Below are 71,477 nucleotides of genomic sequence, written 5' to 3'. Positions count from 1 at the left end.
AGTGGGACGGCCCAGTCAAAGTCCAGATCTAAATCCATCTGTGGAGTCTATAGGAAAACTTGAAGTCTCGTGTTTACAGATGCTTTCCATCCAATCTGTCAAGCTTGGGCTGTTTTGCAAGAAGAATGGACAAAGATTTGAGTTTCTGGATGTGGATGGTCCAGACGTAGCCAAAAAAAAAAAGGGCTTAGAGCTGTACCTGCAGCTGAGGTCGGACCTGGTGTGCTACTTGGTGTTGGTCTGTAAAATAAAATCAAGTTTGTGGTTGTAACTTTTGAAGAATGAAAACATTTAAGGGATGTGAATGTGTTAAAAGGCAATGGATTTAAAATCCCACTCACACTGCTTTTTTTTTTCTATAAACCATAAATTAAACAATAAACGCATCCAAAAATCTTCTCCTCCCCATCAGAGACTACTCAAGCTGGAGGCGAGAGTCCACGCCACCACAGGGCCTCCACCAGCAGCAGCTTCACCTTCATCAGACCCCGTGGGACTCCAGACGGCCCGCCAGCCGCAGCGATGATCGGGACGGCCGCGCCGCCGCTCCCCCGCCGGCTCCGCTTTACCTCCGAGGACGAGCCATGTCCGAAAACGACCTGCGCTTCGAAAGCGGCCACCGCTGGTCGCCCTCTATTCACGCCTCCGTCAGCCAGACCCTCAGCGAGATGGAGGAGGGAGGAGGTCCGACGGGCGCCGGGAGCCAGAAGAAGAAAACGCCTCCCCCTCCGAGGCCGCCGCCCCCCAAGTGGGAGCAGTTCCACCGCCGGCGGGCGTCGCACCACGCCCTGCTGGCCTCCTCCACGTTTGCCGCCCCTCCGGCCACGCCAGCCTCCTCCGGCAGCGCAGAGCGACACTACTCCGCTCACTCCTCCTCCTACGTCCCCCCGCCCGACGCGTCGCGCCAGAGGTCCTACAGCCTGCCCCCAGAGAGGCAGGAAGTGGCGGAGACCTGTTCCCAATGCAGCTGCAGCCGGACTCGCACCCAGGAGCACGCCTTACCCCAACCATCCAATCAAAGTCCAGCTCCGTTCCAGGAGCGCACCTCTGCGGTAGCTCCGCCCAGCCCCATGTTCTCCAGGAAGGCCTTCAGGCCTGTGGCGCCGGCCCACGTTGGGATGGAGTACGCCTTTGGGGCGGAGCCTGTGGCATCTCTGCCGCCTCCTCCTCCTCCGCCAGCAGAGGCCACAGTGAGCAGGTGAGAGGAAATGCTGACATTGCATTTAGAGATGAATCGATCACAGAGCTACTCTGGAAATGTGTCTGAGGTTTTAAAGCAAAAGTTAAAATGTCTGCTGTAGCAGATGCTGTGCAACAGAAACTGCTGCCCTGTTGGCAGCTCTACTCCTCAGTGTACATACTAATTTAATTAGATTGATACTCCAAAAGCTCATTACTGTCACGTCATTTCTCCTCCAGTACATCTGGCATGGATGCGCGCTGCAGCCTGGATCACAACCCACTGCCCAGCATCCCACCTGGACCCGAGTGGGAGAGACCCCCACCTCCTAGAGCGCGTAGTCCTTCCCCCGGCTTAGGAAACGCCAGAGAGGCTCGTCCTGCCGAGGCTTACTTCAGTCAAACGGCGCCCGAGCAGCAGCGGCTATTTCCAAACGCAGACTTCCAGGCCGAGGAGCGGCAGAAACACGGCGAGCCCGTAACGGAGTCTGAGACCACTCTGAGCCCGAGCCCCACCCACAGCCTGGAGGCCGAGCTGGAGCTCCCCTTGGAGACGGACATCGACGATTTCCAGGGCCCGCCCACGGAGGACGTGGCCCTCACCAGCGAGCTGCCGTGCTTCGCGCAGCCCGTCACGGTGCTGGAGACCGATATGGACACGCTGCCCGACCCCGACGCCTCGCCGTCTGACGAACCGCTTGATGGAAGCGGCTCGCTGGAAGAAGAGGAGCTGGAGCTTCTCCCTCAGAGCGGGGAAGGAGAGTCGGGGACGGAGAGCTGGGGAGGAGCCTGTCCATCTGTGGAGCACAACACCAACAGCTTGGACAGGTAATGGCCGCCGCCCTTTAATCAGTGCAGGACCTCCTGTTGTCACATAGCTGATACGTCATCCTTTAAGCGGTTCTATAGCCTGTCCTCTATGTCGGCTTTTCATCTTGCTTCTGTTGTCTGGTTTGCTCATTAGGGGTTGATGTTTTCCATGCTGCTGCTGTTTGTCTTTGGACACACGCAGCCCCCAGAATTCATCACAGCTTTAGCCGTCTGTTTGTTGTTGTTGTTTGGGACCACATGCATCAATAAGCCGGATCCTCTGTCGGTTCCTCCTGCTTCAGGCAGTCCGGGGCGAGCTCCAGCTGTTCGTCCTACTACCACACATCGGCGGCCAAGGCTCAGCTGCTGTCGCAGATGAAGGACTTCGCTGACAGCAGAGAGAGGCACGAGGACGACGAGCTCACCTACAAGGTGCACACTGACAACCAGACTGCATCCTGAAGCGCTTTTTGTGTTTTTCAGGGAGAGATTGTCGTCCGATAAACAAAACCACAGGCATTTTGTTGCTATCAGCCTGTTGCCGTATTCAGGAATACTCCGTCGTAGTATTCTCATTAGATTTTGAGCCCTAAGGAAGAAAAACAGCCAGAAATTGGAATAATGGAGCTGCTATAAACTGTTTCATGATGAAGATCCAGCTTTTTAAACACGATCCTCTTCCAAACATAAGTTTTGTCACTGCTCTCAGTAAGCTTTATCTTTATATATTCTGACCAAAATAGTTTTATCCAAATGGCCAGCTACAAATATTGGTTTGGTTTAAAGATTATGGAGCCGGACCTTTTGTGTCGTCCGCTCTAGACTCTGTAATACGCCTTTTGCTGAAATGATAACCTACTTCCAGCAGTAATTAAGACAAAACTATAAATGTTTTTTTTGCCCTTTACAATTCAATTAAAATGGGCAATAAAACTTTTTTAATTCCAAATGTTTGTTTTTTATAGAGAAATGTTTATTTACTAAAGTATCTCTTTTTAGATTGATCGAGTAATCGAAAAAAAAAACAATCGATAGACCTATAACTGGGATTACTGGGAACAGGCAGGCTGGTGTTGCCGTACTTTCCAGTTCCCAAGATATTAGTGAGGGTGTATGTATATTAAATTATCATTTGTGGATTAGAAAAAGTCCACAATAAAGGTAAACTCGTTCAACGATTTGTTTTACAAAAAAAATGATTGAATCGATTTGTTGTTTAAACAGAAGAGTTCAAATACAGTCTGAGAAGGCCCTGATATGCGAGGTTCTGATATGCAAATTCTGACGACGCAGAGCTGTCAGAATTTGCGGCACCTTTTTGTTTTGCGGCTGTGAGCTGAAACGGTTGTGTGCTGTGTTGTGCAGAAGCAGCTGATGGAGAGCCTCCGTAAGAAGCTGGGAGTGCTAAGGGAGGCCCAGAGGGGCCTGCAGGAGGACATCAGAGCCAACGCCCAGCTGGGAGACGAGGTGGAGACCAGCTCAGTTCACTGGATTAACGCCTTTGAATAATTTGTGCACGTTGACAGTAATTTCTTCTTCGAAAACCACCTTTGACTTTTTAGATGTGCATGCTTACAAGAAACGTTTTCTAAATAAAGTTGGTAATTAGGCTGTGTATCAGATTAAATGGTCATACGTTGGGTAGTAAATGGTGTGAAAACACCAAAACTTGCCATGGAGGAAGTTACATTATTCCAAAAATAGTTTTGAAAAGTTAGGATTGGAAAAGTGGTGGAAATCTGGGAACAGAGGGATTTCCTGAGCCTTTTCAGGTGTTTAGGCTAAATGGGGAAAATATAGAAAAATGTTTAATTTGATGTAAGGGTTTTATTGGTCTAGATTTGTATGGAATAGACCTTTTTGATCCTAGGGTCTAAGTTGTATATCTATGCATGATCCGTCTGTCCATATGTCACTTTGTCCATCCATTTGATCATCAGTTTATCCCTCCATCCATCATTCCATCCACTCTCATATAACAAATAAGGAAATCAGTTAAGGGGACAGTAGGTGAGGGTAAATAACTCAACACTTTTAAATCAGTGATGCTAGACTTAGACTCTAGATCTAGTAAGTCTTGGACCATGTGACCATATCTGATCCTATTTGTTCCAGCACTGTTCAACCGTCATTGGATATCTGTACAAGTTAGACATGTCAGCCCCTCCAGTCTGCTGTGCTTCTTGAACCATCCTTGAGACATCTTTGCATAGTTTCAGAGCACATTTCTCCGATCGAGCATACGAGTAGTCAAGCAGCTCCTCTGTCCGTTCTTTAAACCCTTCAGGTGGAGAACATGGTGGTGTCGGTGTGTAAGCCCAACGAGGTGGACAAGTACCGCATGTTCATTGGCGACCTGGACAAGGTGGTCAGCTTGTTGCTTTCTCTGTCCGGGAGGCTGCTCAGAGTGGAGACCACCCTGGACACGCTGGACCCCGAGACGGAGCACCAGGACAGGGTGAGATGGAGGAAAATAAACAACGTTTGCATATAGAAGCAGAAATAGAAAGTTGATTAGAGGAGAGTAGATCTAGTAAAAGATTTCTTCCCCCCAAAAAATAGATGTTAACTCATTTTGAATTTATTATTTAAAAAAACGAGATGAGTGAGTCTTAATCTAATCCGACTGTCCTTTGTCGGCCTTGTAGCTCCCCCTTCTGGAAAAGAAACGTCAGCTCATGAGGCAGCTCTCAGAGGCTCAGGATCTGAAGGACCACGTCGACCGCAGAGAGCAGGCCGTCAGCCGGGTTCTGGCCCGCTGCCTCACCCCGGAGCAGCACAGAGACTACAGGTGTGCATCGGAGCAGGAGTTCGTTCCACTTCAGCTCATTTCATCTAAACTATCCTCAATTAATCAGTCGCATGTTTCTTCTGTACTTTCCTGTGCAGCCACTTTGTGAAGATGAAGGCTGCCTTGCTGGTGGAGCAGAGGCAACTTGAGGACAAGATTCGGCTGGGAGAGGAGCAGCTCAGAGGGCTGAGAGAGAGCCTGGGCTTGGGCCTGGGGCTGGGCTTGGGTATGGGAATGTCGATGGGATATGGACAGTACTGAATAAAGAAATAGTGAAATAAAGGTTATAGCAGTGACACCATTCAGTTTAAGCCCAAAACCTATAAGACATGTTTTCAAAAACACAGTTAAGGACAACAACCTGTACATCTATCTTGAGAGTTGTTTGCTGGCAGTAAATGAAGCTGCTGCAGGCTGTTAAGCATAAATATAGGAATTAGAAACAGTTAAAAAGCCACTGTCTAATAGAGTATTTACACACAACCACTGACCAAATTCAGTTTAATAAGTTATATCCAGAGTCCGGAGTCTTTTTGGCTGGATGCAAAGAGCAGCGTATGAAGTCGTCCCAAAATGGTCCTACAAGAGTTAGAAGACATTTTCCAACTCTAAAACAAGAGACAGCCCTGAGGATGCTGTCAGGCAAACGTTTAAGGAATGGAGACACAACAACGGAGACAAGAACTGGCTCTGAGGATCAACGTGAAGAGGGAAACCAACTCAGAGATGGAAAACATTTGTCGCATACAACTTCAAAGAACTCAAACACTTTGTGCCTTAAACATGTACTGTACAATTTAACGGACACTACGTATTTTCTGTTGTAACAGACTTTGTTGCCAAAGACATGTTTGCGAAATGACTGCGTCATTCATTCCTGTTGTCTTTTATATTTAAGCCTCCTAGTTCAGAGAACTTGAAGAGGGTTTTTTGGTGCTTCTTATAACCACACTAAAGCCAATGTTTCTCAGTGCCATTGTCAGCTGTGTTAACTGCTAAATATCAATTCTGCAATGCATAAACTGTTGTATTTCTCTTTTATTGTATTATTTTGTGTCACATTACTGTACTTATGGGGGGTTTGACACTCCGTGTACTGACTGTCACATGTAGGTTTGTATGTACAGAAGGCACTAGCGTTTATTCTGTATATAGTTTGTATATTGGGGTTTTGGTTTTTGAGAACATTCGTTGTAAAAGATGAGTGAGAAGACCTGGAAGAGTTGAAGTTTACTGTAGCCTATATGTTTACGATGAATGAGTCCAGAGAGGAGTGACGTTTGTGTTGCATCAAGTGAAATCTGCCAAATTTATTTTCAGCCATTTGTTGTCCCCAATTATCACTTGGACTGACTTGGGAAATATGCCAATTTACTTTAAAATGTAAACAAATCGAACGCATTAACGTAGCTAAAACCATATTGAAGTAAAACTTGTTTTGCTAAATAACTTCAGACACAACAGCAAAAAAACACAAGAAAGAAAAAACATGTCAAACAGAATGTGAACAAGATTAGCATATGCACATCAACAAAACATTGTAACGGAAAATCTAATATTCCAGAGATATGAATATGTTGTGCAATGTTTTTTGTTTTCTCTGATGTTTTTGTGGTCACTGTCACATGTATGCTTTTTTTTATGTGTTTTTTGTTTTCTCAGGCTTTACCATTGAGCTGTAAAAGACTAGCGGCAGGTTAGCTTAGCATACAGACTTAAATTTTGGGTAAGGGCTTTCTCTCCATGTCTCAACCTATTTATTGTTTTACCAGCAAAACTCAGAAATAAAGAAATGCTTGTGCTTTCTTCGTGCTCAAAGCATCTCGAAGAATAAAGACGGCAAACAATAAAGACGGAAAACCACCGGTCATCTTTCAGCTAGCTTGTTTTGCTAGCTAAGAGCTACAACTAGCTTTTCAGCTGTGAGTTTTAAACACTAAAGTCGTTAAAACTAGTTTAAAAAATCTGAGTAGAAGCTCTTCAAAACCTCTGTATGGGGATTTGAATGGTGGCTTTGTCTGTTGAGAGGATCCGCTGCCACATTTTCACCTAAAGAGCAAGAACTGTGCAGTTTTTAAGCCATTACAACAAAACACCCATAATTTTAGTCTTATCTGTCATTTGATTTAAACAATGCTTATGCCGCCCGCCATTTTAACTTAGAAGTTGTCATTTGAGTGGAAAACCTCAGATATTATTTAGTTTCACATCAAGCTGATTTCAAAAATCCAACATGCATTGCTAGCTGCAGTAATAAATTCTTTATTTGCGCTTTGGTTAGCTCATTAAATCAGTGCTGCACAGTACTCCACAACCTCAGTAAACCTCTAGCTACGGTAACTGAATGAACATATGAGATGTATTTTTAGCAGCTCGTGTTGCTAATACTTGTTAGCCTGGTTATTGATCACTGCTGTTAGTGAGAACTGATCTATCTGGAAGGCAGATAATTTGAGGCTATTCCCTTATTTTTGAACTAATGGCGATTTCTCCTGCTTTACTGCCAGTAAGATAAAGTTAACCCTAGCTGCAGTAGCAGCCAGTGTAAGATAAAGTTACTGACAAAATCTTGACCAATCTTGAGGAATGGTCATGATCTAAGGAGTTGAGATCTGCCTCTCTAATTAAAAATAAGCCTAAAACAAGAGAAAAGGGAAAACCTGGTTAATTTCTGATAAAGCAAACCTGTTTTATTTTAGAAGTAGCTTAACGTCATTTCAAAGCTGCCCTTCTTTATCAGCAGAGTATTCTTGTTGTCTTTAGTTGTGAGCAACCCTAAACCTAAGACTTGCGTAGTTCATTGCTGTTACTGTGTGTACATTGAATGTTGTCCTGTGCTGCAACAGCCATTCTCATTGGAAAAATCCATCGGAAATATATTAATACTAAGGACAAACATTGCCTGTTGGACCTGTAAGAGAGTATATTTCTTTCGTTTCTGTTTTTTCCTGTTAAATTTTGATTTATTAAAAACAAATTGTTACTGCAAAAAGACCTGTGTGCGAGGAAATTGTACCATAAATAATGATTTTAAACTAGCTCAGCGTCTTCTGTCATGATTTAACGAGTCTCCCTAATGTCCGGAGCTCATGTGTGGGTGCACCTCAGGGGAACCTTGCATTTTACTGTCGTGGGCTGGACGAGTAAACACGACCTGGGGGTTATTTGGAGGATGACAAATGACAAGTGGAGTGAGGGGAGTCATTCAGCATGTCTGTGGGAGCTAGAGAGATCTACCCCCAGAGACATTAAATGAAATTCATGTGCAGTTGATACTGAGAGGTCTGTTGAGTTAAGTTTCCTGGTCAAAAATGATTAATGTTCAAGTTCTTAAGGCAAAAAAGAAGAAGTGCGTAAACATATACTGTAGCAATATGTTGTAAAATAGTACTTGCTCCCTTACAGATTTCTGTTTTTGCTTTTATGTTGCAGAATGAATAAGAAAAGCTGTTTTGAAATGAGTCCTAACAACCTGGCCACTATGTGAACAACTACTAACTGGTGGTGCCACCTTACAGCTAAAGCCAGGTGCTTATACTAACTGGCAATTGTTTTTTTTGTTTTTTTTTATCAATGTGTGGCTGAGCTTAATTTCGCAAACCGATGGCTGGATATTCTTCAGGATTTACTGGTAGAAAGCGCAGTCCATGGTTCCATCTGTTAAGGCAAGCCGCCAAGGTCCTGGAGCAGCAACAGACCATCACACTACCGCCACCATGTTTGACTGTTGGTGTGATGTTCTGTTTCTACAATGTAACGGGAGGCGCACCTACCACAATGGTCCCCTCTTTAGTCTCGTCAGTCCACTGATCATTTCCCCAAATGTCTTGTGGATGATTTTATAGTGCATACCCACTTTTTGCACCACTGATGATCAAGGGATCTGTCGGGAGCTCGTTGTGTTCTTTTTTTTTCAGAACTGGTATGGCCTCGAAACTCCCCCATGGATGTCATTTCCAGCCAGTCTCTTTCTTATCAATGAATCATGCAAACCTACTTGGAGGGTAATGAAGTCCGCAATACCTTAGATGTGGTTCTGGGTTCTTGTGTGACCTCTTGAGTCAATCCTTGATGGCTTTGCATCCATTTCCAGACCGATAGGTCCTTGAAATTAGTTACTGAATTTCTTTAGGTCTGGGCATATTGTTTTGCTTTTTGTAATCTTTCAGCCCACTTCATGTTGTGAGATGTTGGTCCAATTAAATAGCTTTCTTTATTGTACAGGTCTGGTAGTAATCGGGCATGGTTGTGGCTAGTGGAAGTCAGTTCATCTTTCAGAAACTGGGTAATTCATGATTTAACAATGGAGGGAATTGTGTCTTCATGTAGAGCCAGGTTGGTTTCGATAGCTTTTCTCACTCTGCTTCATCGTCACTTGACCCAGGTGGTCTTTATGTGAGATTAAAAGAAAGTTTTAGATGATTTGAAACATTTCAGTTTGACAAATACAAGCAACAAAACCCCCCAGAATTAATCTTCAAGGGGGAAACACTTTTTGACACCACTATCTACCATCCTTTGTCACATAAAACAACCAATACTTCCAATGCTGCTTCTGCAGCAGTCTTGACTGCATAGCAATGGTGCATGTGTGTCATGCTGGAAACTGAAGCTCTGAGCACAGGCAGACCTGAATAGTTCAGTGAGTGACCACAAGGTGTCGCCCTCTAACAACTGTGAAATACTACTCAGAACATACAGGATGAATACATGTTTATTAAGAGTTGATATATTAAAGGTTAATACATATTTATTAAGGGTTAATTTAAGGGTTTTGAGCTTGGCCGCGGCTGAGAAGGCAACGGCCCCAACAAGCCTGCCTCGGTCAGCGTGGGACTACATTTTTCCATATTATGATTGTACTTTTTACATTCCTTTTGTCCTATTTTACATTTCATGTGGAGAAGAAAGTCAGAAGAGATTCCACCTCCCCAACTGGGGACACCTGTGCTTATGATGCAGCTGTAGATGCTGAGGCTACTGATGCTAACCTGGCTGCTACCCATACCAAGTCTCATTCTGTGACCCCTCCACCTCCCCGAGCATCATCTCCAGCACCGGACCAGATACTGCTGGTACTATTTGTGACCGGCGGAAGGGGACGGAGGATGTGAGTATTTTAAGGAATAGCTCAGGGTGAGCACAGGCCTGCACTGGGCTTATCGCTGATACTCCAAAACGCTGATACTGAGAAACGGACAAGACCCAGAGTCAGTCTTCTGCAGGTCTATCCATCTCACTGCGGCAGTGCTGCACAATGGACACAAAACGTATGCGGTTAAACTTTTTATAACATGAGACAGTTCCCAAAAAAACTTTACAGTTCTCTCTGTTTTTCAGGATATTATTATTATTTTTTACCTTTCCAATTCCCAGCCAGTACCTGCACTGAGTCAGCATTTTCTCATGCACGTGTGGATTCTCTTTGAGTATGTTGGCAAACATATAATAAATGTTAGGTTAGGTTAATTAGTTTGTCTAATCCCGTGTGTTTCGCCTTTTTCCTGTGAAAGACCAGCGACCCGTTGAGAGGGTCAACTGCCTTCAGCCCCGTGACAGCTGGAGACTGGCACCAGAGACCCCCGCACTGCTTCAGCATGTACACAAAGTGGACAATATACAGTGTAAACAGTATAGCATATAAAGCTTAATAACATAAAAACAAACACTGATGAAATGACAAATTTTAAATGCATACAGTAAAAACAATATATCATACTATTTCTCTCAAAATGTAACCCTAACATCACATGCTGGATTATATTTTGTTAACTGTGGATTTAAAGGGCACAAAGAGACATTTTTGTCTTAAGAAGTCAGTAAATTAAAATTAGACTTATGCATTAAACTTCGGGTGTATAGAAGCCTTCACATACCCAAAACTAATTAAAAAAATGTCAGCATAGGTTTTCAGTCTTGACAGCATCACGATTCTACTTTTTTGTCTTTTATAATATGACACTAATAATGCATTGTGATCATTATTATGTAATATGTGGGAGCAGGACTCTGATTTCAGCCGACACAGGTCAGTGGCGTTTTCAATGTTTTTATTTACTAGCAGGAAGTGGACTCGCCCTCTCCACGCGCAGTAGCTCGCGCTTAGTGTGGTTAACCCCTGAGGCAGAGACAACAGGTTAGTGAACAGTGGTCGGTTCACGGTAGCAATGTGAAGGACTTATCCACTAACCTGAAGTTGGGGTAGCTGGGTCCGGAGAGCCGGCAGAAACCCAGGCGAACTGATCCGGGAGTGGAGGGTAGCGGGCGAACAGGCAGGGATCCGACAGGGGCTTTCCAGAGGCGTAATCCGGGGGAGTCCAGGTCCAGTACACAGAGGGCAATTATCCGGCGGCGGTACAGAAGGGAGGTCCAACAGGGAGAGTCCGGGTCCAGTCCAAGTTCGTTCACGGGTAGGCTCAGAAGAAACACAGGGGTCAGGAAACAGGCAGACAGGGACGAGAACGCTGGAATGCTCATACGATTTGCTTGAGACAATCTGGCACTGGCATCTGATCTGCACAGGGATTATAAGGAGGTGAAAACAGATGAAACCAATGAGGACTAATTGCAGACACGGTGGAGATGAGCAGGTGTACCGGTGGGACAGATCAGTGCCAATGCCAAGATCATCACAGAGCCCCCCCCTTAAGGGCGGATACCAGACGCCTTAGGATGTTCAGAGCGTGCTTTGTGGAAATCCCTGATAAGGGACTTGTCTAAGATGAAGCGGGCGGGAACCCACTGCCGCTCCTCAGGTCCATAACCCTCCCAATCAACCAGGTACTGCATGCCCCTACCCCACCTCCTGGACTTGAGTATCCGCCTTACTGTAAAGGCCGGAGCTCCATCAACCAAACGAGGAGGAGGTGGGGTTCTGGAGGAGGGGAAAAACCTTGAGAGCCTGACGGGTTTGACCCGAGAGACGTGGAATGTAGGGTGGACCTTCATCGTCGGAGGCAGGCGGAGGCGGACTGCCACCGGATTAACCACCTTGGAGACGGAAAACGGGCCAATGAACCGTGGCGCCAGTTTCTTACTCTCAACTCTCAGGGGAAGGTCCTTTGTGGATAGCCAGACTTTATCTCCTGGTTGGTACTGCGGAGCCGGAATTCGTCGGCGATTAGCAGCCCGGGCTTGGACCTGGGACGATTTAAGGATGGCTCTCCTTGCCCTTCTCCAGACCCGCTGACACCTTAGTGCAGACAGACGGGCGGATGGGACCCTGGACTCCCTCTCCTCGATGGAAAACACTGGCGGCTGGAACCCATGCACAACATAAAAAGGGGAGAGCCCAGTGGAGCTGGAGGGTGTGGAGTTAATGGCATGCTCCACCCAGGGTAGGTTCTGGGCCCACTTGGAGGGGTCAGACTCACAGATGAGGCGAAGTTTGGCTTCCACCTCTTGGTTAAGACGCTCTGTTTGGCCATCAGTCTGAGGATGGAACCCAGAGGACAGACTAACAGAGATCCCCAGCATGGAACAGAACTCCCGCCAATAGCGAGCGACAAACTGAGGCCCCCTGTCGGAAACGATGTCAGTAGGTAAACCGTGTAACCGGAACACCTCCTGAGCCAGGATGGCACCCATTTCCTTGGCTGATGGGAGTTTGGGAAGGGGAACCAGGTGGACCATCTTTGAAAACCGATCCACAATGGTAAGGATGACTGTTTTACCTCCCGAGACAGGCAGGCCAGTAACAAAGTCCATGGACACGCTGGACCAGGGCCGGGGGGGTACAGGCAGAGGCCGGAGTAAACCGGACGGGGCCTGACGGGAAACTTTGGCCTGGCTGCAGCTGGGACAGGCGGAGACAAACTCCCTTACATCCTTAGTCAGGGTGGGCCACCAAAACTGGGAGCGGATAATACAGAGAGACTTTGTGATTCCTGGGTGGCAGTATAGGCGGGAACTGTGGCAGAAGTTAAGAACCCTGCCCCTTAAGGGTTCAGGAACAAAGAGCCTGTTCTTGGGACAGGCTTGAGGGACCTGTACCCCGTCTAGAGAACGCCTGACCTCATTCTCAAGGTTGAGCTTGGTGACTGCACATCTTACTGTGTCTGGCAAAATGAATTCTGGCGTCTCGACGGGACCCTCCTTCTCCACCTCGTACATTCGGGACAGGGCGTCCGGCTTTGCGTTCTTGGAGCCCGGCCTGTAAGAAAGGGAGAAGTTAAACCGGCTAAAAAATAAAGCCCACCTGGCTTGTCGGGGGTTGAGTCTCTTTGCCGTCTTCAGGTACTCTAGGTTACGGTGGTCAGTCCACACCAGGAAAGGAACCTTAGAGCCTTCTAGCCAGTGTCTCCACTCCTCCAGAGCCAGCTTGATTGCTAGGAGTTCCCGGTTACCTACGTCATAGTTGCGTTCCGCACTGGATAATTTTTTTGAGAAGTAAGCACATGGGTGAACACGACCGTCTTCGGCTCTCTGGCTGAGTATGGCCCCGACGCCAGAATCAGAGGCATCCACCTCTAAAACGAACTGTTTCTTGGGGTCGGGGGTGATGAGAATCGGGGCTGAGGTGAATAAGTTCTTCAGCCGTCTGAATGCTTTGTCAGCCAGATCGTTCCAGGTAAACCTCTGCTTACAAGAAGTCAAAGTGTGAAGGGGAGCTGCCACTTGACTGTAGTTCCGGATGAATCGTCTATAGAAATTTGCAAAGCCCAGAAACCTCTGTAACTGCTTCCGATCGGTCGGGAGAGGCCAGTCAATGACCGACCTGACCTTGGCTGGGTCCATTGACATCTGGCCGGGAGACAAAAAAAACCCAAGGAAAGAGGTGGAGGTGACATGGAACTCACATTTCTCCGCCTTCACATATAACTGGTTCTGTAGAAGGCGAAGTAAGACAGAGCGGACATGTTGTCTGTGAACAGTTATATTATCGGAGTAAATGAGTATGTCATCCAGGTATACGAACACAAACCGCCCAATCATGTCCCTCAGTACCTCATTAACGAGATTCTGAAAGACGGCTGGGGCATTGGTGAGCCCAAACGGCATGACTAGATACTCGTAGTGGCCTGTGGGGGTGTTGAAGGCGGTCTTCCATTCGTCCCCCTCCCTAATCCGGACGAGATGATAGGCATTTCGTAAATCTAGTTTAGTAAACACTTTGGCCCCCTGGATCTGGTCGAAAGCCGTGTTCATGAGGGGAATGGGGTACCGATTTTTAACTGAAATGTCATTAAGTCCCCTGTAATCAATACAGGGGCGGAGGGAGCCATCCTTCTTCCCAACAAAGAAGAAACCTGCGCCCGCAGGAGAGGAGGAAGGGCGGATAATGCCGGCTCTTAGGGCCTCGTTGACGTATTTCTGCATAGCATCTGACTCTGGCGCAGACAAGGAATACAGGCGACCCCTAGGGGGAGTTGTACCGGGTAGTAGGTCGATACAACAATCATATGGGCGGTGCGGAGGCAGGCTCGTAGCTTTGGCCTTATTAAAAACCTCCTTCAGGTCATGGTACTCAGGAGGAACCCTAGATAGGTCAGGGTAGGTCTCCTCAGACCTACAATCCAATCTCACAAAAGGTTGAGCCGACAGTAGGCAACAACCTGAACAGGCGGGAGCCCACCCCATAATCTCTTTCTTTTGCCAATCTATTAGGGGGTTGTGTCTCCTAAGCCATGTGGCGCCCAGGACAATGGGAACCTGTGGAGAGTCAATTATCATAAATGTAAGCCTCTCCCTGTGATTACCTCCAATTAGCAGTTCGATTGGCTCCGTGACGAGGTGGGAGTGGTTCAGTGGATGCCCGTCCAGGGCAAGGACGCTGTGAGGAGATGGTCCCGGGTGGAGTTTGATGTTCAGAGTCCTCGCCAGTCCTTCGTCCATAAACTCTGTGTCCGCCCCAGAATCAATGAAGACAGAGAGGTTATGAGATTTTGCAGAAACAGTGAGTGTTGACGGGAACAGGAGATCTGGGGAGACAGAGAGTTTTGTGCGGCTCAATAGGGATCTCCCCCCCCCTATTGAGCCTGACCTTTTACTGGGCACGAACGGACGTGGTGCCCCTCACCACCACAATAGAGACAGAGACCGCGCAGCTGTCTGCGCTGGCGCTCCTCCTTAGTGAGGACTGTCTTCCCCAGTTGCATGGGTTCAGGATCCGCTGAAGCATGCGGGGTCAACGGTGCAGCAGAGGCGGACGAAGGAGTCCAGAGGCGGGATGAAGGCGCCGGACGACGATCCCTTCGCCGTTCCATTAGTCTGAGGTCGACTCGTGTGGTAAGATCTTCCAACTCCTTGAGAGTCCTGGGGTAGTCCCGGGTAGCAAGTTCATCTTTTATCTTTTCGTTCAAACCATTAATGAACACATCCATAAGAGCGGGCTCATTCCATAGACTATCGGCAGATAGCAGGTGGAAGTCAATAATATAGTCAGAGACGGACCTGTCTCCCTGCTTGAGGGATAAAAGACCCCTAGAGGATTCCCGGCATGGCAGGACGGGGCTGAAGACTCTGACCAATTCGCGTGAAAAATCATAATAAGAATGGCAAATCAGTGAATCATTCTGCCACTCAGAAGCCCCCCATAATTTAGCTTTGCCGGTCAGCAGGGAGATAACAAAAGCAACTTTAGAGCGATCCGTGGGATAGGAAGATGGTTGTAACTCAAAGTGGATTTCACATTGAGTTAAAAACGCTCTGCACTGATCTGGGTTGCCCCCAAAAGGCTCGGGGGGAGTTAGACGCGGCTCAGGCAACGTCGACGTCATCACACGTGACGTGGTGACGGAGGCGGATGTTTGCGGAAGTGCGGGAGCCTCTTGGCTGCGGAGATGACCTAGGATCTCGGCGACACCAGCCTCAAGCTGCGAAATGGACTTTTCCACCCCCGTTCGCCACTCTGTATCTGGCGAAGAGTCCATCTTTCTGGCCAGATTGTCCTGTAATGTGTGGGAGCAGGACTCTGATTTCAGCCGACACAGGTCAGTGGCGTTTTCAATGTTTTTATTTACTAGCAGGAAGTGGACTCGCCCTCTCCACGCGCAGTAGCTCGCGCTTAGTGTGGTTAACCCCTGAGGCAGAGACAACAGGTTAGTGAACAGTGGTCGGTTCACGGTAGCAATGTGAAGGACTTATCCACTAACCTGAAGTTGGGGTAGCTGGGTCCGGAGAGCCGGCAGAAACCCAAGCGAACTGATCCGGGAGTGGAGGGTAGCGGGCGAACAGGCAGGGATCCGACAGGGGCTTTCCAGAGGCGTAATCCGGGGGAGTCCAGGTCCAGTACACAGAGGGCAATTATCCGGCGGCGGTACAGAAGGGAGGTCCAACAGGGAGAGTCCGGGTCCAGTCCAAGTTCGTTCACGGGTAGGCTCAGAAGAAACACAGGGGTCAGGAAACAGGCAGACAGGGACGAGAACGCTGGAATGCTCATACGATTTGCTTGAGACAATCTGGCACTGGCATCTGATCTGCACAGGGATTATAAGGAGGTGAAAACAGATGAAACCAATGAGGACTAATTGCAGACACGGTGGAGATGAGCAGGTGTACCGGTGGGACAGATCAGTGCCAATGCCAAGATCATCACATATTATTGTTAGATTTTTCATACCGTCCTTCAGCAGATTTAAACTGTTTGTAATTTGAGCTGGATGGGATTTTAACATTCATGTGTGTTGTCCTGTTAAACTGATGGCCACAGACTTCTTGGAGTTCATTGACTCTTTTAACCTTGTGCAATGTGTTTATGGTGTCAGGCATGAACAAGGACATTCTGGGTCTTCCCCTGACACATGGTCTTCCTGTTTTCAATCTGGGCATTTCTGCTGCTGTGTTTTCTCATGGTGGGCCAGTTTATTTTGAAGTACCTCTTCTCACCAATACAGTTTTAAATCCTGCACCGTGGCATCTCCACAGTTTTTAACCTTGAACCATAATACAAAAGTGCTTAGTGCTTGTTTTCACACTACCTGACGGGACAAGCTGGAGGTTTCCATTCAGATCCTTAGGAACAGCTGGCGACGTGATCACTTCTTCTTTTACTTCTAAAAGTAAAGCGTTTGCAGACATTGATGTATCCGGTAGTCATGACCTTGATGTGCTGCTTAAACTGATTGATTCTGTGTTACACCCACCTTTATTTTCAGTCCACACCTGCTGTCTGTGGAAACTTTCTGCATTTCTCTGTAAAAAAAAAAAAAAAGGTACCCTCACGCCAACCGTCAGTCTTCTTTTCACGTCTTGCTGTTTTTTCACACCTTTGAGCCTTTTTTTTTTTTTTTTTTTTTTTGTAAGAGACTGTTTCCCATTTAAAACCCTCCAGTTCTGTCAGACTTTTCATAGAGCTGATGGCAACAGTAGGGTCTTCTGCCCTGATCATTATAAACAGCAGTCTATCTCCAGGACTGGTCCCAGCAGTTTTTAAACGCATCGTGGTTCAACCTCTGCTGAAAAACCTGGTGTAGACGCTGCAGCTCTTAGTCATTTTATACCACTTTCAAAAAGGGCCTTATATATCAAAGATTATAGAGAAGATTGTGCATACCCAGTTGATGACGATTCTGTTAATGGGTAATTTTCTCAAAATCTTTCAGTCCAGTTTTAAATCTTTGCACAATACTTAGTCTGTACTTATTATTTCCAAGCCACTGATTCCAGTGACTGTTGTTCTTGTGCTGTTGGACTGAACCGCTTAGAACTGCACTGGAGAGGCTCAGGTCTCACCTGACTGACTAGACTTTTTGTGTCGGCCCGGGGGTCTCCATGTCTTCCACTGCCCCTCTTATATATGGAGTTAATCTGAGTTCAGTTTTTGGCCCCCTTCTTTTTACTCTTTATCTGCTCCTTTTTTGACTTTTATGCAGACAATTGCCATACTTATTTGTCACCCAGGGGGGACATAAAATCTGTTGGACTCTTTCTTAATTGTTTTAATGATTTTGAGGTGTGAATGGCTTTAAATAATTGAGATATTAATGGAAAAAAGAGACAGAGTGATGATATTCTGTGGTCAGTCAGAGGGCCTGCATTTGGACTTGGAGTGTCTTGGCCAGTTTAGAAGCCGACAACCGCAAATCTAGGTTTTAAAAAGGACGGTCGGTTTATATTTGAGAGCCAGATTAAGGCTTTCGGGGTGTTGTCAATTTTAGCTTCTTTTGGCTTCGATAACTGGCCGAGATAAAGCCCATGTTTATGAAAATGAACTTGGAGACACCATGCCTTTGTGATGATGTGGCTGTATTATTGTAACACACTTTATTTTGGTATCAGTGAGTCTTTAATCTCACTTCTGCAAATGGTGCAAAATGCCGCTGCATGTCTTTTAATTAACACACAAACATTTGAGCTCAGATCACCAGGTTTGAGTTCACTTCTCTGGTTGCCTGTTCATTACAGGTTCCATTTTAAGATTCTTTTATTTTTTTTAAGTATTTAAATGGCCACACCCCACACTTCATATCTGAATTTTTACAGGCCTGTGTGCTGTTTTGTCATCTTGGGTCAGCTGAGCTTTGCCCTTATCAGTATGGAGAACTGAGTGCAAGCTCATTGGGGGCAGGGCCTTTTCTGTAACTGGTCCTAAACTCTGGAATGAACTGCCACTGTACATAAGGCAGGCATCCTCCCTGGCCATTTTAAATGTCTTTTAAAAGCAAAGCACACATTTTCTCTCTGGCTTAGTACAGTATTGGTGTAATGTTGTTCTTATGTTATTTTATATTGATATTATGTCCATGTATTTTTTTTATTTTATCAGTTATGACTTTTATTGTACCGCCCTTTGGCCTCTGTTTGTTTTAGGGGCTTTATGAATAAAGCTAGATTAGACTACGGTAGTTATCCAAAACCGATTAAAGAATATTTCTCCAGGCCCCAAATGTTCGTTATGAGGAAAATAGCTCCTTTTTTGTGCTTATCATAAATAAGACAAGTAGTCAAAAATAAAATGCTTTTCACAGTGTTTCATTGACCTACTGCAAATTTAATAGTTAATTTCAAGAATGCATCAATTGCGAGACCTTTGTTTTTTTTGTGCATTTAAAAAGTTGCTAAGATTTTGAAACTCGTGTTAAAGAACACAAAACTACCACCGTGTTTTTCTTTTCTTTCTTTTTGTGCATATTCTGATAGTTGGAAATGGTGTTTTCAGTCTCCAGCTATCAAGTGTCCACAGATTAAAATAGAATTTTTCCCCAAATCCATTCGATAAAAATATATGTAATAAACGACCATCAATTCTGTAATAAGATCTGTGGAAGGATCGATTAGTAGCACTGCTCCACTGACCCATTTGAAAACGCCACACACACGTTATAACTCTTCACTCGATTAGTCGTCCTGGTGTTTAGGACGTTCAAGTCAAATGAAACTGTTTAACCGGAAATATGCCTTTCTCTTGCTTCCAAAATAAAATGTTTTTTTTTTTCTTTTTACGAACACAAACAAATTCAATCCACATACCAAAAATATAAATCCGTCTCCAAAACCCCCCCGACACTGACTTTATGATGGTAAAAAAAAAAAAGTGCCACCTTGTAGCGAGCAGGTGGAGATCGGAAGGTTTTATGCGTCAGGGCAAAACCGGAAGTTGTAGTCACGCGCAGTTAGCTTTATACTAGCTTACTGATTGCAGTTTTAAGTGACAAAAAACGAGTAAATACAGCACAGAAAATGACAGTCGGTTCCAATCTGTGGTATTCACAGAGACGAATCATATTGAAAAACGGGTTTGTTTTGTGTTCATACGCCGTTTAAAAAACGGGAGTTTTAGCCGATAAGTGGGATGACGCAGGATTTTTCCCTGAGCGTTTAAGTTTACTGCCGTTGACACAAGCAGCCCCTCCGCCCGGAGGAGGAGGAGGAGGAGAAGACGGGGAGGAGAGGGGCAAATCCGAGTCACAAGACTTCCCTACTGAGCCGCACCGCCGCGTTTTCATCCCGAAGCCTCAAGTAAGGCCAAAAACTTTTCATACTCTCTTGTTAGCCGAGGGCAGCGGTAGAAAACGGGTTAGCCCGCGGAGGGTTATATGTGCTCGCCCGGTGCAAAGCGCTTATTAAAGCCGAGCTAATGCGGTCCATGAGCTCCGCTGCTGCCGCCGAGGTTAGACGGCTTGTTCTGGCAGCTCGACCGCAGAGATGGTGAAAAAGTCAGCGGAAGCGGGTTCACTAAACTTCCCCTTTTTTTACAGAAACTAACCAGTCAGCTCCGGGCGAGGGGAGTGCACAACCAGGGGGAGTTTATAAGAGCAGACTGCCTCCTGTTTCTGAACAATATTCTGGGTGGAAATATAACAATACAAAAAAAAAAAACTAAATACACACATCGGCTTTCAGAGCCAATGTTCCGGTTTGTGGCGAGCTTGTATCGGAATTATGCCCTCGGCGTGGATGGAGGTAATTCGCTGAAGCAGCAGCAGGGGAGGAGGAGGAGGAAGGCTGCTCCTGCAGGCGCTGCAACTTAAATGTCCCTCCGGTTTGTTTGTTGTGTTGTCAAACAGCCTCCGGAGGCATGGAAAACCCCGGATACAGCAGCGGCAGCTTCGACGGCCTCCATCACCCCGGCGCCGGCGGCGACGACGACGATGACGAGATGGTGGACATCGCGGGCGCCACGCTGGACTTTTCCACGACGGACGACGTCCCCCCTCTGAGCTCAGGTGATCCGCGCGCTGGAAGTTCACCAAGCTGGCTCCCCCCCTGGGCTGCCATCTGATAACGTATGAAAATTGTTATAGGACTTTATCTGATGGCTTCATATGCCCTCATCTTCACCTGGTACTTCCCTCATGTCTCTGGTATTCATTGGGTTGTGGGTGAAATCCCTCACTGCCTCTCCTTTGCTTAGAGTGCGTTCCATTTGTCCTCTGTGGTCGGGATTCTCGACCTCCCGGTCTGAAGATTTAACTGGAACGGCCACCAAAGTCGACTTTACGAGTTAGAAAGTCGGTGCAGCAGGATAGTTAGTACCTGACATCTGCATTCATGATGGCTGCCACTCACAGCAACACTGAGTTGTTTGTAGCAGCTCTCTGTTATTTATGTAACATTTAGTCAGTTGTACAGGTGCTACCTTTCAGTGTTCATCAGACGGGATGTTTCTGCTCTGTTGATCTGCAAAAAATGCCGCCTAGAACAGCGTCATTGTTTTAACGACATTGGAAGCGTTGATGACGTAACCTGCGACTTGTTAGCTCCGACCTCCGAGGCAAAAAGAAACGCACCGTTAGTTGGTTGACATAAAGGGACTCTATACCAGCATTTACTCTGAATAATCTGTAGCTCTGCTGAAGGATATGAGTAATCCCAAGTTTGCTTGTTGATCAGTTTTCATAAGTTGACAATGTGTGAGATCAGGCTTTCTGAAATAGTGAAACACTTTTTTTTGACGCATCACCTGAATGTTGGGTTGACAGTATTTGTGTCCCCTGGTTGTTTCCACATATTTTTTCACAAAGCAGAAGGAAAGCCATACATGTGGCGTTCTGAAGCTTTATACAAATGAAAGTTGGATAATGTTGGACATGCGTTTGTAGTCTGCCAGATGTTTCGTCAATATTTGGGTGAAACCCATTTTGCTGCAGTTTGGAGTATAGCTCCACCTGCCACGCACATCTGGGGATTGACGTCTGTGTTTGCTTTATGTGCAAAATTGCCCAAGCAATCAGCCTGGAGCTACATGTATCTATATGCAGCAATGTTTTTTTTTTTCTCAGACGATCAGTGGGATACAGCTCTGCATTTTGTGTGGAAAATCCTTACACTTGTTCATACTCTGCATTCCTTTCCTGACAAACAGCATATCAGGATAAACGCAAACACAGATAGGATAGAATAGACGCTCTGGATAAGTAGAGATTGAAAAGCAGGAGGGGAAGAAAGACAGATTCTAAAAGCCTATTAGTTTTTGCAAGTATATGCTCAGTAAAGGGATTAAATGTTGCTAAGTGTTTGATACAATTATAAAAACATTTAAAAAGTAACACTTGTTAGTCCAAACTTTGTAATCCTCTGTTAAAGGAAATGGCTACAAGTTTAACTCCTCCCGGCCAGTAGGCGGTGCACTTGCGCTCGCCCACTCACGTTCCAACCTCCCCGCTAGCTATTGCTACGTCCGGTAGCATTAGCATAATGGTTAGCGTTAGCAAACATTTAACTTACCTGTCCAGAAAGAAAGCAGCAACCTCCGTATGGTTTCTGAAGCCCTTTGCTTCCTTAAGTCAGCACCAAACACTCAAAAGCTTGACCGATGTTAGCCTTCGTTTTTCTTCTTTTTCGGTCCGCATGAGTCTGAGAAAAGCAACGCAGAGAAGAAGCCATCTCTCAGCGCTATCACGGAGCTTCTGCGATCTGGCAACGACTGCGCTCCGTCTCACGTGACTTCAACCCTTTAGTCTCAATGCTGGTATACAATACCAGCGTCAGAAATAAATATTTAGGTATTTTTGACCCGTCAAAATGTATAAAATTTTTTATTTATGAATAATTTATTTTCCAGTAAAATTAATATTTTTATTCTGCATCAATCTAGATATTCCATGGATGTATAATTTTTGATAAAAAAGTTGGAGCTATGGCCTTCAATTCTTCTTCTGTTGGATGCAGGCAGGATTTGTCTGCAGCGCCCTCTGCTGTTTAGGAGGAGCACCGCGCTGCCTCGGGGCAAACCTTTGAAAACAGAGACGTTCGTCTCGGCCAAATTCTCGCCAGACATCTGCTGCATGAAGTAATGACTGCAGCTTTTTGCGCGAGCATCCTTTCCCACGAACCATTCCACCGTAGCTGCGGCTGGACGCTGAGGGTGATTTTCCTGCTGGAAGGCGATCCTTCGCCTCAGCCTCAAGTCTTCTGAAGCCCGCAGAGGATTTTCCTTTCCAGATCGCCCCGTACTTTACTCCGTGCGTCATCTCCAAAGCCGCTTTGTTGTTCGCGGTAGAGAAGGGCTCCCCGCAGCAGGGTGCTGCCACCGCCGTCATACTAATGGGGGGGTTAGTATGGAGGGGCTGCATCTTTGTCTGGATGTGTCAGAATAAAGGAGGCTGAATGCATAAATAGATAAAATACATGCGTCACATTCCCTCCACTTCTTGTGGATCAGGTGCTTTGTGTCGGCCAATCACAGAAAATCCCGACTAAAGGGACCTGAGGTAGACGATCATGGCGAAACGAGACAAGTTTGAAGACGTCCTCTTGACACCATAGAGCCTCGTTCCACCTTCACTCGGAGAGGCGTTTAAAAGGAGCCACGCTCTGATTCCCCCCCTCCCCAAATGTTGCCTGGTTACTGATGACGTCTCCGCCGGAGAGTGAAGTTCCTGTTGCAACATCACGGGGATGTTGTAAGAAGGATCTCATGTTTACGTGTCTGGAGACGGATTAGCGTCGGCGTGCTCGGCCAGCGTGGGAAGTGCTGGGTGGACCCCTGCTGTCTCAGCCTTATCCACCTCCTGCAGATGTTTGCTGGGTGACCTGATCACACTGGTGGGGGAGCAGAGGACTGGTTTCAGCGCCTCCTCCTTACCAACGCAGCAGATGATCCCTAAACACTGAAATAAGACCATAAACACAGACTGAGGGGCCATTCTTTAATCTCCAGTTCATGAAGTTTAGCCGAATAAACCCCGGCGTCCGATTGGTTGATATGCAGAGCAAGTCAGCTGCCTGGTCTTAAACTGTGTTTGCTGGAGCATAGCTCTGTGAAAGAGGAAATTACTAGCTGAATAACTATATTAACATAAATAGCTTGACGTTTAGTAATGTTTTAAAAAAATGACTTGATATTGTAGTGAGCACATTGACACGTTTCAGTATTTATGGTGCCATGTTTGCCCCTCTCCTCTGGGCTGAGTACAGTCAGAGCCTGCGGGAAGCCGGCTCTAATCATAAACACGTGTGGTCCGTTTGAATAGTTAAACAGAATCGGTTATTTCCTCGCCCGTCCTAGCCGCCCGCTTACCGGCGGCCTCGCTTTGTGTCTGCCAACTCCTCCGACGGCGTAAAAAGCGCGTCAGCAGGAAGGAAGTATGGAGAAGAGAGCTGTTTGTGCTGCGTCAGCTGAAGGGAAAGGAAAGGAAAGGAAAGGGCCGATCGTTCCTAAACAGAAACGCTCCTAGTTTGTGAATTAAAATCAGAGCTCAGATGGAGTCTGAGCTGTTCTCTGGTTGAAGCTGGGCTTTTCAGAGCTTTCTCTGAAGGCTGTTTGTGTGTCGGGGCTCTGGGATCATCACATGAGTTTTGGCTGTAGAGTCGAGTAAAAACCTTTTTTTTTTTCTCTCTCTCCCTGTTGACATGAAGCCCAAACTTGCATTGTAATTCTTGTGGTTTTAGTCGAACGCTCACTTCCTCTTTTTAATTCCCTCTTGATGTTTTGGAGCCAGTTTTGGGACTTCTCTGTACAAACAGAGCTTTGACGAAGCTGCTTCTTCTGCAGTCATGATCATTTAGCCCTGTCCAAGCTGCTTCTCTAGCTCCTATTAAAGCTCAGGTTTTTAGAAACCTCTGCAGCTTTGGGGTTGTTGGGGAGACGGCTGTCTCAGACGTCCTCAGACTCAGATTATTTGGCCTTGCCTCCTTAACCCTTCCCAGCAGCAGAGACTCTGTAACAGTGCGGCCATTGCTGGTGTCTTCCCATCCTGGCATTGTGTTGCCACATGGATAATGTTGGATGTTTTTTACAGACACGCGGCTCCCATTGTGGTTTAGGTTTCTTGTCTTAGAGTCACATCATCTTAGCATGATGGTAACGTTGAACCTGTAGTAACTCTAGCTTTTATTAGTGAAGGTAGTTATACTGTGTGTAAAATCCAGAACTGATAGAGGAGTGATTATGTAAGTGGTAATGTCTACACTGCTAAAACCGAAGTAGAAATAAGTCAAGTTTTCATGAAATGACTTTATTTTGTACTAGATTTGAGCAGGTAAATATGATGGTCTGCCAATGGGAAGAGTATTTAGACCCCTAAAAATAGATAATTAGATATACTGCACTTGGAATAAGATGATTAAGAGGAGTTGTTCCTTTTTCAAGTGCAAAAATCTTATTCCACTGGCAGATAATCTTATTTATCTGCTCAAATCAAGGTCAAATACGTTCATTTCAAGAAAATTTTACTTTTAGTTCCCTTTTTGCGGTGTAGACCTGCACTTATTACTTTAATTACTTAATCACGAAAGCACCTCTGGCACCAGCAGCTCTTCTTCTGGAGGGATGCCACTCTTTTCGTCCTGCAGCTCGTTTTGGCAGATATGTTCAGGCCCAGCTCCCCTGATGGCCAGTGTAGGCGCTCAAGCCTTACACCAGACGGTCCCCGGGTCTCTCCAGGACCTGCACTCTCTTGGTATGAGAGTTATTACGGGGCCCCTTGGCGAACCTAAAGCAGCGTCATGCTGTTATACGTTTTTGATAAGAAAAAGTTGCTTCCGTGTCGACGACAGCGGTTCTGGTGATTTCTCCAGATCTACTGGGCAGCGACCGGAGGTCAAAGTGGTTCCCTGCGTTTGTAAAAGCGCTTTTTAGACGTTGAGCAGCAGCCTTTCTGCTCCGCACACCCACACAGACAGGAATGTGAAGGCATCTTGCATCAGCTATTGACTTCTTCTTGGATTTGCTGACTTTACAGTCTGCTTTTGTCTTTCTTGTTCTGCATGCATTGCTCTTTTTTTTTATTATTTTTTATTGCTGACAATCTCACCTGTGTAAAAGTATTTACTGGGTTTATTACCAGTAGTGAGCAAATAAGTGATGTTATTGCCTATAATGAGTTTATTGCTGGCTATATTGACATAACATCTTCTGAGTGGTTCGTGCAGGGGATTGGCTTAGTCACACGTGGTAATGACTGACAGCTTTTTATTGATTGGACACACTGGCTATCAGACGCTCGCAGGCGCGGACTGTAGGAATACCTGGAAGTGGGGAAATACCTGGAATTAGGGCGACACAACATCAGGGAAACCTGTTATAACCAGATTGTTTTGAATATTGCAATGACTGACAGGTTTCCAACTGTCTAGAAGGAGTTCCCAGAGGTAGGAATAAAATAAAAAGACAAACCATTGAATGAGAAGGTGGGTCCAAACATTTAACTGGTGGTGTATAAAATAATTATTTGCATGAAATTTGCTTTAATGCATTTAAATGTTGTTAAAATTGTCTATTAAAGCATTTCAGGCTCATTGATAGAGCCAGTTGGTTTGAATACGTAGTAGAGATTGATAGAAAGGGATTATGGGAAATGTATCCAGCTGGCCGTTTATAATGGTGCAGCACCATTCTGGTGTCAACCACAAGGTTGAGACATAGACAAGCAAATCAGTGTTGCATTTAAAGTGGTCATCCTGCTCTTCCTGTTTAACCGCTTTAGATTTCCCTCAGCAGACCGACTCGGTAGCATAAAGAGAGTTAAAGATTTTGCCCAAGAAGAAAGTACAATCTAACCTTTAATTATTCCAAGTATCTAAATGAGGGTTTTTATATTGACAGAAAAGGGTTTGGGAAAGCCCAATGCCAATTTTCTCTCTCCAGTAATGCGTTAATGAGTGACTTCACATGAATAAACATTCATTCATATGTTTAGGGTGAAAGATTTTAATATTAGTTTTGACTCTGGGTTACAGCCGAGCTCCACATTTAGGACCTTTTTTAAGGCTGGATTAGTTCCCCCCACAGTGAGGACGGTTGCTTTAGATCTTTAGGTTATTAAAAAAATTGTTGTCTTGTGCTCAAGAAAAGGCATTAGATTAAATCAGCTGCAGTCATGCTATCTTTATTAAATTTCCTCTGACCATTTAAACGTGGATAAAAGGCAAAAGTCTCAGCAAAGTAATTACAGCCAGCGACATAAACCGGCTCTAGAAACTTCTGCATGTCGTCGGCCGCCGTCACCGAGGTCACATGAAATGCCTGTTCCCATGGCGATCAGACCTCAGGAGTTCAAAGTTCAACCCCTGCCTTGGCCCGTCTTTCCCTCCAGCTTTTTTCTTGACGCTCGTGTGTGAACGCAGCTCACCGACAGAGTGATGCAGAGAGGTGATCCTGAGACTGACTCGATGTTTCCTGAAATTCAGTGAGAGATGCTGGCCTGTGCTCCACCGTGGTTCCCACGATGCAAAGCAAAATATTTCTCCAGACCTTTTGGTCCCCTTTTGCCGGTCCCCTTCTGTGTGTGTGTGTGTGTGTGAATAATTAATGGTAATAAAAAATATGTCTGATCAGACCAACTTTGACCGCATGAGATCACCGACCGTGCACCAGTGTGAGCAGACGATGTGGAGCAGAGTACACGGCTTCCCGTAACGTTTAAAGAAACGACATGAAAGGTCCCCTCTGACGTCCTGCTGGGGGACGAATTGTTCTGGAAACGTGTGCCGGGTTAGTTTCGGCCGGAAAAAAGGCAGAGCACACACGGTCCAGACTCAAGGGAAGCGCCCAGTGAAGTACGAACGTTTGCCTCTTAGAGCCTTACAGATGGAAGAAATGTTGCAAAAACCATTTTCACTGATAATTTTAGTTTCCTTATAACCCCATTATCAAAAAAGGATTTTTCTTGTCTTTGGCAGAATTGTAACATTCCTGATGTTTATAATAAAATATTTTGTATTTATTAGAAAACTTTAAATTATTGTGTTCCTGGTAATGATACTAATTTAAAAAGTAATAATTTGAAAAGAGTTACTTTATATATTCTCTGTAAACCTGACTTACAGCTGTCTAGACTCAAGTCTGAGTTTTAGCTGATTCAAAGTGATCTCTTTACATTTATTGATTTATTTTTGGAACCGCCACTATCATTTTTACTAGTGCCAATTCCTCTTTATTGTATTTAACATTAAAAATATCCATCCAGTTAATATGAATATTCTAACCCCTGAAAGATTTTACCATTTAAAGTAGTGTTCACTCTGGGAATAAGACTAGCATCTCTCAAAACATAATAAAACAATGTAAGAAGAGAATCAGTTTCTTTTTGGAGGGTGTCATCTTTTTATTTACATTTTACTATGAAAACTGCATGTTTCAAAGGAAACAAATGAGGTCGAACCCAATGTTTCAGAGGGAGAAGCTCTGATTTACTGTTAGACTATTTATTCTAGGCACACTGGAGCCTTAAGGAAGCTTTCTGTGGTGAGCTGCCATTAATTATTTACGCTGAGAGCAGAGGTGACATCACACCATGTATGTGTGCATTGGGAGAGGGACAGACAGGCAGACGGTGAAAGCTTAAATGGACAAAAAGCCACTTCCTGTCTGCCGAGGCGTCGCTCCCTCTTCAGAAGCGGCCGCCTGAAAATTCACGTCTCCGTGGAAAATTCGGTCTTCCGTCCAGCCGTCTTTTACACCGTTTTGGCTTCTTTGCTCTTATTTTTAAACATCTGAGTGACCTAACTTTGAGTCTGCCTTCCTCGGTTACAACAAAAATGCCTTAATATATCTAAGGGAAAAGTGAAAAAGACAACAACAATTTAACTAATTTGCTTTATTTTAACCGAATGCTTGTGAATGTTTATAACAAAACCCCAACATCTTTATTTATGCTTTGTCGTGTTCTTGCTTAGTCAGAGAAAAATGGTGTTACATTTTCCATTTAAGTGGTATCTGGTATTATCAAATCAAAATGATTAAACATAAATCTATATATTACTATCCTTCCATGTTTACATTGGATAGCCCAGTTTTATTTTTTTACGACTCCAGATATCACCTATGTCTAGTTTTGGGTCTGTGGTAGCGAGCAAAAAAAGTTGCGTATTTGTTGCTTTGCCATGGTGCATTCATGGTGTTCTGTAAAAACAAGCTTTTCCCAGGAGCCGCAAAGCAATTACCGTTTCCGAAATATCTTCTTTTTTTTTCTTATTATTGGTTATGTTTTACCCCAAGGCATGGTCTGTGCTTCTGTTACTACTTTCTTTCTCCGCTCGTCGTTATCGAAACTTTTTTACCCGTAGTTTTAAAATAATATACTTCTAATAAGTGGCGAAGTATTAAAGATGCGCCAATTAGTTGACCAGATGTCGGAATGTGACAATTTCCCCCGATTTTAAAGAAGACATTTTTGGGAGGAGGGTTGTCCTGTCCATTACATCAAAACTAAGAACTCCCAATTTTTTCTTTGTGCCTGTTTTGAGTTTTCCAAACGTCAGATAAAGGTGGATAATCTCGTAATTCCTTCGTTTTCTGTTGGATTCAAAACTACTCCCTGTATCAGAAGGTACAGGACATTTCTTCCCTCAGACGTCAAGGACAAGAAGAAATGAGTAACCGTGAGGAAAAGCCTGATCCACTCAAACCTAGGTGATACCGCAGTCCCATCAGCCCAAAGCAAACGGCGCTGAAAGCCCAGCTTGGTGGTGGAGCAGCAGGATTGTTTACCTCACGCACACAGGGCTGTATCTGCGGACGGTTTGTCTCTATTGTGGCCTGTGATAGCACAGTAGCCGCTCTTTCATTTCATTCTGGACTCTGAAAGCTCTGAAACGCCTGAGGCTGATCAGATCATTTATTCCAGAGTTGACTCAGTGTTTAATTCATTAACCCGTGATGCTTCCCAGAAGTGACTAAATACCAGGTAAACTCTCCCTGTTACGCGGCATAACTCATCTGCGGGCTTTAGAAGGTGAAGGAGCGTAAAAACAGACACCGTGGTCTCACTTTACTCACTAACCTACCTCTCAGGCTGGCGAGCGCACCGTAAGCTCATTACTCAAGATCTGTAAAAATAGTTCAGCAAATCACCCTCCGCTTCCCAGACAGATTAGCCAATGGTGACGGACTTCCAGAGTCTTCTGGCTCCAGGGGGGAGGGACCTGCGGGAGGACTCGCTCCTCGAGGAGACAAGAGGGAAGACGCTTCCAGTCGGAGCTGTCAGGCTGATGCTGGAGGCAGAGCGAGGGGTCGGGGCGGGGCGGGTGAGTTTGTGGCCGTAACCAGAGATGGCCTGGGAGTTCTGGAGCAAGCGGATGGACCAGGAGGAGCTGGTGGAGGACGGTGAGTTTGGGACGGATGCGGCTTAAAGGGCGACACGCTTTTCTTGTTTGACTGCATACAGATGGTTGTTGTTTGCCCATCGCTGGCTGACGCAGCGCTGCCCGGGTTTAAATCCAGTTCACCTCGTTCACGGGGGCAGGCCCGGTCTTCCTGCTGACTTTAACTTTTCCACGGCAGAGTTTAATCATTGAGGACGTTTACTACCCATCATATGATCTGGGTCTGGTAACAGCGGGAGGTTGCGCAACAGCCAAAGGGTTCGGCTAAAACGACGGCTTCATAAAAAAAACAACAACAACCCAGCGCTCTTATCTGCCCGTCTGTTGTGGATAGCTGTGATTTTTTTTTTTCCTCATGAATCTGAGTCCAGTAAGGCAGCTTTAGTTTACCTCTTTGTTTTTTCTCCGGCTTTCATCCTCTGGCTGCAGTCAGTTTGTGTGGAGTGACGCATTTATTTCCTTTTTGCAGTTTGCATTTTGTCTTTATTAAGCCAAGTAGTTCAATATCTTTGTGAACTGGAGAGTTACTTATATGGAGTATGTTGACCCTGGCTGTGTCTGCTTCAGGCGTCGCTGACTCTGTGTTGTGACTGCAGACAAAGCTGAGAGCACACGCAGCCTATTCCAATAGTTGACACAAGATGATGCCTAAACCGGGACTTAAATAATCCGAGAAAGCTGTCCCATGAATATTTTTTTAGACACAAATAGAACTGGTTTAGCGTTTATTGAGAAAGTCCTTTCACCGTTGTCACGCTTGAAAAGTTCAGACGTAGCCTACAGATGCACTGACCAGTTTGGTGACCTATTTCTGATCTCCAGTTTTTGCTTTGAGTCAGTCTTAGCTGATTCAGACTTCTCATTTAAAGGAGCAATAAGCGAAATTTCATTATTTTAGATAGAACTAAAAATATAGTTTTGTGATAGACTAAAGGTATCTTTTTATTGTCCATGGTTCAACGTCACACACTGTCTCTCTGTGTTGTTCACATAGCCGGAGCGGACGTGCACGTGAACAGCTGCCGCTCAGGGCTAGGGCTGGACGATATAGAAAAAAAAAGCGTATTGATTAAAATAGAAATCATATTTAATCAATATCGATAATTATAAACAAATTCAAAACATATATTTTGAGTGCAGCCCTGGTTATTTTATGCTGTTGCTTTGCAATCCATTTTTAGATACAGAACACTGAATTCAAACTCAACCCTTTATTCAACCAACTTTTTATCAAAACCGCAAGGATTTAAACAAAAAGTACCCGTGAAAAAGAACGCGTGCGCTCTGAACTCTTTGAAGTTGGCGGAGCTTTTGGGGGGGGCGGAGCATTCCTCGGTTTGCGTTTGTGATTGGTTGGGAGGATTTAATGACTTTAATATTAACCTACATGATAGGCTAGAATGCAAAAGGAAGGAAAACTGTTCCATTGAACTTTTTTATGGACCCTTTTTTTTTTTCCTATCATCGATATACGCTTATCGATCGATATATATTGTTAGTGAATTATCGTCCAGCCCTCCTCAGGGCTCAGCCACTTCCTGCCCATAAAATGTCACAGCTAGGCACAAAATAGAGGAGAGCACAGCCATCGGATTAAAACGCTATCTTGCGAACACCGTTATAAAGCTAAGAGTTACTTCTTCACTAGACATGATCCTCTGAAAGGCGATGCTGTTCTGTTGTGCGTTTATCCTTTGCAAATAGATTCATACGAGCCGATAGGTGAGAAGGGGAATATACGGCTGGAGCAAGTTAGAGAGAGGTGTGGCTTGATACACCGCTTGTTTTGGTCTACTGACAGTGCGCCATCTAGTGGTGAAATATCACTTATTGCTCCTTTAAGAACTATTTATTTCTATCTTTTCGGATGCGAGTTGTCGTTATTTATTTCGTAGGTGGAGGGATATCACACTACATGCTTTATAGAACAGTCACAGTATTTTGAAATAATTAAAATTGACATTTTAAGCATTTTTTAAGCATGTTATTTTAGCAACTGGCACAGCTAGCATTACTAAGCTTAAACGGCAGTCTCTGGGTGGGTTCGTTAGAGAACATCGATATTGACATCAGAGATTTCCAAAAGTCTGCCAGTATTTCCAAATCCAGCTCCAAAGTCTGCCAGCATGGCAACATGGCTGTGCTCGATTCAGCCTTCATGTTATCTGCTCTGGGCTTTACTCACTCCCAGGGAGCATTCCACATCCACCTATAAATTAACTTCCTGTTATTTGACAAAAATAACCAATAGCCTCTGCTTAATTGTCCCCCCTGTAAACAGCTGCTCACTCCCTTAGTACTTCTTATGGCTTCACTTTTAAACTCCACATTGTTAGTGAAAGTGGCTAACTTTGAGTCTTCTTCGCACAGAGAACTGCGCCTTTGTTGCTAGCAAGACCTGGCAGCGCTTAGGTAGGGTGGATTTACCAATCAACAAAAGATCTGACGTTTGGCGTCACAGTCGCTCACGCTAAAAATCTTCTGGTTCCACTCACCAGCCGACATCACCGTGGATCTTTAGACAGCCTGTTTTTATGGTACTATTGTCCCTTCCTCCAACAGTGCTGCTTTCATGAGTGATTTCAGCACCATCAGCTAGATTTCCACTTTCACCACATTTCAACTTACAGTTTTTAAATAAGTTTTGAGTTTTCTAGCAAAGTCCATTGTGAAATCAAAGCAGCGAAACAGTTTTTGTCGTCTGAGACGGCAGTGAATGATGTCAGCCTTGATGTCCGCACGGCCCATGGGAGCATACCCCTGGCATGACTGCCCGTGTTTGCTTTTGTTCTTCCACTTTCCAGACCAGTTTAACTTGTCCGTTCAGGTGACAGCTGAATGGCTCCCTGTGTTTTCAATGCCAGCAACGTTGTTCTGCATAACTGGAAATATGACTGTGACGTGGCGACCGTGTAGACTGGTGACTGCGTAGACGTTTTCAGCCAAGAAGTGTGAAGGAATCCTTGACTCCAGCTACATTTCTGGACATTTCCTAATCTACTTACATTCTGAAGTATGCTACAGTTCATAGCCTCTCGCCATGAGATCCCCAAAATCAAATATTATTTAAGTGATTGCTTCACCCCAGGTAAATTTATATTACGGGTCATGGTAGATTCCATTCGAGTTTAAGCCTTTCACACAAAATAACTGTGTAAGTCTCTCTATTCACAATGAAAGCTGAACCTTACCTCCTCCAGTAGTAAAGAAATTAAAAACACAATTTTATTTCACCCAAAACTATTGTTTTATCCCTGTAATAAACCATCTGTATGAGCTTTGAGCTAAAAAGACTTGACTTCCTGTGTTGTTTCCTGTTTATATTGAGGGCCAGCTTTTTGATTGGTTCTGTGTGGCTATGATTGCTGATGGTGTTTCTGATTGTGCTGCTAACTTGATATCTTGTGATCTGCTTAAAAGAAAGCTGGTGAAATCAGTATCACAGCTGTCTTTCCCCCAGAATCCTAATAAGATTATATTGTCTATATTGTCTATATTATTATTATTATTATTATTATTATTATTATTATTATTATTATTATTATTATTAGATTTAGAGTTGTAGGTTTATTCTCTAGAGCATTTGTGCACACATTATTTTTAATAATTATCATTTATTTGGTATCACTTTACAAAAGGAATTCCCTTTATAGATGGGTAGAAATAGTTTATAGATGTTATGAACTGATCTGTAAACACTTTATAACTCATTCATAAGTGTTTATTATGCATTCATTAAGGGCAGCAGACAAAACCGGTCAATTTTGTTTTTATTTGCCAAATAGTGAGCCTAATCTGTACAACTATATATATATATTTCATATAGAGTTGCTTATATTAAGCATTTCAGACTAAGTTACTACCTTGTAGGCACAAACCGGTCAGTTTTGTCTCTTGCTCATCCTTAATTGATAATTAACACATATGAATGAGTTATAAAGTGTTTACAAATTAATTAATAACATGGTCTATAAACTATTTATTAGCCACATATAAGGGGAGCCTTTATAGTAAAATGGAAGTGTTTGTGAAAAATAGATGAATAAAGGAGCATTACAGTGTGAAGGTATAATGTTGATGTGGAAAAAATATAAAATATTATTTGAACCAACAGACAAACTGACTTTATGAAAATTTGTAGCCAAAAATGGATTTTAAAAATGACACAAGGCTTAAAATGTTCACAGCTTTGTTGTTCCTTTAAATGTAAAAAATGAATTAAGATAAGCCTTAAAGGAAACAGTATAATATTAAGACTCATTGTGAATGTTCTCTTTCCAGTCCTTTTTTGATAAGTAGTTAAAGATAGTTAAAAATATTTGGAATTTCATATATGAAAGGGGCATATTTAAAATATTAGTCAATTAACTTTTCCCCCAAAATTCTAAAACAAAGTAAAAAAATAAAATTTTAATTATAATTTGTGTAGCATTCTTTGCTGTAATTTTTAAAATAGATTTGATCTCTTTTTATGAAATGGATGAAATGTTGAAAAAACATTACACTGGGTCAACCGCAAAGATGTTTCTTTGAATTGTTTTGTGTGTAAAAATCACAGCGTCACATGCATACATTTAAACATCCCTAGCAGTAATGCAGGACATTTTTATTGCAAAGTGTAAAGAACACCAAATCAAGAATGGAGTCCTGTGGGACTGCTAAAGTGCACCCATAATACAAGCATGTTTTTATGATTTTGGAAAAATTTAGTTGAAAGATCATGGCTGATGATATAAAATAGCATATTTGAAATCGTGGAAAAAAAAACCCTCAACACAATAACGTCCACATTTCTGTTTTTACTGAAACACATTTTTCATTGGGAGAAGTACTGACACCTACCTCCTAGTTATTTTTATTTTTTTTACCACAGTGTGCGCTACACTGAAAACCGTTCACTCTCTCTATCCCACTGATGGCAAGAGATTAAAAATGTATTCATTAGTCTGAATCAGTTTTGCAGGAACGCCGCTATCGTCAAACTTTTTTACGTTCATTTGGTTGTACCTGCAAGGAAAAGTTTCTGTCATACATCACTGGAGAAGATTGCTGTAAAGGGAAACACTCGTCCTGATGAGAGGTATGGCGAACTTTATGTAGTTGGTCTCATGAAACAAAGCTGAGCTCAGACATTCGCCTCCAGCTAGCAATAAACCAGATGGTTGCAATTTTAAAACATCTGCTGGTTCTGACCCCTATTATTAAATCTAAACAATTACCGACCACCATGTCTGTATATATGTACGTACGGTCATAATGGACAAAAACCTGGCTAGATCCTAAATTATTAATGGAGCAGGTTATGATCCGTCAGAGTAAACAGGGTTTTTAAAGTCGTCTGGCTTGGTTGGAGAATGAGATTCTGATATGCATTATGGTAAAGTTTAGGAAAAGAGTTGAGCTCGTGTGATAACTGTTTTTAAGATGAGAGACAAGAGAATGCACTGTGTCAGTAGAGTGTCTCCAAAGGCAGTGGTGGTGCTTTTCCATTTTATGGAATGGGACAGCACAGGATTTGCAGGTTTTTCCACTGTAGGAAAAAATGCCCCGATCGGGACCTTGTCGGCATCAATACAAGTCAGTCATTAAACAATAGACATTTGTCCTATTGGGGAAGAAGTCCCCCGTCTGGTACCTAATAAAAACTCCTTATTGGGATGCAGCATCTGAGCCTCATATGATGAAGTGGTTAATGTCAACATATATGTATATATGCATTATGGACAGACCAGCTGGGAGGAAGGTTAACCCGAGGGAGAGATGAGGTAATGCTTCATATTTACAAAGAAGAGTCTGAGGTCTGACCCAGAGACTGCAATGCCTTTTTCCCAGACACCCGATCAACATCGCCCTCTCACCTTTTAAAGTGTAACTCACCCCAAAATCAACTTTTTTTGCAGATAAACTGGGCCTAAGGGTGCTACTGATCAATTCTATATATATATTTTTTTTTTGTTTAGTTCTGTATTATTTGTCTTAAAACCTTTGTAGTGCTGCTCTCTTAGGCTTGAACGGTGACTATTTCAGTCAGATTTTCCTATTGGTTCAAACGTTAGACGCTTCTGTCGCCATAGCCCTGCGTTCAGGGGGTGAAAAATGCTCCACCTCAAAAGACAGTTCTGTGGCAGAACCACCAGATGCCTCCATGGTCACTCCATGTTTCAACAGGCCACTTTCCCTCATCCTGACCGCAGCAGCAGTCATCAATGCTTAAAACTCCCACCGCTCGGCCGAGTCTCTTGGGACCGACCACTTTGGTGGCAGTTTTCAAAATGTGTCTTACGGCCTGGTTATGCCTTTACATCGAGGTTTGTTGTAATTCTGTCACAAATCTATTGAATAAAACATGTATGCAGATGTGTGAGGATGTCGCGTACGCGTTAGTATGTCTAGTGGGCTGAACGGAGACGGGGTCCTTGTACATACGAACACTGAGCTTCATGAAAACCTGGACTCTGAGAAGTAGTTTGTGGCGTGTCTCAAGTCAGTGAGAGCTATTTAAATGTGTAAATTAGCAAAAGACAATATGGACCTAAAATTAAACGGGCATCTTTACTCTGCCTGTTACATTAGGTAGCGAAAGCGTGCAGCAGAATGGTTCACTAGAAGGATCATGTTTAGAAATAAACAGTATCGATTTATACTTTATCCTGGAAATATAATATAACAAAGCAAAACAAAGGTCACAATTATCAGAGTTGCCGGTACAAAACTTAAAGAAATAGATTTCATGTTTGTTCATATACTTGGTGCTTTGCTTTAAATGATGGAAAGTTGAACGATGGGTGTTTCAGCTGCTCTCTGCACAGCTTTCACCACTGGGACAGATGTCTGGAGACGGCAAACAGAGCGGGTCACATGACCCAGTGACAGGAAGCCGAAGCAGCTAAATCACTGTCTTTCTCTGTGAAGATTGTAAAAAGTGAAAAACACCTGGACTACTGGCCAACATCCATCTTCATTAGATGAACAAAGTAATGTCTGCCCATAATAGATTTGGAAGCTGTATAAAAGTGGCTTTATAGAAAAAAAAAAAATAGGGATATGTGCGACCAAAACAGACGGTACACTAAAAACGGGGTCTGAGGAGTTTAGTTTAGTCGGAGACTAATGATGGCAGTATGAGGGCACGGCTAGCAGGTTCTAGTTCTTTTATTAAGTTTGTTTTATTTTAAGGTGTTTCAAATTCCTGCGGTGAGGATCTAAGTTAGCCAAACTGGTGTCATAGAAACCCTGCAGATTGCTCATTAGTCTGAGGAAATGAACTTCTGAACATCAGAGTCTACATCTGAAGAAGACTCTCTCCTGCTTCTGCTGCACTCACAAACAAAATACTTACTCGTTAAAAAAAATCCTACCTCCTGCACTTAATTTACCAACAAAGTGGTTTCTGTATACATCTACTCTGTCAGCCGCATAACATATGAATATGTGAGCTTATTGAAGTGCTGGTTTGTTGTTCCAGATGAATTTACGTGTTTAGTCTTACTAGAGCTGAGCTACTTGTGCTCTGTTATCCTAACTGTGCTTAAAATGTCTTTTTTTTTTTCACTGTGTCGTCAACCTGCGAGGAATTTCAGTGCATCATTCATGAAGTGCATTAGTCATTCCTGGCCTGTGCCAAGTAGAGCTGGACTTTACCGCACCGTCTAATAGAAAAACACAAGGAGAAACCGGCAGCAGCAGGTCTTATACCCCCAGTGTTGGTGATAACGTTCACGTGGCTTCCTTGTTTTTCTTAACAACCGTGACACGCCGATGATGCAGGAAATGACCCAGTAAAAACATAAACAGTGAAGCCAGAACCCACTAGCTGATCATTGACTGTGACTGACACAGATCTCCTCCCCCTCCCCTTTGCCTCTTTCCACCCGTCTCCCCCAGGAGGCTACGATGAGTACAGCGTCAGCAGCGTCAGCAGCAGCAGAGCCGGCGCTATGAACGGGAGCGGCCCCACCAGGCTGGTGGACCCTTTGGAAGACCCGCTGCCCGGAGTGGGCACCTATGAAGACTTCAACACCATCGACTGGGTCAGGGAGAAGAGCAAGGACCGCGACCGACACCGAGAGGTACAGGCAACCACGAGACGCACAGGGCAAATTTTAAGAAACCAGAGCGAGAGATAAAAGAGGAATCTGACAAAAGGAAGTGTTTACCTTCAGATTAGAAGGTATGCGGATTCTGTGGAAGGTGTTAGCAGCAGGGAGCTGCTAAGGCAGAGCTGCCTCGGGTTCATTTCTAGGTATCGGAGAACCTTGCACCACACGTAGACAACAGCGAAAACTCCATAAAACTAGTTATATTATTACCTAATTATATGGCTGTAATCAGTGAGATGCACTTGTGTTACCTGACGTTGGAGCCGGGAAGGCCTGTTGAGCCGTTCGCCGTTAACTGGATTACTTCTCCTGTCACCCCGCAGATCACCAATAAGAGCCGGGAGTCGACCATGGCACTGCTGCACAGTGTCAGCGACGCTTTCTCTGGATGGCTGCTCATGCTGCTGGTGGGACTCATGGCAGGTAGTTCACACACCCATCCCTCCATTACTAGGTTACATCAGTGGTGTACGTTAGGTCTAATCAGACAGTCTCTCTGTTTGACGGAATGGACAAAAGAAATCCAGGTGAGCTGAGGTCAGCTTGGAGGTGTAAAGCCTGTGGCTAAATCTTAGATGACAGGGTTCTCAGTACGGCCACCATTCAGTGCCGGAAAGCAGGTAGAGTTAAAATAAAATGTGCATTTAGAAGTCCTCCAGACACTGCTTTCTTAGGTGTGACGTGGTTCTTTGGTCTTGATCTCCCATATGGTGACAAACAGCAGATGTAGAGACGGGCACCAGGAAAAGGTCAGGGATAAAGTTGTGGAGAAATCTAAAGCAGACTTTGGTTCTTAAACAATATCCCAGGCTTTCAGCTTCTCAGATCTCTGTTTGGTGCATCCATACATTTTCTAACACCCTTGTAGGGTCACGAGTGGAGCTGGTGCCTATCTCCAGCTGTCAATGGGCGAGAGGGGGGGTACACCCTGGACAGGTCGCCAGGGCAACGCAGAGACAGACAGGACAAAGAACCCTTCATACACACACTCACACTTAAGGACAATTTAGAGAGGTCAATTAACCTAACAGTCATGTTTTTGGACTGTGGGAGGAAGCTGGAGTACCTGGAGAGAACCCACGCATACACAGGGAGAACATGCAAACTCCACGCAGAAAGAGTCAGGGCAAGGGTGGGACTTGAACCCAGGACCTTCGTTCTGCAAGGCATCACAGCCCCACTGTGCAGCCCATCTGTTCGGTCCATCAGATGAAAATGGAAAGGCTCTGCAAACCTACACATGGCTGTATGCCCAGGCTGACAGGCCGGGTCAGCAGGACAATACTCAGAGAAGCAGCCACGCGACTCTGGAGGAGCTGCAGAGATCCATAGCTCAGGTTTGAAGAGTCTGTGAACAGGAGAGCAGTGGTTGTGCACTCAGCAGATCTGCTCTTTATTGTTATTTTTTTTAAAGACTAGGCACTTGAGACTCTTATTAAACAGTATCTTGACAGAAAAGATGGTGGAGAGAGAAAGGGAAGTCGTACCTCTGCACACATTTTACCAACTGAGCCACCCAGACCCTTAAAGCTGTTATCAAAAAAAGATATAAGGAGCTGAGTCGGCCAAAAGACATGTAGGCGATTACTTCTGCAATGCACTCTTTCGTTGGCTTGGATAACACGTAAGGATGCTCTTATGGTTGGACTACTGTTTGGTGACAGCACATCAGAACGCCGACCACAAAACGGTCTTCTCAGCAACGAAGTCCTGAGCTCTGCCTTCTGTCCCGCAGGCGCCCTCGCTGGCGGCATCGACATCGCCGCTCACTGGATGACGGACCTGAAGGAAGGGGTGTGTCTCATCGGCTTCTGGTTCAACCACGAGCACTGCTGCTGGACGTCCAACGAGACGACTTTCCAGGAGAGGGACCAGTGTCCGCAGTGGCAGAGCTGGGCTGAGCTCATAGTGGGAACCTCCAAGGTAGGACGGCCTTCCAGCAACTAGACGTAGGGTGGGACCCCCCTGTTGGACCCCAGAGGAGGGATCACATCCAGCTGCTGAAGGCTTTAAGCACTAAACGTGAAGCGTTTGATTGTACTTTGATGCAAAAACAAACTGCTTGGCTTTATTTGCACAATCCGTCTTTGAAAGCTGCGTGTTTCATACATGCTCAGGCGCCAACCAGTATCTCAGCATGTCAGACACCTACAGGAACGATAATGACGCTTGGGCTCCATCTACTGGCTGCTACGCGTCATTGTTTTAAAAAAACACTACACCTTTTCTGACTGCATGAAAATAAGATTCAGATGATGTTTATATAGCAATATCTACATTTATTTCAATATTAAAATTACTTGTTTGTGTCTGTTGTCCTTCCAGGGTCCGTTTGCCTACATCGTGAACTACCTGATGTACATATTTTGGGCTCTGCTCTTCGCGTTCTTGGCCGTGACGCTGGTCAGGGCCTTTGCTCCGTATGCCTGTGGATCAGGAATACCCGAGGTAAACGTGGACCTGAAGTAACACTGAAACTGCAAGCGAGCAGCTTGTATATAAGACATCATCTAGTTTATGATGGACAGAGGTTCTGTTTGTCCCAAATCTCCAAGCAGGTCAGACGTAGCTGTTTTAAAGTGGCTATTCACTCGTGCCAGTTTATTTAGCTTGTTTTTAAATCAGCTCTGTTTATGACACAGATCTGTTTTATTCCCAGTTCTCCTCCCCTTACCGACGGTATTTTCCGTTTATTCCGTATATTTCCACATATTTACATACTCTGTATAAAAAGAATTGACATTTCTTCCTCTCCCTTTCTGACATTAGTCTCTGACAGATTTATTTAATATTCGGTTTCTTCTGCACTCTCTGGCTTCAGTTCCAGGGTTTTAGGCAGCAGAAGGCCACAAACTGAAACGCGTTAATAAAATTGGCGCCTCAGATGTCAATAATAAATTAAACTCACCAACCCCTCCAAACAAGTTATTTTTTTCCCCTTCTAATTGTCATTTCATGGACTTCAGGATGCAGCACACAAACGAAGGCCCATAGGATCTGAATAGAGCTCCTGGGCTTTTATTTTGTAATCTCTCTGAGCATTGTACGGTGACTGACCTCAGCTTGAACTAGGCTGGCTCCTCCTGGGAGGATTGGCAGCTGTCTTTACACGCCGGCCGCCGTAAACAATCGCTCTCTATGCAGATTAAGGGAATTCATGCCGTTAGAAAATGACGCTGGGATGCCTCCAGACTGATGGACGGCAACAGCTGCTGCTCTGAGGTCACTGCTGCTGACTTTCCTGCTTGGCCTTGTGTTAATACACGATTTTAATCGTCGTCCTACAGAGGTGCTCACACTGATTTATACAGCAATCAAATCATTTTAGAACCCGATAATTGTCCGATCATTTTTATGTTTTGTTATATAAAACCCAAGGATTTAGTGGATTGTTATTATGACAACCCTCTCCCAGCTCTTTTTTTTTTCCCCTTCTCCTGATCGCTCTTTATTTGTGAGGGAGTGAACAGCTAAAGCGTTTCCTCCTCTCCGCCGTGTTGTCCAGACGGGCTCATTGATTGATCCATCTCAGAATGAAAGAGGCAAACAGAGCCGCCGGCTGCACACACAGACGTTTTATCCCCCCCGACTCCAGCTAGTTTCACGTCCTGGGATCATTTTCTCCTCTCCCACAGGTCAGGCTCTGGTCAGGAGGCCCCGCGCTCAGGAATTAATGTCTTATTTCAAAGAAAATACGCTAAAAAAAAAATGAATCTCTTTGTTTTGTTTTTGTAAGCGTGCAACTGAGAGATAGTTTGACATCTGAAGTGATTCCTCACAAAAGTTTAAGCATATTGTCGTCCTCTTTGGAACTGAAAACCTCAGCTTTCAGAGGCCCTCACACCCCCCTCTCTCCTCTGTGCTTGTCTTTTTCAGATTAAAACGATCCTAAGTGGGTTCATCATTCGCGGCTACCTGGGAAAGTGGACCCTGATCATAAAGACCATCACTCTGGTCCTAGCTGTCTCCTCTGGGCTCAGTTTGGGGAAGGAGGGTCCTCTGGTGCACGTGGCCTGCTGCTGTGCCAACATACTCTGCCATCTGTTCACCAAGTACCGCAAGAACGAGGCCAAGAGGCGAGAGGTGCGCTGCCACGATGGCGACGGTGTCGAGAGTTTGTCTTATGTCGACAAAGCACACGCGGAGCAAAAAAAATTGACGTTGCATTTCCTATTTGTTTGTGGAGTAAATCTATTTTAGCACGGTAGGCAGGAGGTGAAGGTTAATGTGATTTGAGCTGAAATACAACAATCAGCATCTGTCGCTGAATGAGAAAGGAAAGGAGTAAAATATTAGAAAGGCGTCAATCCAGCATTTTCTGTAAGCTATTACCTGTCCGTAGCGATTTTAGCCGACTCAGGTTTCTCTTCGTGAGCGTTAGCGTGTTCGCCACGACTCGCCAGCTAACTTCCTGTCCAACATTCTCTAGAGGACAGAGGCAGGCAAAGCCAGCCGCACAGCACAGCACGGTGGCAAAAACAGCAGCAGAGGAACACAGAGATGGAGGAATGTAAAATGCGTGCCATTTTAAATCAGCTTGGTCGCTTTTTTTTTTAACGTCGCTGGGCCGGTGCTTGGACTAGATCGAGGTTTAAGCCTAGCGGTAAATCCCAGAATGTGAGCTGGGCGTCTGTTTTTCAATCTAATAAAAATAATGTAATTTTATAGTACACAGGCACATATATTTAAAAAAAAAGTGTTGACAGCAACTGTTAGTGTTTCAGGCAGCCTCTTCAAACTGAGAGCCTGTGGCTGGCAGCAACTGCTAATAGTAATAATAATAATAATAATAGTGGTGGTAGTAGTTTCCTTTGCGTAGGCCACTGACACCGTTATTACCCAGCTGTGCTTCCCTGACTGCTACAAGTGGTCCTCCATATTCATGGAGCAGATGTTCGGTATTCTAAGCTGGTGCCACTGTGACTACATTTAATCTCAAATCTTGTTATTAAAACTACCGTTTTATCCTTTGATAACCGTTTGTAATGTTCTGTGTCTTGTTTTTATGGCGTCATTATCACAGATTTTGACCAATCTGTATAATATGATTGAACTTGACATTGTAAAGTGCCTTGAGATGACATGTTTCATGAATTGGCGCTATATAAATAAAATTGAATTGAATTGTCCAAACACCAGCCATAAATGCCAAATACTTTTATTGTATTTTCAGCTAACATTTAAGATTGAAATTGAACACTTAAAATGTTTATAGTAAATCAAAAAAGTGACAAAGCTGTCCTCCTGTTGCATCACTGAAAATCTACAAATACATACAATTTTTAGCTTTTGGAGCGACGTTTATTTGGACAGATAAACTAAAAACAATAACAGTATCTCATTTACTTCTTAAGGCGGATACAGTATTAGTCCATTATCGTTTTTTTTTTTTTTTTTTTTTTTTGCTCTGCTCAATAGCCATGTCTAGGTAATATTTGAGAAGAAAACTATTTCCTGTTGTGTGTTTGGTTATGAGCTCATCTATTGTTTCATCAGAACCATGGCAGACCTTAAAGAAGCCTTTCTGTGCTCCGGTTCTGGTCTGCAGCTGGCTTCTCCCTGCGTCTGTTTTCAATAGATCCTGTCCTCATTGATCTTAATGCTCTTCTCTTTTTTTTTTTTTTTTCTCTTCCCTGTAGGTTTTATCAGCAGCAGCAGCAGTCGGAGTCTCCGTGGCTTTTGGTGCTCCCATAGGAGGGGTTCTGTTCAGTCTGGAGGAGGTGGGTGGATGGTCTCTCTTTTTCTCGGGCCTGCATCTGTTCTGACTCACGATAAAGAACTGCGCTCTGAAGCGGTGAAGCGACTGAGCCCCGCGTCGCCGGCTCTGGGGGAATCTGCTCGTTTCCCCCGTCCTGCTTCAGAGCGGCAGTAAAAGTGCCAGAGGAGTTATCGCCAGCAGATGGGACTCGGTGGCTTATTGTTTCCCCCTGCTTCGTTCCTGCCATGTGACTTTGTTGTGGAATGAGCTCACGCTGGCAGCCAATTAAGACGCGGCCAACTGAGACCCGATGTTTGCCGCCACGCTTTGGAGAGTCGGCGTGTTCTCGGCAGCTCTCGGGATTAAGTATCAGCGGTTCAGTGAGGAGAAGATTATGATTTAGAGCAAAGTGTATTTTGTTTGTTTTCACATTTAGTTTATGGCCTTGTTAGTATTGTTAGTTAATTTTAAAAAGGGATCCTCTGTGTGCTAGTAGCCACTCAGGATGGAAGTCGGTGAGCGGTGGTTCGCAAAAGCATTCACGCCCTGTGGCCTTGGCTGAATTTTCTCATTATAAACAGACACTTTAGTATATTTTGGTGGACAGGCAAAACGGGGGGGGAAGAATGAAATCCTAAAATTGTGACGTATTTGATTTCAGCCCCCTGACCCTGATCCCCCGCCCCCCCAAATGAAACCCAGTGCAGTTATGTAATAAGTAGAGTACATCTCAGTATGAATACAGCTGTTTTGTAGAGAACACCTCAGAGGTTTGTTAGAGAACATTGTTAGATCTTTTCAATTATCCTGGTAGAAATGTCTCGTTGAGATTATGATCTCTTTTTGGACAGACCTGAGCAGTAAGCCAACAGAGTAGACACATGCAGGAAGACCAAGAAAAACACCACACAGGTCGCGGGTAAATGGGTGGAGAGGTTAAAGCAGGGTTAGTTAAATAAAGCAGAGAAGAAGCCAAGAAGGACCTAGGTAACTCTGGAGGAGCTGCAGAGATACCACAGCTCAGGTGGGAGGATCTGTCCACAGATTTCTCCTTTAAACAAACCCGTGTTAGATGGGAGATAAAGGAATCTTTTTCACCTGAATGCCAAATAGTGTGTTGAAAACTAAAACTAGACAAAACCCTACAGTCACCTTAACCTCAGAGAGCGCAGCGTCATGCCGTGGAGACGCTTGTCTTCAGTAGCGACAGAGCAGCTGGGATGAGACCGGAGCAGATGTTGCTTCCAGCAGGAAGGGAGGAAAAATTAAAACACAGTCATGTGTTACAGTGGCCTAGTCAAATCCCAGATCTAAATCCAATTTCTAATCTATTAAGAGTTAAAAATTTTAGATATTTTAGATATGTCCCCTCCTATCTGACTGAGCTAGTTATTTTTTTTATAAAAGGCCTGGGCAAAGATTTGGGTTTCTGTATGTGCCAGCCCTTAAAAACCTGCAGCTGGGATTGCATGGAAACGTAGTCCTACAATATATATTTTTAATACACACCCAAAATTTCCAATTTGCGTTAGTGATCATTTGAAAAATCAGGTTTCGTTTTCTTTCCACTTCTACCGCCTTGATTTGGTCTACCACTTAAAAACAGCAGGTAAACACATCGACAGCGTGGCATTAAGGGGGTGTGAATACTTTAGCGAGGCACCGTAGTGTTTCTACAGCTTCTGCCGCCGCGTAAATATTTCTTATGAACCTAAAGCCGACTTCTCCTTCCTCGCTGCTCTCCGATCCCTGCTAGGTGAGCTATTACTTCCCGCTGAAGACCCTGTGGCGCTCCTTCTTCGCTGCCCTGGTGGCCGCCTTCACCCTGCGCTCCATCAACCCGTTCGGAAACAGCCGCCTGGTGCTGTTCTACGTGGAGTTTCACGCCCCCTGGCACCTGGTGGAGCTGGCTCCTTTCATCCTGCTGGGGATATTCGGAGGCCTCTGGGGGGCGCTGTTCATCAAGGCCAACATCGCATGGTGCAGGACACGTGAGTAGGGTCAGCCGAACGGTGAGAACCCTCCATGGACGCACTTTTTAGCTGTGCACTAATCGGCTGGTCTCTGTGTGTGTGCGGCAGGGAAAACCACTCGGCTGGGGCACTACCCCGTCATCGAGGTGCTGGTTGTTACCGCGGTGACCGCCCTGCTCGCCTTCCCCAACAGCTACACCAGAATGAGCGGAGCGGAGCTCATCTCCGAGCTCTTCAATGACTGCTCCCTGCTGGACTCGTCTCAGCTGTGTGGCTACAAGCAGGTCAGCCGGGGGGGCCATTAAAGGCTGGAGTCAGCGTTTGACAGAGAATCACTGCAAAAAGGGAACTAAAAGTAGGCAAATTGTTCCTGAAACGAGTGTATTTTAGCAGGTAAATTAAAATGATCTGCCAACGGAATAAGATTTTTGCACTTGAAACAAGATGATGGAGGTGAGTTGTTCTTATTTCAGGTGCAGTTTATCTAATTATCTTATTTTTTTATTTATTTTTTTACTTTATTTTTTTAAGGTTATTTTTATACATGACACAGCATAACATAAGAGAAAAAATGTAACTTAAGTGGAAAAAAAGAGAGGAAAAAACAAGGAGGGGGGGGACCGCATTACACCACAAAAAAAAACTTGACAGATTATTGGATCACAGGGTACAAAATATGTAAATTTCCATGAGGAGTCTTATAAAGGAGGAATTTTTACCCAAAAGGACCACGTTCAGCCACAACGTGCAGCACTAAACCCCAATTACCACCCCGAGTAGTAAGTTAAAAAAAAACTCAACTTACTTTTGAATTTCTATATGTCCTAATTATCTTACATAAGGGTCAAAATGCTCATTCTATTGGCAGATAATCTTATTTAGGACAAATAGATACATTTTCAAGAACATTTGACTTCATTTTGGTTGCCTTTTTGCAGTGTACTGAAAGTAAGCAAGTTATTATACACTGAAGCGAATGTTGAGCTTGTCCCTTTTCTTTCTCTGTCTCCGTCTCTTTACGCGGCGTTTGTCCTGATGGCCGCACCTCCCATCCTCCCACAGCCGGTCAACACATCAGAAGCGGGCGTGGACAACAGCCTCGCTGACCGGCCCGCAGGGCAAGGCCTCTACACAGCGTTGTGGCAGCTGGCCCTGGCCCTGATCTTTAAGATGCTGATCACCGTGATCACCTTCGGCATGAAGGTCAGTTCAGGACACACTAGAGCTCACAGTGGCTGCGCCCAACAGGCACGTCGTCAACATGCCGTCGGCCATTTGTATTTAGCCGCCTGCTAAGTTGTCATGCCTACTCTTTGAACTCTTCGTCCGTGGTTTTTAGTGTTCCCCCTCCCCTCCTGGGTCTCTGTGGGATAGCAGAACATGTGAGGAGACCACAGCAACAACTGTCTTTAATTTATCTGCAGCCACATTCAAACACGGGTCCTGCTTTCATTGATGATCAGCGTTTTTCAGCAGAAAGGAAGTTACTCTGATTGGTCGTGTTACCTGCTTATATAACCGTTTTAAATGTTTTCCCATCAAACCCAGCAGTTTTTTTTTATGTGTGTAAATCTAATGTGAGAACGTTTCATAGAGAATACGTCTGGGCGTCTCGTCATTTTGCCTTTTAACTCTGTGCTTTTGTCGTTTTTGTTCTGATTGGGAAACTGCATTTTTAAACGCCTGGTGGCTCCTTTCCCCTCTCCACCCAGGTTCCCTCTGGCCTCTTCATCCCCAGCATGGCAGTGGGAGCCATAGCCGGCAGACTGCTGGGTGTGGGCATGGAGCAGCTGGCTTACTACAACCACGACTCGCTCATCTTCAGAGGATGGTGCTCCCCAGGAGCGGACTGCATCACGCCGGGGCTTTACGCCATGGTCGGAGCTGCTGCTTGTTTAGGTCAGGCATTGACTTTAGTGGATTTATGCTGGTTGTGTTTATCGATGTAGCTCCGGTTCACCGCAGTGTCTTTTTAAGGGCGCTTTTAAAGACAAACAGGTCCGGTTCATATGCAGGGATCAAACCAATGCAGTGCAATACTATAGAATATTTCAAATTGGCTTATATTGCCTAACCTGACTCCGCCAGATAGATTTGCTCCGCATATCCATCTGGAAACCTTCCGTTGAAGTAATTTTGGGAAGGGGCGAAAATACGGGTTAGCTGATTGGCCTATGTTGGTGATAGACGGGCCAAATAAACCAATCAGATCAACGAAGCATATGACGTACTCGTCAACATGCTTCGTCATCGCTCTGTTACGAGCGACGACGAAAACACAACCACAAGCCAAGCTACTCTTGCTGCTGCAGGTAAAGGCTCGTTAGCTCAGCAAAGAAATACTCTGTAATTCCGATAAAACTTGCTCGATAGCCACGCTAACGCTAGTTTCATCGGCTGAAGCCGCCATGTTCTTTAGACTGAACTGTTGCGCTTCTCGTTGCGTCACACCTCAACCCGCCTCAAAGCCAACGCTGATTGGACGTTCGTTTGGTGAACGGCTCCAAATTTTCTTTAACGGAAAGTAGCCAGACTGATCTGCGAGTGAAACCTTGAAAGCTCGCGAGATCAGGATGGTCTCACGAGGCTATATAATGCCCACTGGTTACAAGTTACCCATCGATTACAAACATCTAGTTTGTATATTTGGAAGGTGTGTATAGTAATTTTTTTTGGATTTGAAATCTGGGGGCCAGACGCTTTCATTAGATCTTGGTTTTGAATAAAAGAACAGCAGAAAAAAACGAGCAAAGGCACAAATGTCACGGTGGACGCCCAGAAGCAGCTTGGAGCTGATGAAAAGCAGGCAGCTGCTTGGCCATTCGATAAGGATGTCTCCTAGCGTTCTCTGCGGGGTGGTGGTATTCTGAGAATGTGGAGCTTGAACATGACAAACTGGTTAAGATTATGTGTTCAGTCCTTCTTGGAAACGGTTTAGAAAAGGAGCTGTGGGGTAGAACAAATGTTGAGGCCTTTTTTGGTTTGTGTTTAGTATAATAACCGTCAACAGAGGTGGACTTTTGCAATAAGAGAGAATAGCTAACTTTGTATTTTCAGTTGCAGAGGTTGGGATATTAAGCACTTGAAATAAAAATTCAAATAATTTGAAATTATCTCTTTTCTTTTTAAGGTTCGCTACACTTGAGTTTCTCCTTTCTGTAAGACGTTGTGACCTTTTATAGTCAGAGTTCAGACTGGAATGAGGCCAACTGGGCCATCGTTGTTCTGTTGTCTCCAGAGACGGTGTTGTGATGTAAATAAGAAAATCGAAACGCTTTCTAGTAAATCTCGTACTTTCTTAGATCAAAAATGCCTCATGTTGAGTTCCTCCACAGAACATAGGGATTTAAAAGGGCGAATAGGCTCAAAGGATGGGGCGTCTTAAAAAACCTCTGTAGCATCGCACCTTCTCCCCCTCTCTCTCTCTCTCAGCCACTTCCTGTCAGCCTACCATCACCCAAAGGTCACTACTGCCAGAGACATGGGGGGGGGGGGGGGGAAACGGCAATATGTTTAATCTGTTAAATACAGACCTTTGGTATGGACAATTTTTTTTTTTTGGATTATCTATAGTTTTTGTATTTTTAAGCTTTAATGAGTGGAAATAGTACATAGATAGAACCTTTTAATTTAACTGAACTTTTTTTGCACAGTATATCTATAATAAATCCTATGACCAAGTAATATAAGTGAAATCTATGCAGCATCCTTCTTATATTTATTTTGGTCTGCTGTGATCAGCTCCCAAAATTGCAGATGTTTTCTTTGCTTGCACAACATCATCGTCCCCTTCAGCAAGCCGCAAACTTTGCAGCTGAAGACCCAATCAGAAAGTGTTTTTAGTGCAGAGAGAGAGGAGCAGGTGTTGCATCTTCATGGTTCAATCGTTTTTATTTTTTTTTTTCTGAAGCTGCCACGGTCAGCTGGCCCGCTGCTGAAGGGTCGCTGTTTGTGTGACTGAAGTTTAACCCTCTTCCTCCTCCTGTCCTGTTCCAGGTGGGGTGACCAGAATGACTGTGTCTCTTGTGGTCATCATGTTTGAGCTGACGGGCGGTTTAGAGTACATCGTTCCCCTCATGGCTGCGACCATGACCAGCAAATGGGTGGCAGATGCCTTAGGAAGAGAGGGCATTTATGAGGTAAAGTGTCTGTAAAGCATCATTTTGGGATTTCTGTCTTCTTTAGGAGGTTTGTCACCTCATTTGCATTTTTTTTTGGGCCAAACCCCCTGTCCAGTATACCCATTCCATATTTTCCTCGCGTGTCTATTTCAGCTAAAACTCAAACATCCGCTGGTTTGTGTCCGCAGGCTCACATAAGGCTGAACGGCTACCCGTTCCTGGAGCCGAAAGAAGAGTTTGAGCACAGCAGCCTGGCCGTGGACGTGATGCGGCCGAGGCGGGGGGACCCGGCTCTGGCTGTGCTCACACAGGATGGCATGACTGTAGGGGAGGTGGAGGTAGGGACATGGAAAACCACACATGCAGCAGGGTGCCTTAGAAAAGTATTCACACCTCTTAAGCTTTTTAACCTTTTCGTGCTGACGCAGCTAAAAACATCAGTGCTTTTCATTTGGGATTTTATATAAAGACCAACCCAGAGTGTCACATTGTAAGCTTATTTTGCTACATTTACACTGATGGCTTGAAATAAAAAGCAGTTCAAGCTACTGCCTTCTTAAGTAGGATCTACTTGTGTTTTAGTGACCCTCAGTGCAAATGCAGGTTTATCTGTGAAAAACCTTTTAAAGTATTTGTCCTCCTCCCTCCACCTAACGATCTACTACTTTGTGATTGTCGCATAAAACCCCAATAAAATAGCTGCAGTTCATGCTTGCAATGTGGCAAAAGGTTGAGGAGTTCCTGGAGTGTAAATACTTTTACAAGGCACTCTATATTGACCAAATCCTTTCTCTTTTTAAGCAGAATTTTAGTCACATTTCTAAAAAACTAAATGTTAAATTGTAGACAATAAACTCTAACCGTCTTCATTTTTATCGCAGACCCTAGTAGAGAGCACTCACTACAGCGGCTTCCCCGTGGTCGTCTCGCAGGAGTCCCAAAGGCTGGTGGGCTTTGTGCTCAGAAGAGACGTGCTCATATCAATAGGTATGCAAACATTCATTTCAGAATAAATACTGAAATGGTACCATTTTATGTGCTTGATGTGACATTATGATTAATTTAGAAATGTGTGCAGCCAGATTTCACACCTCAGCAATCCATCTTTTAGCTTTCACACGTGCCGCAAAAGCCCGAAACGGTATTAAAATGGATCGCCGCTGTATGGTGGTTGTTGCGACCCTTGTTGTCATTAAGTCCTGGTTTTAGTAAGCTCATGAGCAAATGTAGTGATTGAACATCAGGGTTAAAGTTCACTGTTAGAAATGTCTTTTTTCTCGTCTTTTTTTAATCATCGGTGCTTGTGCTGCGCTCTGCTGCCAGATAACGCCCGGAAGCGTCAGGACGGCATCGTCAGCGCCTCCCAGGTGGTCTTCACAGAGCACACCCCCGCTCAGCCGCCTGAAGCGCCCCCTCCCCTCCGCCTCAGAGGGATCATGGACCTCAGTCCCTTCACGGTCACCGACCACACACCCATGGACATCACTGTGGACATTTTCAGGAAACTAGGGCTTCGCCAGTGTCTGGTCACACATAATGGGTATGATATTTATCCGTTGCATCATAGTCAGCCACGGACACAAAGATCTCTGAATAGAATAAAAGTAGTTTTATCGCGGTTGCATAATCTCACGTGGAAAATATTAATTCACGTACCTCGTCACAAGGAGAAGTTTTGTGCAGGTTATTTATAATTTTGTTGGGTTCCTGACTTAAAAGGACATTTTATAGAAGTTTGTTTGGGTGGGAGCAGGGCTCTAGATCCTCTTAGATCTGGGGTTCAAGATGGACCCGTGGTTCTTAAATTGGGTCTGGTTTAGAGGCCAAATGGAGCAAAACTGCAGTTTTAACTCTAAATTTTACAGACAGACTAACACCATTGCAGATCACAAACTATGCTTTTAAAGACTTCGTATTTAAAGCAGCATAATTTAGTCCAATACTACACTGTCTAAACAGGAGCCGTCTTCGGGTTTGGGATTCTAATGATTTTTTTTTGGAGCCTACTGATAATAAACCCCAGCTTGGTAGATGCTGCTAAAGCTGCTCTCCTACCTTCCTGTGTACGCTGGCATATTGAAAAAACACGTTACGCAGGTCTAGTCATAGCCTTTAATGTCCTCTAAGTATCCATATTGCTTTTGGTGAGCACCCAGTCTTTAATGTTCCATGTACAAAGGGAACAAGGGTGTGAAATTCAGTGTCCTCCTTTGACAGGAATTCACATTATTAAATATTTCTATCTGTTAAGAATCAGCTGACTGTTATGGAACAATGATTAAATGCCCTATTAGTACCACCAAGTGCTCAAATATGCATCTAAAGATAACAGAACGTTTTGAGATCGGTTTCAGTGTGAGTTTAAAGCCTGCAGCTTGCGTAGGTGAGTGAACCTTCATCAGTGCAGACTGACCGTTTGCATAATGTTTCATGAGATTAAGTAATATTGGTTTTATAATCAAAGCAGTATTACAGAGGCAGTTGTGTAGACACTGTAGCTGTGGCTCACATGTGCAGTATAGATGCTGTGAGAGGAGTGGACATGTCCAAAAAGTCTGTCTGCCTTTGTTTAGTTAGTGATCAAGTTATGCATGATTCAGTCTTAAATGCTTCGTAAGATGGCCACTGAAACAAAAGGCAGCTACACATCAGAAAGGCGTGTTTGTAGACTCTACTTTTGCAAACAAACATTAAAAGTGGGGAGACGTGAAAATCTGTGGCTCTGGAACTCTTCATGTCCATTCGCTACGGTGGAGTGATGCTGCTGGTTTGAGACAGCAGGGGACTTTAAATGAAAGAAACCTTAAAAGGTAGTCATCATTGAGTTGTCATTTTAAACATCGGGCTAAATCGAGACAAAATGACCTTCTGCCTTCGTCCATGACCATGTCAGTCCCCAACCAGAAATCCTATAGAAAAACCTGCTGGGGAGACGAATAGAAGAGAGCTTAAGAAAAAACCTAGGGCTTGAGATGATGCGGAGATTATGAAACAAATAGAAATGCTCAAAGATCCCGCTCCCTTTATGTCCCACGTTTGGGAAATGTTACAGGAGACTAAGTGCTGCCTTGCTGGTGAAAAAGGGATTAAAGGATTAACAGCAGGGATAGTAACTATTGTTCAACAGGGGATTTCTGTTAGAAATGAGGGAATTTAGTTTTTCTAAAATGTTTTCGGAGGGATAGTTCTGCTGTAGTGAATGGTAAGGAAACGAGATCTCATTGTTGAACTCTTAAAACATTTTTAGCCAGCAGCCAACGTTATTTCCCTTGTAATAACATAGAAATTGCTGAGTGGGGATTTTCTGCCAAGCGTTTGAGAATGGGGTCACATTTCTGTTCAGAGAGCCAGAAACTGGACCCGCTCTGCTGCTGGGCCGGTTTTAAAGGCTACCTCAGCTCACTCGGTGGGCTCCACTGAGGCCCACCAAGCCGAACACGTCAGCCCCGGTGCAGCTGCGTGTCAGACGTTATATCTGTCTTTGTGTAATATTGTTCTCTTGCAATCACTGTCAAACAGACCGCAACAAAAGATACAACTGCTGAGAATGAACAGAATAAGTGTTTTGTTCCTTTTTCTCTCTCTCTCGGCGCGTCGAAGGAGCCCCGCTTTGTTGGAAATTGGTTTTCAGGGGGGTTTGGACGTGGAAGTCTATGTATATTCACACGCTTTGACTGCCAAACATCTTGCATGTGACGATGCAGCTTGTGGGTTCCCTTGGATAGTTTCTCTCTTTTTGGCACATTGTGTTCATTTTCAGGAGGAATGCCACCACCAGCGTGGGCTGCGGCAGGGAGATTTTCAAGTTCAAAGCCTTAATCCAAACGCCGCTTTTTTTTTTTTTTTGTGAAGTGTTGTTGCGCAGCAGGCGTATTCTTTCTCTGCTTTACAGTTTTCGACGAGATAAAGAAGTAAGTATCCTTCTTTAATCTTCTGGAAAACGTCAAACACGCCGACAATGAAAGCTCGTTTAAAAGAAGCAGCAAACGGGACATTTGGAGGACATTTGGAGGACATTTTAACTTCTAAGGTTCTCCACAAAAGCAAAAGCTGCAATTGTGTTTGTTGAAAGGAGGCTGGATGAAGAGTCCTTTGTCGTACCACTTCACCGTCTCCTGCAGCCGTGTAGTGGAAAGCTCTCCATGCCTCTTTAAAGGCTTTAGGCCAGGGGTGTCAAACTCATTTTGACAGCTTAATCTGATCTCAAGAGGGCCACACGAGTTAGCTCATTGCAAGATTAAATAGAACTAATAAATGTGGACTTGTTTATTTTTATATTAAGTTAATTTCACTTTTACATAATATATTATGAATAACCTCAGCGTTTTTAAGAAAAGTATGTGCAATTTCAACAATACTTTTACTCACTTAAACATTTACTTGTGCATTACGCATAAGAACTGATCACAGTGATTATACAATGTTGAAAAACATTTATTCACATTTTTGGAACTTAAAAACACTGTCCTGCATGACGAAATACATCAAACAGATAAAAATTAAGAAATGATTTGAATTTTTCCACACCTGAAGCTTAATCTGCTAATTAAAACACAGCACCCCTCGTGGACAATATAGGAACTGCATATTTTCAATTAAACAAAGTACATGTTTTTTTCAATAATTGTTTTATCATTCTCTTCCTTTTATCTTGTCCACTTGTGAAAGTCAAATCTGATGAGCTCTTTGTGGCATCTTATTGCCACATTGCCAGACAGGACACTGAGGGGAAAAAAAAAAATTGTTTTAATAATGATAATGCATTTAGGCACAGGGCCGGACTAAATTGTTCGGCGGGCCGGATGTTTGACACCCCTGCTTTAGGCGAAGTGTGTTTGTTGGATCAGAAGTAGATTGTGGGCAGAAACGTTCAGCGCTAAGGCCTGACGTTAACTGTGCACGATTCCCTCCGAGGTTCCCTGGACCATTTCCTCATGAATGAAGCGTTTAGGCTTCGGCCATCGGCTCGAACCGTCGCTGCTTCCTGACGGCGCACGCGGCCGCTGGAAGGCCGTCGACAGCCACAACGACTCCCGTGGGATCGGCACGTTTGCTTCAGAAGCTCGGCTCTCCGGCCAACGAGGAACGAGGCTGACAACTTTGTCAGAGTGGATCAACGTGTGAGGGTACAGAGAGAAAATGGAAGTTAGAGGGGCATTAAAATATAAGGAAAATAAAACTAAAGAAGGTTTTTGCTTTTAAGATCAAAAGTAAGTGAGTCGGTTATTGTGTCGAAATGCAGATGAAAAAGACCCCGAGCCTGTGTGGCGTCCCAGTGTGTTCATTGTGGCCGTTTTTATGAGGTGGTTTCTGTTTTATCACCAGGCAGCACAAACGGTATTTTTTCAGACCATCGTTAGTTCAAGCGTGGCCTCATTTGCAGGAGCTGTATCCAATCGAAACATCATTTGTTTTTGGAAGATGAAAACGTGACTAAACTGACTTTTTAGCGGAAATAAAAGGTCAGCTTGTAAAATGAACTCTACAGAAGAGCTTTTCTTCGCAGCTGAACTTCTTCAGCTGAAAATGTCTTTATTCTGCAGAAATATGCCATATTACCAAAGGTTTGGGTTCACCTGCCTTGACTCACACAGGAACATGAGGGTTCAATACAACGTTGGTTGAGCTCCTGAGAGCGACCCGTCCCTTCACAAATGTTTGTAGTCTGCATGCACAGGTGCTGGATTTAAACTCACCTGTGCCCTCAGAAGTTATTGGAACATCGACGGCAGAAGCAGCTGATTCCTCGTGTGAAGTAAATGTTCGCTACGTCAGAGCTAATTAGAAAAATGTTTCCATCAACTCTTTATTATGTTGACTGTTTTTCGAAAAAGTAAAAATCCTCTCAAGCAAGTGTAAAAACCTTTTTAGAGAAATTTTGTGACTTAATTAGAATTTCGTCTTTCCATCAACCTTTTCTAATTTCTAAATGCGCATTAAAAAGGGTGAAGAAAACGCGACGTGTCTCTCTGTTCATAGTATTTTCTCTCTAGCTGTCTGGCTCTCTCTGCCATCTCAGTCCCCACAGCATGCTCTCTCTCGCCTTTTCTCAATCTGACAGTAATATTAATGGTATCTGCTGATGAATGCTTCACTTTAACAGATAAAAGTTTACCACTTAAGATTTCAAAGGATTTCTCGTCTCTTATCTGCGTTGCAGGTGATGTTATTTAATGTTAGTTGCTTGATTTTTCTTCTGGTAGATTATTTAGTTTGAGCATTTTTCGTGTTATTAGTGGTCTATTGACAACATTGGTTGTGAACTTTGAAAGACATTGCATTTTGTTTATATTCTTAAAATACTTTCCTAAGTCTTCCTTCCAGAAATGTGTCTGGAATATTTATGAGTGAAAACTAAGGTTTTCTTTTGGGTGAACGATGGGCCATCATCATACATGGGTCAGGGCTGTGAATCCACTCACCCAAAATAGGCTGCTTCTCCATTTTCTTTGTTGTTGGTAGTAAAAAATATTGTAGAGGTAGTAAATTCAACTCTGCAATTCTCGTATAAACCCTGGTTTATTATCTGAGGCTATGACAGGCACAACTTAAAGAACATCAAGGCAGCAGGAGGAGGAACTTGGTTGGTGAATAATGTCCTCTAAGCTTTTATAGTTTATTTGTCTGAATTGGGACATTTTGTCAAGGTCAGTTCTAGTTGGAGACATCTTTGATACTGAACTTTATATGGGTATGCAGACTGCTCCTCTAATCTGAATTTCCTCAGTGAAGAAGTGAGCAAATTTGTTGCAGGCCCTGGTGGAGTGGAGTTCAGAAGCCACAGACACAGCAGGGTTTGTTAACCTGTCGACCGTGGCACATAAAACACGAGCGTTATTAATGTTTTTGTTGATGATCTCAGAGAAGAAAGGTTCTCTGTAGGGAAGGTCTGTTCAGAGCTGCTGTTATCAATCAGAAAAACGTTCCAGAACGTACTGTGCGCTGGGAAAAAAAGTCTCAGTATGCTGAGGGGTAACATTTAAACGTACCAGCTCACTGAAAGCACCGCATTTAGGTCCAGCAGATTTAAACCTTCAGTTGACCTAAATGTTAAACTCGGGTCGGGAAAATGCATCGTGAAATACTTCAAAGGTGTAAGGCAGGTGATTTCAGGGTTAATGCAAATCTCCTCCTGTTCTTGTGTACATGTTCAAGCCTTTTTCAGAGTCTTCTCGTGTCTAATAAGAACAGTAGCTTATATTTTTCCCTTATAATGCAGTTTTAAAACGGTTCTCTTCAGAGGCGGACGTTCATCAGTCCAGATTTCAGCCAGATTTGCCTTTCTGTGACAACGCCGTTAAGGACCTCTGCTTGACTCCAACTCTCTGATCTTTGTTATTAGGAGGCTGCTGGGAATCATCACTAAAAAGGACATCCTGAAACACATGGCGCAGATGGCCAACAGAGACCCCGACTCCATCCTCTTCAACTGAACTCCTCCGCGGGGCGGGACAGAGGACGGACACCGGCGCGGACACTCGGCTCGCACCTTTACCTCTCCACCTCTCCTCCTGAAAGCAGACATTCAGCGTTCATTTGCACAAACCGGCTGTGGTCAGCGGAGCTTAAATTCCTGTGATGTTTGAGGCCTTTTTTTTTTTGGGTCTGGAGAAGAGAGCGGGCCGATGAAGTAAAACGCTGTGGGTAACAATGACTCACCCGGAGCGTGGTGGGTGTGGGCGACTAGTTCACATGTGCTCCTTTTGGCACTTTGCTTTCTCCTCGTTTTCTCGTATTTCACGGGGGAAAAAATCAAAGACGTCTGGAATCTGCCACTCAAATCTCTCCCCTCCGTTTCACCTGAGACCGAGGGGGAGGTGGGAGGAGATAATCCTCCGTGACGGACACCGAGAGGAGACGAGGCGAAGCGAGGGAAAACTAAAAATAAGTGGGAGAAAAGAAGACAGAGAAAGTTAGGGAAACTCTGCGAATGTCCTCGAGCTGTCTCGGCGAGTCCGGACAGAGCGCTGTTCTGCGGGAACAGCGGATGCACCGACGTCTTCCTCCTGGGAGGACAGAGGCAGGGGGCTGAGACAGATCACATACCTACACTCCAATAACGACATAGACGACAGCCTGGGAACTCCCCCCCCAGAAATGTCTCTTATTGTGTCCTCACTACTTGAGACTGGTGAAAGCCTGGGAACTACGTGGCGTCGACCCACCAGCTTCAGACCATCAGAACCATCCCAAACACCGCGTCGGGCTTTATGGGAGCGTGAAGCGTCCCCGGGCGGCAGCAGAAGGGCTTAAACAATCATGACACATCGATTAATTTAATGTCAAATTGTTGATCCCACTAAATTATTACACTGATTGAAATGAGTTGTTTCGTCTCCTTTTTTTTTGTTGTTCTTTTTTACTTTTAATTACCTTTTTGTCCCAGGCTTTATTATTTGAACATGCTTAATTTTAGGAATCAGATCTGAAACGATATCCAGGCTTTTAAATGCGATCAGAATTTTTATTTGATATCTCAGGATATTTGTTTTGTTTCCGGTACCAAACTCTCCCCGTACACACCCTTCATCAGAAAAGTCAAGAGCCTGTTTTATATCGGCATTAACCCATGCTGGTCATCTTTTAACGTTACGGTACTGATACTGGACCAACATTAACACCAACCTCTCGTAAATATCTGTTATTTGCCATCATAGCAATATTAACATTGGATATCGGTATCTGCAAAAATGTTGATATGGTTGCATTCTTACCCTTTTCAATGTATTTATTTAGACTCTGTTATCAATCAACCCAAAATAGTGTCTATTTATAAGGGAGAAAGAAAATAATTCTCTTCAAGCTTTATTAAGGCAAGTAGTATTTTTAAGAATTAACTTTATTGTTGATCAAATTGTTCAAAAGGCTTCAGACTTGAATATTTAAGAAAGTGAGACTTTGGCTTTGTTAGGAGGAGATCTGTGTGTGCACAATTATTAGAGAACTAAATGAAAAGATTTTCCCACATGACTTGTTTATGTTCATTTATTAAAGAGAGGATAAGCAACTCCAGATTTACAAAACATTTCTCCCATAAAACAGAAATCAGTGACAAATATGGCCACCCTTTGTTTCTTCACTAAAGGCTCTAAGCCTTTCATTGGTGGAGCCTGTTTCTTGATCTGTTGATGAACCTTTTGTGTTGCAGCAGCAGCAGCCAGAGCCTTCTGCAGCTCATAGAGGTGGACTGTTTTCCTTCACTGCAGCTTCTCCACAGGGTTTAGGTGCGGTGAGGAAGGGGCCATGTCAGGCTTTGTCTATAAGGCTTTTACTGGCTCACCACGCAGGGGAGTGGTTTAATGCATGTGATGAAGCCATGCATGAAAATCACTCATTAAATTATAAAGTGCTTTAAAAAAATCCACATATGGAGACTAAAGCGCATCACAGTGAAAACATTTAAAGAATCACAAAAAATAAAAGCGAATCTGCTAAGGAACCTGTCCAGGGTGTCCCCTACCTCTCGCCCCATGACCCCTGGAGGTAGGCGCCGTCCCCCTGTGACCCGGTATGGGTAATCGGGTATAGACGATGAACGGATGGGCTTCTAGGGAACATTAAAAAAAGTCTAAAATCCGTTCGTAAACGAGCAGAAAACCAGTGTAAAGAACAGAAAATGGGTCATGTGCGGATGTCTGGGGTGTCATTTAATAGATGGGCAGCTGCATTATGAATTCATTATTCATTTAGAAACAAGACATTTTGGCCCGTCCACTGTGGGACAGCGTTACTGCAACCTGACTTCAGATATGAGCAGATCTGCTAACTGGTTCTGACTTATAATGGCTCCAAGCGGCAGCATGTAAAGGTAAAATACAAGAGGGCCAAGAATGGAGACCAGCGGGATCCCACATGAAAGAGGGTCATCATGGTCGTCTTGAAAGCTGGAGACTTTGTCCAGCACCACTGCTTAAAGTAAATGCTTTCTAAGGTTTGTGGTCCATCTTCTCCTGAAAAGTTTAATAACACCAGCCCGTACCACGGATCCAGCCGCAGGTTCATCAACAGTTGCTCTTCCCTCATCAGACCATTAAGCCCGGGGGGGGGGGAGCTAATATTTTCTCACACCCAAATATAATTGAGATTTGTTGCAAGACAAGATTGATGTTCGCAGACGCTCTCCATCTAGTCTGAGCTTGAGGTATTTTGCTAAGAATTTGCTAAAATGTAAGGCTTCAAACGTGCAAACCTGGTAGAGACCGACCACAAAAGACCTCTCTCTGCAGCTGCAATAAAAGCTGATCCATCAAAAATGTTGACTCAGGCCGGCAGAATACAGACACGTGGCACACTTTTCAAACGTTGCAACGTGGAAAACTTTGAAGGATGTAAACACACTTTTGAATTCGCCTTAGTTAAGAATAGAAGTGGGCAAATGTGCGTGGGTAATTGTCCTTTGCAGGTGTTGTTTCAGAGGTTGTATCTTCATCCCGCCTCCTGCTCACCATCATTAATAAGCAGAATAATATTGTTTCAGAGTCCTTATTTAACCCTTTATAAGTTCCAGCGGGCCCATTTCTCTGGGCTTAGTGCGGGGCAGCCCGGGACTCGTGAAGGTTTTTTATTTAATTTATCCTGTGAGCTGTTTTTTCTGTTTTCTTTCCATCAGGGCCTGAACCTGCTGTGGACAGCCAGCAAAAACATTCAGGCGCGAGGCGATAGAATTGATTTCAGAACGTCTTTGTCCTTTTGGCGTTGGAAAGTCAGCCGGGCACAGAAACGACGTGAGTCCTGTGAAGCAGCACGCCATGAAAACAAGGTGTTTGTTCATTTAAAGGGCCAGGACCCTATTCTGCAGCACTCACATCTGCACCGGTGTTTGTCACCCGACTCTGCAGCGCCCTCGCCTTTCATGGGTTTATGCAAATATATGTTAAACCAGCTTGTTTGCCACAAAAAAGGAGATGGAGGTTTAACTTTCAGTCACCTGTTGCAGAATAAGTGCACTGCAAAAAAGGAACTAAAAGTAGGTAAAGTTTTCTTGAAATTAGTACATTTTCCTGGATTTGAACAGCTGAATAACACTTTTCTTGCCAATGGAATGAGTATTTATATCCCTAAAATAAAATAGAAAGATATTCTGCACTTGAAAAAGGACAAGGAGATGAATTGTTCTTATTTTAAGTGCAAATATCTTATTCCATTGGCAAATAGTCTTATTCACCTGCTTAAATCAAGGAAAAATACAAAAAATTAAAGAAAATTTTACTTATTTTAAGTTCCCTTTTTGTAGTGTGAATCGGTTTTATGACCATCAAACGGACCCGACTGACAGACAGACTGTGCCAGAGCAGCGCTCCAGAGGAGAAGTTAAACTCTAAATGAAGCCTGATTAATCAGATTTACCTCTGGAAAATCTGATCCCATGTTAGAGTAGTTTTATTCTGTCTCCTAACTCAATCTTTATCAGTGCATCCGTTTCCAGCCGCTTTCCACAAATTGTTTTTCATCCAATTTATGCTTTCTCTGCTGTGCCAGGAAGGAAAAAAAAAGAGAAAAGCTTCAGCCTTGTTTTTATTTGTTGGGGATAATTGGTCTGATGCTGAAATTGGTTTTGCTGCTGATTTCCTAATAGAGACGCGTCTGATCAGCATCACGGCCAGCGTTCATAAAGTTAAACGGCAATGTTGGACTTTTTGTGCAACTTCTAAACGACTGTATCTCAGCAGGTTGTTTGATCCCCACAGTTTCTCCTCCACCTTCAAAATGTGATTAATGTGACCAGATTTGACAATTCTTAATTATCTGCTGACCTCTCAGACTGTATCACCAGAACCTTTCAGCATTTCTTCCAGCCCATATTAATTACTTTTCCCCTGAGGGCTGAGCTGCATGCAGTGTAGGCCAGACTGATGTGCATCTTGTAACGTTTACCTCCAGTTCTTCCACAGCAGCTGCACTTCTCTGCAAACCCTTGAGGAAGCGTGTAATGTTAAAGTTGGTTTCCAAACAAAAAAGCCGATGTGACCAGATCTCGTTTGTTGCTCTGATGGGCCTTTGGAGCCGTTTAAGTTCATTTTAAGGATGTTCAGCAATGTAGTAAATGTCCAGCAGTAATTTGGTTACGTAAGTTTGCACACCCTTAACCTAGTCCATTGTTGAATGCCCTTTTGATTGAGTCTCAGCATTCAGTCGACAAGCCATCAGTTCATTGGAGTGGCCAAAAATAAAGTTACGCTGTCCCACCAGGGTTCTTCTTGCATTTGCTTATTTGTGTCCTTCAGCTAAAACCATTAGGATCAAAATAATCTCTTACACATGTATAAGTCAGGAGAAGTCCACAAAAAAATTTCCCGGCATATTTAAACATACCGTGTTGCAAACAAAACAGCGAAGGAGCTCCGGGTGGTTCTGCTCGGTGTTCCACGAGTGACAACAATCTATATTGTGTCCCAAAAATATGTCTGGACTATAGAGTAGAAAGACTTGGGTCTTTTTTCCTAAAGAAGCCACCCAGGCCTGACTGAAACGTCCAAAAACCTCAATAAAACAACATCAATAAAAGAACATCATGCTGTGGGATTCTCTTCAGTAGAGAACTAGATTTAGTTTTCTCTCACGGTGGATGAAATCAGGAACATTTCTGAACATCGGTGAGTTTTGGGCCTAAATCCTACAGGTCGAGTGCTGATGGTTAAGAGGGATTTTATATATTTTAGCACGGCAGTGAGTTCAAATATGTGAAGAGCAACAACAACAAAAATATCGTCACCAGAGAAAACCTCCAGTTTTACTGCGTCCCTTCCAGAATCCAGAACTAAAGCTCTACATATGAAATGTGCTCCCACTCTGAAAGAACTGTTACGAGGTAGAGTGGGCAAATATAGTAAAAGAACGACAGAAAGCTGAAACTGAGGCAAAGTACTTAAAGTACAAGGCAAAGGGCGTGTACATCTATGGAGCCAGGTTATTTCCAGGTGTTTTCCAACTTTTTCCATCTAACAGGTTTATCTGACATCTTTTCTATCCACCATAGTCCTTCCAGGAAGTTCTGTGTCTACTCTGGGCTCTCCTCCCAGTGGCATCTACCCAAGGAACAGGGGCGGTTCTAGACAGGGGCCAACAGGGGCCAGTGCCCCTGTAGAACTGTTACTGTACTGAAGAGATGATATTAAGTTTCTTAGGATGATAAATGCTGACAAAGACACCGTGACTGTTCATTTGGATCAGTTGAATTTTTTACGTTTATTGTATTGGTTTTACCCAATAATAAAATAACAAAATAATAAAAAAATAAATATAAAATAATAACTATAATAAAAAAATAAGATGTCTCAGATTAAGCTCCAGCCGTATTGAGAAAAGATCAGGGGTCTGCAACCTGCAGTTCCACAGCCACAATTGGCTCATTGGCTTACTTAATGTATTAAACGATGAAATGGTGACCTGTTTAGGTTTTTTCCCCCAATCTTTTGTTCTGTGCCCCTGTGAAAATACACTGGCCCCACCCTGGCCCCCCTGCTAAATTTGGTCTAGAACCACCACTGCCAAGGAACCTCTATGGGAGGCGTCTAGAAGTTCTCCTGATCAGGTGGCTCTACTAAACTTCCCCTGGATGATGGAGGACCTCACTCCATCTCTCTCCATCGCCTCGGAGATGCTCATTTCAGCCGCTTATATCCAGGATCTATCTTTTTTTTTAGTCGTGATCCATGTCTCATGACCATATGCTGGAATGCGGATGGACCAATAAATCGTTGCATTTCGACCGGACTGTTTGTTGTTCCACTTGACAGACCAGGAGAGCGCCCGATAACAGCCCGACCCGTCTGTCCAGTCTCCTACTCCATCCCACAGCCACTCAACACACCAAGACACTCAGACCCATCCTTCTGAGACGCAGTCTGACCCCCGACCTGGTGAGACCGCTCCATCTTATTCCTGTTGGGAACTTTGGCCTCAGATCGTTTAAAATAAACAGAAGTTCTGAGCTGCGGCGCAGAGGGAGCTGAGATGATTGAGGTAAAAAGATAAACTGCTGGGCGAAGACTCAAACGACCAGAGAAGCTTAGCCGCCTGGGCCGTTTTCTGCGGTACAATGTCTCCAAATGAGCTTTACTTTGGTCAACTTTCCTGTTGTGGGAATTCTAGGTGCTAAGGATCCTGAAACGGTTCCTGCCATTCGAAAAAAGTCTTTACGGACCTCATCAAGACTCCTTTTCCACGGCTTTAGCAGTGCTGTTAGTCTGCTGGCCGTGTTTTACTGACTGATAACGCTCTCTGCTTGTTAGAAAGGAGTGCCTACATGAATAACTCAGCAGGTGATTGGCCACTTGAAGCTTTTTACTATGAGCCTTGTGCGTGTATTGGTCCCAGAGGGGTTTGAACAATGCCTGCCGCTGAGCTACGGAAGCCTGGACTTAAAAAAAAACAAATCCGTCAATAAAACGAGACAAAAGAGGGAGAACGGTTGGCGTTGTGAAACGGTTATGAAATGTATCGCCTTCAGATTGTTCCAGTGTTTCTGGGTATCTGGTAGAGTTTTAAAAAAATGGGAGTTGCAATGAAATTCGGAGGCGCTTCTGATTTCCTGCAAAGAAATCGCGCCACTGTTCTTATTTTCAGATGAGGACTGCTCAAAGCTTGAGATATTACTTTATAACCCAACCCTAATTGTCTATAACAGGGGTGTCAAACTCGTTTTGGTTTAGGGGCCGCATACAGCTTAATCTGATCTCAAGAGGGCCACACGAGTAAACTCATTGCAAGATTAAATAGAACTAATAAAAGTGGACTTGTTGTTGATTTTTATATTAAATTAATTTCACTTTTACACAATATATTATGAATAACCTCAGCGTTTTTAAGAAAAGTATGTGCAATTTCAACAATACTTTTACTCAGTTAAACATTTACTTGTGAATTATGCATAAGAACTGATCACAGTGATTATACAATGTTGAAAAACATTGATTCACATATTTTAGAACTTAAAAACACTGTCCTGCATGACAAAATACATCAAACAGATAAAAATTAAGAAATGATTTAAATTTTTCCACACCTGAAGCTTAATCTGCTAATTAAAACACAGCGCCCCTCGTGGACAATATAGGAACTGCATATTTCAATTAAACCAAGTACATGTTTTTTTTTAATAATTGTTTTATCATTCTCTTCCTTTTATCTTGTCCACTTGTGAAAGTCAAATCTGATGAGCTCTTTGTGGCATCTTATTGCCACATTGCCAGACAGGACACTGGAAAAAAAAAACAAAAAAAACAACATTTTTTTTTTTTAATAATGATAATGCATTTAGCCACAGGGCCGGACTAAATTGTTCGGCGGGCCGTATGTTTGACACCCCTGGTCTATAACTTTGCTTTTATGTCACCCTTTAGGTCAGATTTGTTCTGTACGCCCATCAGAGTAAATGCATGCCACACTTTTAGTTATCAAAAAGAAAATCCTGATGAAAATGGGTTACCAACAAACACCCCTGTGTTTGTTGTTAAAGATAAATGGGAGTTGTGTTGTTCATGCGTGCACAGACCACGTGGAGACCCCTGCAGTTAATTGTGGTCACTTCTGACTCATGGCCTCCTGCAGCGAGTCGGGGCATGTGTGTCCGGCCACATAATCCTTGTGAGAAGGAATTTCTGCGGGCTGAAAATGGAGAGGAAGAGCATGGTGACGTATGTGGGATTATTATTTTTTATTTTATTTTTTATGCATATGGATTGCTTTATCGGTTGCATGTGTTTGCGTTTGGCCACTGGATGGAATTGCCCAGCGCAAAGCTTGATTTAGTTTAGTTTTTTTTTTTTTTTTTTTTCCTCTTTTTATAGCGAGGAGTGTGTATGTGTCTCAGGAATGTGAGCACATTGTATTCAGCTTGTAATCACTCGGCGTAGGCCTGATCTTACGTCCTGCTCGCTTCCTGAGACTTCACATGGGGCTCAGATTACAGAACCTGCCTGTGGGTTCTGCGTTCTCACACCTTGAATGCTCTCTCTCTCTCTCTCTCTCTCTCTCTCTCTCTCTCTCTCTCTCTCTCTCTCTCTCTCTCTCTCTCTCTCTCTCTCTCACTATTGGTTTTTCCCCTCCTCCTTTTTTGAACTTTAGATTTTCTGTTTCTTTCCTGTGTTGTAATTTTGTTACCTTGTTTTTAAATTTGCTTCTCTCCTATATCAGCACCCCCCCGTTCCCAGGCTTGCTCTTGTATCACTGTGCATTACAAAGCAGCAAAAAAATTTGGATGTGGTAACAAGCCAGTTTAAGGTGTCATCCTACACCTTGAAGCGTCAGATCCCTTCTTTTTTTTAACGTGTGTGTGTGTGTGTGTGTGTGTGTGTGTGTGTGTGTGTGTGTGTGTGTGTGTGTCCTGAGGGCTGTGCTGGTTGAACAAATGTTTAGGAGCAAGCCATCCCTGTGCTGTGTGTAGGTGTGCAATCCAATCTGCTCCCCACTGTCTCGTCTCTGCAGACTTGGGCTCACCTGAAGTTATGAGGTGGAGGTTCCCACAGCGCGAGCCTCTGCTGCCGCTGCTCATGTAACAGAATAATCACGCTGACCTTTCCCTGCCAAAAATAACAAGCCTTCGGTCACTCAACGCAGTTTTCTACTGTCTTCTTCCACTGATCGTCCGCTGGCTGCACATGTAAGGCCACGCTAATCAGATATTTAAAAAAAACACTGTAGCGTCGCGTTTCTGTGGCCAACGTATGCATCAGGCGAAGCTGTGCCAAATGTTTTAAAAGTTACATTTAAAGAAAAAAATCTGTCATTTCTATTGTTTAAAGTCCTTTTAATGAGGTGACATCTACAGCAAAGGGGTAACTGGAGTTTGAAGCATAGGGTGACCTGGTGTTAACCCTTACCCACCTACTGCTGCACACTGCCAGTCAGCACACTGCAAAAAGGGAACTAAAACTAAGTACAATGTTCTTGAAATGAATGTATTTGTCCTTGATTTGAGCAGGCAAATAAGATGATCTGCCAATGAAATGAGTATTTTTACCCCTAAAATAATATAATTAGACATACTGCACTTGAAATAAGATGATGGAGAGGAGTTGCTCCTATTTTAAGTGCAAACATTTTATTCCATTGGTAGATCATCTTATTTAGCTGCTCAAATCAAGGACAAATACACTAATTTCAAGAAAATTGTACTTAGTTTTAGTTCCCTTTTTGCAGTGCATGGGGAGGAAGGCTCGTACACTTTCCCCCCCGCCTTCAAGTAACTAAAAGTAACTGGGATTTCTGATTTCTGTTCCTGAAAACAATGGACTGTCATGGTGGAGTAACCTAATAAGGGTGATGGATGCCGCTGCTCAACATAGAGTCCTAAGGTGACACACATTTAAATTTTAAAAGTTCCTCAGTCCCCTCCGGCCTAATCTTTAACCCATAAGAACCCAAAGTGACATCCAGGTGTGAGGTTTTTGTAGTGATGTCACCCGTGGAGATCATAAGGCATTAGAGCCTCCACGGCGTTCATCATATATCCTTTTCAATATGCAGGAGAAAGATGTCTGATGGCAGCAGTAGCTCTTTTATCTTTATCTAGGAGAGAAATCCAGTCGAACGGATAAACTCTGAGTTATAACAGGCTGAAAAATAGAGTATATTAAGCTATTGGCAGCAGATGGAGCATAGGCGGAGAGTAGAACAAGAAAGTAGCACAGCAAAGAAAAGTGGTCAGTATGTGTTCCAGCATACTCCACAGAGAAGTAGAAATTAGTTCTCGCTCCCCCCAGCAAATTATGTCATTTAGACACTTTCTATTATACTGGGTAAAATCGTCCTTCCATCCTCAAAGTAGTAAATACATTATGTATTCAGAAAAAGGAGGCATACACAGTAGCTGAAAAAGGGACTTGGGGGAACTACGTAAAAATTGCAGACCCTAGCTTTAACCACATGGATAACTCCGGATAACCCAGGACACTGACTGTGACCTTCATCAAAAAAAGAACGCTTTGGTCCTAGTCTTAAAAGTAGACAGGACGTCTGCTTCATGGACAAAAACTTGGAGTTTATTCCACAGGAGAGGAGCCGCATAACTTAAATATCTGCCTCCCTTTATACTGGAAACTCTAGGAACATCCAGTAAGCCTGCAGTCTTAGGTCAGTTCTCAAAAAAGTTTGTAAATGAGCAGAAGGCAACAAATTGGGATAAATTCCAGACACTAATAAGGAAAGAACGGGTCGCCTTCAGTAAAAACGTGCTACAGACATTGATATCCTGCACACATGAATAATCTACAGAAGGTATTCACCATTTAGTAGATCGTGTTAGCTAATAACCTTTGAAACTTGGGAAATATTTTAGTTGTTCTTTAATGTATCATAGAAGAGAATAACAGGTAGCCTAAAAATATTACATTTGTGACACAATTGTAGAAATAAAGGGGGTTTCCAGCTTTTCCAGGTGGAAAAATTAATAGTAGCAACTCAGGACACGAAATACCTAATTCTCACATAAATGACAAGGCTGTGCAGATATAGTAAACTGTGTGTTATCAACGCGAACATTGCTCCTTTAACTGTTTAGTTCTATCATTTTGATATGACTGAAACTAGGATTTTAAACTCTCCATTCTCAAATGACATATAGTTGAACAGGGTGGACCTGCCCTATACTCTATAGCTGCAAGATAATCCTTTTCTCTGCCCCTTTCGGTACCATCATGGATCACATGCCAGACCTGTAAGTCACTCAATCATATCTAATCTCTAGCAGAAAGGACCTGATATCCACATTAATGTACACTGTTGTATGTTTTCTTAGTTTTTTTTTATAACTCCTTAAGGGCTTAACTGATTATTTGTACATTTGTTGAATGTAAATGTCTAATTAGATGCATTTTAATGAAATACATTCCTTTCTCAGCCTTATAGTTAGCATGTAAAATTTATTTTAGATTGATGTTTGCTGTTAATGTTTAGGATGTGCATACATAATTGTGTGTCTGCGTATTGGCCCTGTGATGGATTGTGGTCCTTTTCCTCTCATCTGCTGACCCCTGGAGATCAGCACCACCCTCCACGCAACCGTGGGGTGGCTGAGATGGGGAGAGAAGTGGATGGCTATAAAGACAGTTTATATGCTACAACCTGTATTGCATTGTTCAAAACGGTACAAAGAGCAAAATCAAGGTTTGTAATGAATAGTAAGGCAACAGATTTTGAAATTTCAAACATGACTCAAGTAACTTCTTGTGGTTTGGGAAGCACTTTGGGACATTATAACATTCTTATACAATGCTCCAGTCAAATCATCTTAAATGTGTTATACTGAGATTGCATCAATAGGAAGGAATTCAGTAAACATTTCTGCTCTAGTTACAGGATGTTGAAAGTTATTCAGAATCTTTGTACACACATTTGCACAATATGTAGGTTTTTGCAAAGGATAGACAAACGGAACAGCTTCGAGTAAACTTTTCCTAAAAAGAAATTGCAGATGGACAAAAAATAAATAAATAAAAAAAAAAAAATAGAGTTTGGAGAACGATGGGGGAATGTTGTCCTATTGGTGCATTTTCTAAACTTTCAAAATAGTCACACATTATCTATTATTTATGTAAAATTTAGTCAGTCACACACGTAGGCCTACTACTTTACAGTGTTCATATGATGGAGTGTTATGGTGCTGCTTCTATGCATTGTCATGGTTATTATTTAAACATTTTCCACAGTGGCCATCTTTGCTAAACGAGCAACGAAGAATCATCACCTATTGCTGTTTACCATCTCATGTTCAGTTGACCAGTTCAACACGGCTTAATAAACCTGAAGATTTTACAATAAAATGTGACTTTTAAAAGCATTCTGAGACTCACATTGGCTGTATTACATTTAACAATGGCTTTGGTGTAAGCGCCCATGTCTTTACATACTGTGGGAAAGTGGAACACTACTGTTGCATTCCATTTGCCTTGGAAAAAGAAAATGGGAACTGGGAATGGGGTAAACTCAAGTGAAAAGTGTTCCAATTAACACTGTTGGAGAAGTCGGGATTCCAAAATAAAACCAAAAAAAAAAACAAAAGGTTAGGATTCCAATATGGCAATGGCCAGGAGAGCTGTTGTTTTCTTTGTAGTACCTCTTATAAACATGCTTTAAAGCTGTATTTACACCACTTTTAATTTGTTCAGTTCAGAATTGTAGCCGCTAGACATAACATTGATTTTAGACGCACTCTTCCAACTGTGTCTTGTAAAATAAACGTGTTTTATCACTGCTTAGTGTTGTCGATGCGAGGAGCTGCATGCATCCGACAATCAGCCTTAAAAATTTCTCCAACTTTCCGAGGCGAAAGTCCGAATACAACTTTTACAGCCGATATTTCCGATCGAAAGGTGGGATTTCCAAGGTTTGAATGCAACACATCAACCCAAAGATGACGTCCCTCCGACTTCCCAGTTGCGACTTCCGAAGTAAATGGAGCTTCGGGGAATGTTTGCTGTAGCTCGCTGCTAACATTAAACAAGACAGTGTCCCATGAATATAATTATTAATATTTTTTAATGTTTTTAAAAAATTTCATTTTTAATGTTTTTTTCATTGGTTAGATGTTTTTAATGAAATTAAAAACATCTAACCAATGAAATGTGACCCAAGACAGTTAGATGATTATTTATATCTGTGCTTTTCTTGATTCCATTAGCTTAACTCTCTGGTAGAGTAAAGCAAATCCATGAGACTACTGAGCAAGGCGATTTACGGGTCGACTCTTTAGTTATGAGCTTTGTGGCCTGTTTAGCAGCTTTGAGCTATTCCTGAATTTTAATGATGAATACTAGCTTAAAGACTTGTAAGAGATTTGGTCACGGCTGTCTATGATTTGTTGAACAATGCCACTGTGACCAATCCTGCTGACTACTGTGAATTATTTGGGACCAGATAAATAAAACACACAAGAGGGCATTCATATTAGAATTTCTTTAATTAAAAATCAAACATAAGTTCTCCTAATGTGACTGCAAGTCTAAATCGTAGCAATCGTCTCTGTGTTGGGCCTCTAAAATTTTTTTGACTCATTTTTCTTAAACTTGCCATAAACTGGGCAGGATTTACATCACATCAACCCCGTCAAGTTTATTTCTATTCCCAAAGCAATATTTTTCAAAGACTTTGCATGTTCTCCACACACTGAACCTTTTCCAAGTTATTGTGCAATTTTTCCAGTCCAAACCCTGCTGCAGAAGTTTGAGTAGCATACACCCCAGAAGCAACTTTTCACTACTTTATGCCTGATCTTCATAGTTCCTTATTTACATTTTGCAAAGCTGCAGACTGAAACAGATAAATATCTAACAAATATAATTGTTTACTTGGTATCTGAAAATGTTTTTTCCAGATGCCATTCACTGTCCAGTATCGTGAAACTAATGATTACCGTCAGTAGAGAAAAAAAGTTAAAAATAGATCCACATAAAAATACCAGGCATTGGGATTAAATTTGGTTTCACTGAACATTTATGGATAGAGGCAAAGGTTGACTAAGGTTAGCATTAATGTCTGCAGAAAAATAACCTTCCTATTCAGTTGGTACATTAAAGGAAATGCAATAATGAAAATCTTGGTTTATTTTAAATGGTCTTTATACTCGAATAATCGTTAATTATAACCAGTCATATTTCTCTGGTAACACATTGGCTCTCAGACGTTTTCTGAGAGCCAATGTGTCAAAAATGTAACTTTTTACCGTTTTCTGTTTTAATACATTAAAGCTGTCGCTCTGAAGATTACCCAGAATCCTTTTTAAAATTTATAACATATAAGGAAATTTCTAACTTATAACAATGGTTTCTAGCAACTAGAATGTTTCAACATAGCCACGCTTTTTAAACTATATAATTATTAACAATAATATAAATGGCTTTCAGCCCAACTGGTACCTGCAGTCAACTTTTAACTAGCTTTGAA

The 71,477-nt window shown here is 43.6% G+C and overlaps 2 protein-coding genes across 4 annotated transcripts in view; both read left to right on the top strand.

Moving 5' to 3' along the window:
* shroom4 (shroom family member 4) overlaps positions 1 to 7,818 on the top strand; it is a 126,067-nt gene extending 118,249 nt beyond the window's left edge. Inside the window, exons 6-12 of the mRNA XM_036146279.1 lie at positions 413 to 1,198; positions 1,420 to 2,007; positions 2,292 to 2,421; positions 3,355 to 3,456; positions 4,277 to 4,447; positions 4,638 to 4,780; positions 4,879 to 7,818. Coding sequence (XP_036002172.1) covers positions 413 to 1,198; positions 1,420 to 2,007; positions 2,292 to 2,421; positions 3,355 to 3,456; positions 4,277 to 4,447; positions 4,638 to 4,780; positions 4,879 to 5,041 — 2,083 coding nt within the window. The 3' untranslated portion in view covers positions 5,042 to 7,818. The remainder of the gene's footprint in view (positions 1 to 412; positions 1,199 to 1,419; positions 2,008 to 2,291; positions 2,422 to 3,354; positions 3,457 to 4,276; positions 4,448 to 4,637; positions 4,781 to 4,878) is intronic.
* Positions 7,819 to 19,343: 11,525 nt separating this feature from the next.
* clcn5b (chloride channel, voltage-sensitive 5b) lies at positions 19,344 to 57,923 on the top strand. 3 transcript variants are annotated; one of them, XM_012874965.3, is made up of 17 exons: positions 19,344 to 20,122; positions 20,227 to 20,385; positions 37,592 to 37,776; positions 38,130 to 38,229; positions 39,542 to 39,729; positions 40,132 to 40,254; positions 41,683 to 41,889; positions 43,446 to 43,526; positions 45,261 to 45,495; positions 45,586 to 45,761; positions 46,540 to 46,680; positions 47,190 to 47,376; positions 49,474 to 49,616; positions 49,787 to 49,936; positions 50,480 to 50,585; positions 50,922 to 51,138; positions 56,941 to 57,923. In XM_012874965.3, the coding sequence occupies exons 1-17, from the start codon at positions 20,068 to 20,070 to the stop codon at positions 57,029 to 57,031; spliced, it is 2,544 nt and encodes an 847-aa protein (XP_012730419.2). In that variant the 5' UTR covers positions 19,344 to 20,067; the 3' UTR covers positions 57,032 to 57,923. The 3 variants fall into 3 exon arrangements, with proteins under 3 accessions (XP_012730419.2, XP_012730420.2, XP_012730421.2); XM_012874966.3 differs by having other exon boundaries at positions 19,345 to 19,678; XM_012874967.3 differs by lacking the exons at positions 19,344 to 20,122; positions 20,227 to 20,385 and adding an exon at positions 29,590 to 29,708.
* Positions 57,924 to 71,477: the final 13,554 nt, after the last annotated feature.

The sequence above is a fragment of the Fundulus heteroclitus genome, chromosome 14 (genome assembly GCF_011125445.2).
Source record: "Fundulus heteroclitus isolate FHET01 chromosome 14, MU-UCD_Fhet_4.1, whole genome shotgun sequence".
Lineage (NCBI taxonomy): Eukaryota > Metazoa > Chordata > Actinopteri > Cyprinodontiformes > Fundulidae > Fundulus > Fundulus heteroclitus.
This window is presented reverse-complemented; position numbering and strand designations above follow the sequence as displayed.

What these genes read in the sequence shown, in the direction of transcription:
- clcn5b (XM_012874965.3), top strand. Translation starts at nt 20,068, where the DNA reads ATGTTCCGGTTTGTGGCGAGCTTGTATCGGAATTATGCCCTCGGCGTG. An exon ending in CGGAGCTGCTGCTTGTTTAG is followed by an intron (nt 47,377 to 49,473) that starts GTCAGGCATTGA and finishes GTCCTGTTCCAG; the next exon opens with GTGGGGTGACCAGAATGACT. An exon ending in GAAGAGAGGGCATTTATGAG is followed by an intron (nt 49,617 to 49,786) that starts GTAAAGTGTCTG and finishes TTGTGTCCGCAG; the next exon opens with GCTCACATAAGGCTGAACGG.